General features: G+C 42.0%; 2 protein-coding genes across 2 annotated transcripts; one reads left to right on the plus strand and one right to left on the minus strand.

Annotated features, from left to right (window-relative positions):
• The first annotated feature begins 19,267 nt into the window (after nucleotides 1–19,267).
• LOC114706249 (medium-wave-sensitive opsin 1) lies at nucleotides 19,268–38,969 on the plus strand. The gene is made up of 6 exons (XM_028888606.2): nucleotides 19,268–19,402; nucleotides 26,711–27,007; nucleotides 29,721–29,889; nucleotides 31,583–31,748; nucleotides 36,465–36,704; nucleotides 38,760–38,969. The coding sequence occupies exons 1-6, from the start codon at nucleotides 19,306–19,308 to the stop codon at nucleotides 38,868–38,870; spliced, it is 1,080 nt and encodes a 359-aa protein (XP_028744439.1). The 5' UTR covers nucleotides 19,268–19,305; the 3' UTR covers nucleotides 38,871–38,969.
• Nucleotides 38,970–39,068: 99 nt separating this feature from the next.
• Nucleotides 39,069–55,456, minus strand: Tex28 (testis expressed 28). The gene is made up of 4 exons (XM_028888518.2): nucleotides 55,366–55,456; nucleotides 52,952–53,634; nucleotides 40,499–40,634; nucleotides 39,069–39,668 (listed from the first exon to the last, which is right to left on the minus strand). The coding sequence occupies exons 1-4, from the start codon at nucleotides 55,453–55,455 to the stop codon at nucleotides 39,312–39,314; spliced, it is 1,266 nt and encodes a 421-aa protein (XP_028744351.2). The 5' UTR covers nucleotide 55,456; the 3' UTR covers nucleotides 39,069–39,311.
• Between the last annotated feature and the right edge of the window lie 5,492 nt (nucleotides 55,457–60,948).

Here is a 60,948-nt window from a genome sequence, read left to right on the forward strand (position 1 = left end):
TTTGCCAATATTTTGTTGAGTATTTTTGCACCAATGTTCATGAGGGAGATTGGTCTGTAGTTCTCTTTCTTTGTTGCATCTTTGTGTGGTTTGGGTATCAGGGTAATTGTAGCCTCATAAAAAGAGTTTGGTAGTGTTCCTTCTGTTTCTATTGTGTGGAACACTTTGAAGAGGATTGGTATTAGTTCTACTTTGAAAGTCTGGTAGAATTCTGCACTGAAACCATCTGGTCCTGGGCTTTTTTTAGTTGGGAGACTTTTGATGACTGTTTCTATTTCTTTAGGGGTTATTGGTCTATTTAAATGGTTTATCTGGTCTTGATTTAATTTTGGTATTTGGTATTTATCCAGAAAATTGTCCATTTCTTCCTGGTTTTCCATTTTTGTGGAGTACAGGTTTTTGAAGTATGATCTGATGATTCTCTGGATTTCCTCATTGTCTGTTGTTATGTCTCCCTTTTCATTTCTGATTTTGTGAATTTGGGTGCTCTCTCTTTGCCTTTTGGTTAATTTGGCTAGTGGTTTGTCTATCTTGTTGATTTTTTTCAAAGAACCAACTCTTTGTTTCATTGATTTTTTGTATTGTTCTCTTGTTTTCTATTTCGTTGATTTCAGCCCTCAATTTGATTATTTCCTGGCGTCTATTTCTCCTGGGTGAGTTTGTTTCTTTTTGTTCTAGAGCTTTCAGTTGTGCTGTTAATTCATTGGTATGGGATTGCTCCATCTTCTTTATGTGCGCATTTAGAGCTATAAATTTTCCTCTTAGCACTGCTTTCATAGTGTCCATAAATTTGGGTATGTTGTACTTTCATTTTCATTGAATTCTAGGAACTCTTTAATTTCTGTCTTTATTTCTTCCTTGACCCATTGATGTTTCAGGTGGGCATTATTCAGTTTCCATGAGTTTGTGGGTTTTCTATAATTTTTGTTGTTATTGAATTCTAACTTTAAGGCATGGTGGTCTGATAAGATACAGGAGGTTATTCCAATTTTTTTTGTATCTGTTGAGATTTGTTTTGTGTCCAAGCATGTGGTCAATTTTTGAGAAGGTTCCATGGGGTGCTGAGAAGAAGGTATATTCTTTTGTGTTAGGATGGAATATTCTGTAGATATCTATTAGGTCCATTTGAGTCATAACATCTGTTAGGTCCTTTATTTCTTTGTTAAGTTTCAGTCTGGTAGATCTATCTTTTGGTGAGAGTGGTATGTTAAAATCTCCCACTACTAATGTGTGGGGTTTGATGTGCATTTTAAACTTTAGTAGTGTTTCTTTTATGAATGTGGGTGCTTTTGTATTTGGAGCATAAATGTTTAGGATCAAGACTTCATCTTGGTGGATTTTTCCCGTGATGAATATGTAATGTCCATCCTGGTCTCTTTTGATTGATTTTAGTTTGAAGTCTATTTTATTAGATATTAGGATAGCTGGACCAGCTCGTTTCTTAGGTCCATTTGCTTGGAAAACCTTTTCCCAGCCCTTTACTCGGAGGTAGTGTCTGTCTTTGGAGTTAAGGTGTGTTTCTTGTATGCAGTATATGGATGGGTCCTGTTTTCTTATCCATTCTGTTAGCCTGTGTCTTTTTATAGGTGAGTTGAGACCATTGATACTGATGTATATTAATGACCAGTGATTGTTAATTCCTGTTATTTTTTTGGTTGTGTTGTGTTGTCCTTCTGTGGTGTATATTGGTGTAGGATTATCTATTGCTTGATTTTTCATGGATGTGTTTAGCTTCTTTGGGTTGAATTTTCCCTTCTAGTGCTTTCTGTAGGGCTGGGTTTGTGGACAGGTATTGATTAAATCTGGTTTTATCCTGGAATATTTTGTTTACTCCGCCTATGGTGATTGAGAGTTTTGCTTGGTATAATAGTCTGGGTTGGCATCCGTGGTCTCTTAGTGTCTGCATGAGGTTTGTCCATGATCTTCTAGCTTTCATAGTCTCTATTGAGTAGTCTGGTGTTATTCTGATGGGTTTGCCTTTATATGTTACTTGGTCCTTTTCCTTTGCAACTCTTAATATTTTTTCTTTATTCTGTGTGTTTAGTGTTTTGATTATTATGTGGCAAGGGGACTTTTTTTTGGATCCAGCCTATTCAGTGTTCTGTAAGCTTCTTGTATCTTCATAGGTATTTCTTTCTTTAAGTTAGGAAAGTTTTCTTCTATGATTTTGTTGAATATATTTTCTGTGCCTTTGAGGAGGTGGGAATGGGGGGTGGGCTGGGGGTAAGGGGAGGGGGTGGGAGGGGGAGAATAGGGGAACCCGTAGCTGATATGTAGAACTGAATGGTATTGTAATATAAAATAAAATAAATAAATAAAAAAAATTCCTGCTACACACCTCAGATTCAAAGATAGACACTACCTAAGAATAAAAGGCTGGGAAAAGACTTTCCACTAAAATGATCTTAAGAAGCAAGCGGGTGTAGCCATCCTAATATCCAGCAAAATAGACTTCAAACTAAAATCAATCAAAAGAGATCAAGAAGGGCATTACATACTCATCACAGCAAAGATCGACCAAGATGAAGTCTCAATTCTGAACATTTATGCCCCAAACACAAGGGCACACACATATGTAAAAGAAACATTACTAAAGCTTAAACCACATATAAAACCCCACACATTAACAGTGAGAGACTTCAACACCCCACTTTCACCACTGGACAGATCTCCCAAATCCAAACTTAACAGAGAAATAAAGGACTTAACTGATATTATGACTTGAAAGGACTTAATTGATATCTACAGAACATTCCATCCTAACAAAAAAGAATATACCTTTTTCTCAGCACCCCATGGAACCTTCTCTAAAATTGACCACATACTTGGCCACAAAGCAAATCTCAACAGATACAAAATAATTGGAATAACCTCCTGTGTTCTATCAGACCACCATGGTTTAAAGTTAGATTTCAACAACAACAAAAACTACAGAAAGCCTATAATCTCATGGAAAATAAATAATACTCAACTGAATCACCAATGGGTTAAGGAAGAAATAAAGAAAGAAATTAAAGACTTCCTAGAGATCAATGAAAATGAATATACCACATACCCAAACTTATGGGACACTTTGAAAGCAGTGCTAAGAGGAAAATTCATAGCACTAAATGCCCACATAAAGAAGTTGGAGAAATCTCACACTAGTGACTTAACAGCACACCTGAAAGCTCTAGAAGAAGAAGAAGAAGCAAATAGCCAAACTAGTGGAAACACATGAACTGTGAACCAATAGCTGAGGAGCCCCCAACTAGATCAGGCCCTCTGGATAAGTGAAACAGTTGATTAGCTTGAACTGTTTGGGAGGCACCCAGGCAGTGGGACAGGGACCTGTCCTTAGTGTATGAGCTGGCTGTTTGGAGCCTGGGGCCTATGCAGGGACACTTTGCTCAGTCTGGGAGGAGGGGAGTGGACCTGCCTGTACTGAATCTACCAGGTTGAGCTGAATCCCCAGGGGAGTCCTTACCCTGGAGGAGATGGGAATGGGGGGTGGGCTGGGAGGAAGGGGGGGAGGAGGGAGGACAGGGGAATCCGTGGCTGATATGTAAAATTAAATCAAATTATAAAATTAAAAAAAGTTACCTCCACCCCCTAAAAAAATTAAAACAAATAAAGCATTGTGGGAGCCCACAAAGGTTTTCTAGTGAGATCGGAGCTTGCTTTACACAGCAGGGCTGCATTAGGGGATGGTTTGACCACGTGTGTGGTTACCAGGTGTTTGGGGATGGTCTGCACTTGGCTGTGCTGGGGGGAGGTCTTTTGCTCCACCCCTTGACATTCCTTTAAAAAGCCCTTTATATTTTTGGTCGTGAGCCTAGCCTTTAATGGCTGAGCCATCTCTCCACCCCTAAAAAGCCCTTTAATAGAGATAGAAGGGGCCAGTGTGTTTTGACCCAGGCCTTCCTGAGGGTGTCCTATGTTCTAACTACCTCCTCTATATTTCTATCTAAATATTCTCCCTTCTCCCTCCTCAAGAGTACTCTGGGGGAAAAAGTTGGAGTTGGTCTTCCTAACAGCATAAACAAATGTAACACACCTTTACACAGTTAAAGTAATGTGGTGGTATTGTGTTCCCCAAAATATTGTGCACCCTAATAAATTTATCTGGGGTCAGAGACAGAACAGCCACTAGATACAAAGGCTAGAAAATTGTGGCACTCACACCTTTAATCCAGCATTCCAGAGGAGAAATCCCTCTGGATCTCTGTGAGTTCAAGGCCACACTGGAAACAGCCAGGTGTGGTGACACACGCCTTTAATCCCAAGAAGTGAGCTTTTAATCCCAGGGAGTGATGGCAGAAAGGAAAGATATATAAGGCGTGAAGACCAGGAACTAGAAGCATTTGGCTGGTTAAGCATTTGTCTGGTTAAGCATTCAGGCTTTTGAGCAGCAATTCAGCTGAGACCCATTCTGGATGAGGACTCAGCGGCCTCCACTCTGAGGAAACAAGACCAGCTGAGGATCCAGCGAGGTGAGGTAGCTGTGGCTTGTTCTGGTTCTCTGATCTTCCAGTGTTTACCCCAATACCTGGCCCGGGTTTGTTTTATTAATAAAGATTCCTGCTACAAAGTAATATTCTGCAGTGTAAACAAATGTAACACATTCTTACATAGTTAAAATAATATTCCACAACATTCTTAGCCACAAAATGAGTTCAAGGTCAGTCTAGGCATATATGGCAAGTTGTCTCCAAAAAAGGAAAGATAGCCGGGTGGTGATGGCAAACACCTTTAATCCCAGCACTCGGGAGGCAGAGGCAGACAGATCTCTGTGAGTTCAAGGCCAGCCTGGTCTACAAAGCAAGTTCCAGGACAGACTCCAAAGTTACACAGAGAAACCCTGTCTCAAAAAACACACACACACACAAAAAAAAAAAAGGAAAGGAAAGAACTAAAGAGAGAGGGGGTGGGAGAAAGAAAAGAGGGAGAAGAATATTGATGATACCACATACTTAGTTGCAACACACAGAAAAATAAAGCTGGAAACTTCCTAATCTACTGTCTAGAGTTCCTAGTACAAGACGATGCTAAAATGCTTGCTGAAAGTGGGGGAAGTCATCAAGAACAGTCTTGCCCAGCTGTGAACTGTATGAGCTACAATACCATTGCCAGGCAAGATGCTTACTGGTGCAGTATTAGCTTGCCTATTATGTGGTAACCAACAACTTTCTGATTGGATTGAGGTTTGATCAAGAAGGGAATTTATTCCTGGAATGGTAAATCCGGTGAAAAGCCTATGTCAAATTTCTGTTTTCTAAATACTTATGTTTATGCTCATAGATTAGTGCTACTCTCAGCCTTGATCTAAGAAAGATTCCAATTTGCAGGAGGTGAAAGTGAATGTAGAGGCTCATAAATGGTTAAAGTGTTGAGAATAAATAACAGTCGAGTTCTTAGTCCTAAATAGGACATCTATGCCCCCCCAATGCTCAGGAAAAATCACAGAAGGGCAGAAAGAATGTAAGAGCCAGAACCAGAGGATAAGAAAGAGTGTTGTGACTGTGAAATGCTGTCTTCTGGACATGGCATGGCCATTGCATTCATGAACTGACAGCAGTTGTGGTTACTTGTACAAGACCTGCACAAGATGGACTTCTCAGTATTCCAACATGGAGAGGGAAGGGGCTTATGAGGCTCCACATTTCTCTGAGGAGTTATTGGCAGTTAATGGTTGCTGAGGAAATCATTTTATTCAGTAGTGTAGCCATGCTCCTAAATAACATCTTGCAACTTGGGCATAACACATCCATTGTTTTAAAATCTTGAGGTCTGGGGATCTAGCCCAGTTGATAGAATGCTTATCTAGCACTCATGTAGTCAGGGTTCAGTCTCCAGCAGCCCATAAAACCAGCTGTGGTGGTGCATACATGTAATCCTAGTACTCAGGAGGTAGAAGCAGAAGATCCAAAGTCCAAGGTTGTCCTCAGTTATGGAGAAGGTTTAAGGTCAGCTAGGCTACATGAAATGTTATCTAAAAGCAAAAACAAAAATGAAACAACCACCCCCTCCCTTCATTCCAGTTTCAGGTTATTTGTCCCTTCCTATTTGTCATGTGGTTTACCTTGGCTTTTCTCCTTCCTGTTAATGAAAGTTGTAAATAGAATTTAAACTGCCAGGAAAGGGCTGGAGAGATGGCTCAGTGGTCAAGAGCACTAGCTCTAGGTCAATTCCCAGCACCTACATGATGGGTGTAACTCCAGTTCCAAAGGAGCCAATACCCTTTTCTGGCCTCTGTAAGCACTGCACACATGTGAAACACATACATACATGCAGAAAAAAAAACACCCATACACATAAATTAAAATTACAATTTCAAAATAATTAAAGAATGACACAAAGATTCCATGCACTTCATTCTAAACAAAACACATTTCCTCCAAAATTAAGCAGAACTTCATTATAAGAAAACACTGGATTGTCATGATATATACACAACGCCTGGCTTCTGTTATTTCTGACAGATGCTCATAATTATGTTAATCATTATTTCTTTTTCTTTTCTTTCTTTCTTTCTTTCTTTTTTTTTCTTTTTTGGTTTTTCAAGACAGTTTCTCTGTGTAGTTTTGGTGCCTGTCCTGGATCTCTCTCTGTAGGCTGGCCTTGAACTCACAGAGATCCACCTGGCTCTGCCTCCCAAGTGCTGGGATTAAAGGCGTGCACCACCATCATCTGGCATTAACCATTATTTCTAATTAAGTTTCCTATACCTTCCAGACATGGTGTCACATACTTATAATCCCAACACTCAGGAGGCTAAGGCAGGGAAAGGAAGAGTTCCAGGCCAGCCTGGGCTATAGAAGGAAAGGAGGGAAGGAAGGAAGGTAGGAAAAGGAGAAGAAACAAAGAATAGAAGAAAGACAAATGACAAAGAAAAGAAGAAAGATTCCCATAGCTGGTGTTTCTTGGAGATGTATCTGGGTCAGTATGATTCAGGTTTAACCCACACAACTCATAAATAAAGAGTAGATTTTTGTTGCTTTGAGGCAAGATCTCACTGTTGCTCATGATAATCTTGAATTCCTGAGCTCAAGCAAGCCTCTGCCTCAGCCACCCAAATATCTCGGACTATAGGTGCTTGCCACACTTGGCTGACTAGCAGAGTTTTAGCCTGTGGGTAACTAACTTGTTGAGTCTATTAAAGCATCCACCTACATGCTCCTTTCCCTCTGAAGCCTGGGAACTGTACCTTTGACCAGCTGGCTGCTTCACTGCTCTTGGGCACATACTCAGTGTCTCCTTGGCTGAAATCACAGCCTACACATGTTAGAGGTTTCCCCTAAAGTCACTGGCCTCAGGCTAGACGCTATCTAAGCAGAACCCTGGCATGGGAACTTTCTGCAGGGCACACTGAGGGGTTTCAGTCTCCCACTCTCTTCCCTAGGAAGACTGCTGCTTATAATGAAGGTGGGAAAGAGTCTAGGTCTCAGCCATTGAGCTAACTTCTATGTTCTTTGTCTATAGAAGTCTGAGAGCCATTTGTCTTTCTGGTCCTCTGAAATTTTCGGTTAGTTCCCCTTCTCTTTCAAGGTACAGAGCAAAAGTCCTATTTCTGGAGGGATGGCTTAGTTAGTGAAGTGATTGTCTGAAAGAATGAAGACCTGAATTTGATCACCAGAACCCAATTAATAACAGCCAAGTATGGCTACTTGTATCTGAAATTCCAGTGCTGTGGAAAAAGAGACAGGTAGATCTCTGGAGCAAACTGGCCAGCCAGTCTAACCTATTTGGAAAGTTCCAGGCCAACAAAAGACCCTGCCATTAAAAAAAAAATGAAGGTGAATGGCACCTGAAGAATGACACCTGAGGGATGACCTCTGACCTCCACACATATGAACACACCTATACACACATACATGTATGCACACACACACACACAAAGTCCTGTTTCTGGAAACAGGACAATAGAGCAACAAAAGAAAAAATCCATTTTGTCTCAGTTCCTATGGAAACGTTGTGCATATGAAACAGGGATACTGTTTGGACTTTATTAGTATAACTAGACATTTGTTTCTGTTGTTGTTTGGGATATGGTCTCATTCTGTAGCTCAGGCTGCCCTAGAACTCATGGCAATCCTCCAGTCTCAACTGAATTATAGGTGTAAGCCACCATACCTGGCTTATATCTGGTTTTGTATGCTTACTTTTAAATATTTTAATTTTAGTTACTAGAGTGTAATAACCAAAAATCCTACAATTTGATAAACTTTCTCTCTTCTTTTTGAAGCATTTAGAAGTTAATTTTGGGGGCTGGAGAGGTGGCTCAGAAGTTAAGAGCACTGGCTGCTCTTCCAGAGGTCCTGAGTTCAACTCCCAGCAACCACATGGTGGCTCACAACCATCTGTAATGAGATCTGGTGCCCTCTTCTGGCATGCGGGCATACATGCAGACAGAACACTGTATACATAATAAATAAATAAATAAATCTTTTAAAAAAAGAAGTTAATTTTGTGTACCAAAACATGGTTTATATCCACAAAATTAACTTCTTTAAACTTTTTCAATATCTAAGTTACCATGTACATAGGAAGGAATATCCACACTGTAGGAACCAAAGTCTATACAGTTATAGGTTCTTCTTTAGAAAAAAGGACACAAAATTAGTTGCAAACATGTATGTTTACTTAGAAAAAATAAATCACAATAAACGGCACAAATTAGGAACTCGACAAATTCCATAAAAATAGCAAAAACCCACAAAATGCTATTAGTGTTGTTACTATATTTTCTTCTTGTCTTATGTCCAGTATCCTACCCCCATTTTAACTGCATACTCTCTGATAATGTATTTTTTTTCTTTTTCTTTTTTTCTTTCTTTTTTTTTTATGTTTTTTTGAGACAGGGTTTCTCTGTGTAGCTTTGCTCCTTTCCTGGAACTCACTCTGTAGCCCAGGCTGGCCTTGAACTCACAGAGATCCTCCTGGCTCTGCCTCTCAAGTGCTGGGATTAAAGCCATGTGCCACCACCACCGCCCGGCATCATGTCTTCTTTTAGCCATGATTTTGTAACATAATTTTCTCTGAAGGCATAGAAAAATAAGGCAATCTTTCTTCCACCCTGGCTGATATGTTCTATTGTTGATGGTTTTGCAGTCTCCTGTTTCATGGGTCTTAATCAGTCCAGCTACCTCAAGCACTGACCCCAACAGAAAAACAAAGCCTCTCTCTCAACTGAAGCATCTTCCCAAACAACATGACTTCAGGGAACTACCAAGGAGACATCCCCTAAGGACAGAATTCCTTCCCCTTAGGCAGGGCCCAAGATGGCATCTTCAATGGGTATCCCTTGGGTGCTGAGTTGATCAACTGACAGGGGTAGAAACTGTACCTTTTTCTGCTCTAAGTAAAAAAACGCTTGCCACAAAACAAGCATCAGAATTCTAGAGCTCTAGGAAGGTTTAATTCAGTTCTCGGTCAGGAACCTCCAAGTGGGCCATGAGCTTTAAGCTTGGCTTTCCTGACCTAAGAAGTGGGTCGAGCCAGCCACCAAAGCCAAGTAGAGGTCCTAGCCTCAGTGCTTAGCAGTTTTTTGTTCATGCAGACAAAAAAGGCTAAAAGATATGCAGTAAAAGAGATCCAGACAGAAAAACCTGTAAACAGGTTCCAGTGTGTTTTACAATGTGCATAGGCTTAAGAAAGAAAACGGGTATGGACAGTCATAGAAAGAAATAAATAGGAGGCTGGAGAGATGGCTCAAAGGTTAAGAGCTCTGGCTGCTCCTTCAAAGGTCCTGAGTTCAATTCCCAGCAACCCCATGGTGGCTCACAATCATCTGTAATGATATTTGATGCCCTCTTCTGGCCAGCAAGCATACATGCAGGTAGAACACTGTATACATAATAAATAAATCTTAAAAAAAAAGAAATAAATAGTTTAAAAATAATAGTCTTTAAAGAGAGAAGTGAAATGATAAAAAATAATAATAAGCCATGTAGAGGTGGGAAATACACAGGGAGTCTGCATCCTGTATGTTATTGTGTTGGTTTTGAATTTTTTGATGGATGATGGGCAAGAGACAGCTGCTGGGAGACATAGATTGTGAGCAGGACTGTAGAATTGAACAAACCTAGATACTTTAGGGCTATCTTAACTTTAAAAAAAGAAGACAAAAGTTGTATTTGTCAAATGGAAGTCAAAAATGCTTTGGAGAAGAGGTTTTGCTTTTGTTTCCACAGGAAATAAGAGGCTGTAGATTCATTCCAGGTTAATATGGATCAGGTTTGATCAAGGGAGACCTCCTGGACATTAACAGGTGATATCTATCAACAAAGGTTACAGCTAGTCTTCCCAGGACTTGGCCATTATCTCAATTCTTTTTCAGCAACCCTTAAAGATGTTTTCACCCACAGACAACAGGAAGCAGTCAGAACACACCGCCCACATTCCCAAGAGGGGTGTGGGAGGCTTTTGGTTATTTGGAGGGTTATCAATGTTTGTTATCATTTAGGGGAATATAGTATATTGATATAAATATAAGGTTATTTTTCTTACACTGTATATATGTTTCTACTCTTGTTTAAGGTATTGTACCTATGCAGTTCATTTTAAAATGTAAGGTAAAATTCTAGTTTTTGAAAACTATCATTATAAACTATTTAGGATAATCAAGAAATACAAGTTAGTAGTTAGTCATTTATAACAATCAAATTTGTAGATATGTTAGGTATGTTTTCAAGATCATATAGGGATATATTTAGATAGCTAAATTAAGCATTTCCCTTTTACCAAGAAAATTCCTTTTCTTTCCCCATTTTCTATTGGAAAATTTTCCTTAATTCTTTCTCCTTCCCTTCTTACTACTGGGAAGATTTCCTTTTTTATCTCCTTTCTTTCCCTTTTCCCTTTTGGGAAGTTTCCTTTTTTGTCTCAGCAGCTCTTGTATTTTTAAACGTGCAGTTAACCTTTCAGCCTTTCTTATTTCTAAATCTGTTTCATCTGATGAAGAAGGAGGAGAGTCATCTCCAGTGTCCTGGCTTTCCTCACCTTTACTGTCCTCTGAAACAGTATTCCTATCTATCTGTGAAGGAGTATTCTCCTCTGCTGACTGACAATTTCTAGGCTGAGTGAAGGGTTTACAACACGCCCCTCACGGTCCCATTTACTAAGCAGACACTTCCGCCTAGCCAATTCCAGTCAGGCCGGACACCTCCGCCTAGCAAGTTCTGGCCAAGGCATCTCGCGTGACCAGAATCCGTGACGCCACATGGCTACGCAAGTGCGCAACGTGACCATGTGATCTACGCACACGCGTGGAGTAGTGACGTGACCTGGCCACGCCCCCAGCCTGTTTTAAAGTGGAGCGCCATGCTTCCCACTTCTTCTTCTCTCCACGCACGTGTCTCTCCCACAGGCCTGTGCACTCTGTCCCTTTATCTCTAATAAACTCTTATAAGCGGATTCTGTCGTGTTTCGTGATGTTTCCTTGCAGGGTAAGAACACAACGCAGCAAAATAACTAACACTGAGTGTCTTTCTTTTTATTTTCCTGTTCTACTTCAGAACCAACTTTCAGCCTTTCCTCGCTCTGCTCTAGAGCATTTGAAATTAAATTACAGAAAGACCAAATTTTTAACAGTATGGGCTCTCTTCTCTGATGAGCTCTCCTCAAAGCTCTCAACACTTGTTTCCATATCATCAGTTTCAACTGCACATGAGGAGTTGCCTGAAACCAATGGCAATGCTGTTTAATTAATACCAAAAGCTCTGTAAGCTGTTTTTCCTTCACTTTCACTCCATTCTTTTAACAGGCATTTTAATAACTGCATATACCATTGCTCCTGAGATGGGAAGTTTCCCATGACCGTGCCAATCCTGGAGTCCTCTTACCCTGAGAGCAAAATTTTCTCCAGTCCTTCAAAGTGTCCGGATCCGCTGTTCTTCTTCAAGCCTCAAGTGGGCGCCAAGTGTTGTAGAATGAGTGTGTGTTCACACAGGTCCGTGGGAAAAAGACACAGTGCACTTTAAGGATGTATTTAACCTTCCAGCTTCAGGAGGAATCAGCCTCTCAAGGGACTGAGACACCTTCCCTTAGCCAAGGGTATTTTTATTGTTCTCTGAATTTACACTTTTAGCAGGTTGATCTCCATATTCCCAAAACATCCTGACTAAGCTTCCAAAGGGACAATGCCAAATGCAAATTCTCTATTAAGGAGTATCACAGTGTGCTGGATTTTCCCAACCAAGTTTTGCATAGGCTTTGTACCCTTGGGAAACTCTCAGACAAAATTCACATAGAGGACAACAAGAGAAAGAAAAGGTAAACAAAAGGTGGATTAAGGCTAGGTCCAGGTGTAGCTCAGTGGGAATTCTTCCATTAGATCCCCCTTTCTTTTTTTTTTGTTTTGTTTTGTTTTTTGTTTTTTGTTTTTTCGAGACAGGGTTTCTCTGTGTAGCTTTGTGCCTTTCCTGGAACTTGCTTTGGAGACCAGGCTGGCCTCGAACTCACAGAGATCTGCCTGGCTCTGCCTCTGGGATTAAAGGCATGTGCCACCACCACCAGGCCAAAGGGGGCTTTTTTAGATCCCCCTTTCTTTTATACAAGAATTAATTATTTTGGAGGTTATGTAGCCTCACAGCATATACAGCTTTCCCCCTCTCTTTCTGTTTTTTACAGTCTTATGTAAGTAAACCAAAACACATTTTAAAGCCAGTAAGGTTACTATTGCTAGCACAAGAGTAACACATGCTAAAATAATAAATCTATTGAAGTGATTCATAGGGTTAAATGAGGTTGTCGTATCTGCAAGGCCTTTCATGATATTTGTCCTGTCTTATCAGGTAACTTTTTTGCAAATGTTTCCTTAATTTCCTGTTGTAAATCACAAATCATTTGAGAAGAATTAGGGTGACCCATCAAATGCATCTTAATGCTTTCCCAGTCATACTTGCTTTCATTAAATATTAAAGGTGTAATACAATAAGATGTCATGTTCCATTCGCATTTTAATTTTATCTGCTAACTGATCTCTCAACAATACAAGTTTGTCTTAAATCAGCTAACTCATTAACTATCTCATTTATCCTATTTTGTTCATTCCAAAGTTTGTTAGAGTGTTTCTGTCAATCCCTGATGAACTCAGCAGTTTGAATTTCTTTCTGAAGTGCCACTCCAGCTGTTGCAGTAGTATCCGTCAATGCAATAATTCCGATAATAACTGCAATAACCAGTCTGACCATTCGATGTGTCCTTTTTAATATTCTTTCAGTGAGCTTCTGTACCAGGATCATCACAGGAGAGTCTTGCCATGGCCTAAGTAACCTCACCGGTATCCAGATTGCTGGCTTTGCTCTAAGAATGTACAAGCTTTAAGAGGTTAAGTTTAAAGACATACTAGAATTAACACAGGTATAAAGTGATAGCCTTCACAAGCAATGCTGTAATTATTAGGGTACCATTGTACAGACCTCTTTAGTAGAAAATAAGGTAATGGTACACATGCCATAAAAGGATGGCTTTGATTTAGCCTAAAAGACTGAGTGTACTAATCATCCTTAATGTTTAATTTTCCTTCCCATGCCTTAAGAGAGTGGAAGGTACTTGCCAATTTCCACAAGTTCGTCTGGTTGAATTGCCAGATTGCAGGAGAAGACTTGCCATTTCAACTCCATGCCAATGGATAGGTTCATTAACAGAAGCACTGATTTCTACAGTTCCATTTATATTACACCATTTCCATCTTAACTCTAAGTGAGAATATTTTCCTTGAGGTGAGCCATAAGGGCTCCAATCAATGACGTCATTGAAGATAGTAATTAGCACTCGATCTCACTCTTACACTGTTGCCAGTGTACCCAGTCAGATTCCTTGTTGGTAACCCTCATCTCACAGAATGGTAGATTTATGGAACTAGTAGCCTGCTCTTTTCTGAAGGGAAGTAGAGGAGGAGTTGATCTGGGACAGAGGAGAGGTGAAGGGGACTGGGAGGAGTAGAGGGAGGGGAAACTGTGGTTAGATGTAATGTATGAAAGAATTTTTCAAAAAAATTGCAATTGTTTTTTCCCACAAAAAAGGAAAAACAGTGAACACAGCAGCTAACATTTTGTATATATTTTGCCATAATTTTGAAAATGTCAAAGGAAATTACCAAATGGTTCCTTATTCTCTAGCAAATTCAGCCACTGGCTGTTGCTGATAAAGTCCCTGACCTACTAGATGGAGCTGAGAGCTGAATGGAGGTGACAGGCAGTCTCCAGAACTACTAATAAGCTCTCATTTGTAGAGTCATTTAGAAATAGATTAAAGACAAGTGTGACATTTAATCTTCTAGGCTTCCAGGACACCAGCTGGCACAAGGGTGGCAGATGATGCTGGGGTGGGGCAGAGCAGAGGATGATGACACTCAAGTTCTTTCTCATTCCATCTCCACCATTACTCTGTTCCTCTACACTCCCATTTTCTCCCCACCTTCATCTCCCTTCATCTCCCTTTCCAAGGCCCCTCTCCTTCCACCCACTATTTTGATGGAACCCCAGGAAGCTTTCACGAGAGCTAGGGAGCTCACATGCTTTTGCACATGTTTGGGGACTTTCTAAGGCAGTAATCAGCTTTAAGCTAAATTGAGACCTGATCCGCTCTTAGCCCTAATCATCAATTAGCACCCTATCGTGCAAGAACCCTAAGACTTAGAACTTATTGCCTTACTCCGCCTCCTCTTCCCCTCCCACCTCTAAACTCTTTCCACAGAATTTGGGGGCACTACTGTGAGATGTCATCTGTGTAATATCAGACAAGAGCAAGCAGGGCAAGCAGAGGGCTTGCTCTGGATCTCAAGCAAGGTTGGAATCTCTCCCAAACACCAAACTCCTCTACATTCATATAGCACTTCATCTTCACAAGGAGAGCTTCCTGCCATTTTCATTCAGTTTTTAATTCCATCCAGCAGGTCAGAGACTTTATAGGTAACAATCAACAGTTGATTTAGCTAGAGGACAAAGACCCCCTGGACCAGCCACTTCCCAACAATATGGCAGCCCTGGATGTTCACAGCCAGAATGGAGAGTCAATCTGAGGGGTCCTGGGAGAAACTCAACCAAAGCTTATGAAACCTCAGGGCAGCCACACATAACTGCCTGGTGTGATCCAGAGAGGAGGCCACAGATCAGGGACCACAAGTTCACAAGTCTCCAGAAGGTCGACCTTCAGGGGGATACTGCTGGGTCCTAACCTAAAGGAACAATCAATTGAAAGATAAGATGAGAGAGCTATGTGGTGGCATCTAGCATGCTCTCCAAGTTGAAGAGTTGGATGGCCATTGTCATTGTTATTTTCTAATCATTCCTAAGTGACTCCACAAGACTGACTTTATCAGTGCTTTTACTGGATGCCTCTCATCTTTATTCAGCTCTCAGCTCCATCTAGAAGACCAGCTACAATACAAAGAATTATTCGACCTTTGCTTTTCACATCTCTAAAATAGTAATAAAACACATAAAACGTCTACCATCCTAGCCATTTTCGAATGGAAAGACCAATAAGACCAAGCATAACTCTTGCTGAGCAAATGTCAGTACCTCCAACTCCAGACAACTAAAAGGCTGCACTCATGAAACACCAACTCTCAACTGCCCTGTCCCCTAGCTCCTACCAATCACCAGCCTACCTGTTATAAATCTGGCTACTCTAGGGACCTCCTAGAATGTGTGTATTTGTCTTTTTGTGGCTGTTTCATTTCACAGGGCTTCATGTCCTCAGGGCCATTCATGTTGCTGCATGTATTAGAATTTCTTCCCTTTTTAAAAAAATTTATTGGAGCCGGGCGTTGGTGGTGCACGCCTTTAATCCCAGCACTCGGGAGGCAGAGCCAGGCGGATCTCTGTGAGTTTGAGGCCAGCCTGGGCTACCAAGTGAGCTCCAGGAAAGGCGCAAAGCTACACAGAGAAACCCTGTCTCGAAAAACCAAAAAAAAAAAAAATTATTGGTTATTTGGGAATCTCACATCATGCTCCCTGATTGCGCTCACTTTCTAGTCTTCCCATGTCTTCCCCCTCCCTTACGACCTCCCCCCCAAAACAAAACAAAACAAAAAACAAGTCCATTTTGTGTTGTCCATTTATTCACTGGAACATGGTCAAATTCCTAGTGGCCAGTCCCCCAAGGGAGGATGAGTCTTTCTTCATCTGCTTCCCTACCAGAAGCCATCAGCTGAGGAGCTCTCTGCCCAAATGGAGTGGGACTAGCTCTCCCACAATCACACCTTATCAAGATCACTGACCTACATCATGGCCCTCAGCGGCTGCACTGGCCACATACCTCAACATGGCCTCAGGTGGTTACACATGCCACTCACATCAGCATAGTGCCCCAAGGCAGCAAATCCTTGGGACATCAGCAAGGTGTCAGGCAGCAGCACAGACTAGGTATATCCACATGGATCTCAGGCCTCCAAGCCTAACTATCCCTGAGATACACATGGTAGAAGGAGAGAACCGACTCCCACAAGTTGTCCTCTTGTCCTCCACACACCTGCCATGGCATGTACCCTCCCTACACATAAACAAATAAATAAATACAAATAAACAAACAAATGACACATACAAATACAAACAAACAAATACAAATACAAATACAAACAAATAAATAAATACAAATAAATGTAATTTAACATTTTTTAAAAATTATTTTTATTTTATGTGTATGAGTGTTTTGCTTGCAAGTGTCTGTGCACCACATGCATACAGAACCCACAGAGGCCAGAAAAGGGCATTGAATCCCCTGGAAGTAGAGTTACCAACAGTTCTGTGCCACGATGTGGGTGCTTGGTATGGAACCTGGGTCCATGATCAGTGATCTGTGCTTTCACTTGAAACCATGTTGATGTCTATAATTCAGGCTGCCGATGGAGAACATGTTAACCTCTATGGTCCCATGCTGCTGCTGGACGCCATGTTGATTTCCATGATCTGTGCTGCTGCTGGCTGCTATGGGCAAGGAAGTTTTGCAGTGGTTCTAATGACTACAGACTCATAACTGAGAATGAGAGACACTGAAGGCTTCTGTGACAACGTATCCTCTCCTAAAAAAACAAAAAGAGAAACAATCCAGACAGAAGCCATTGAAGAGAACTATTAAAAACTGTGATAAAGATGCTGATGTGTAGCTCTTTGCAGCTGATGGCTTCTGGCAGGGGTTGGGGGGACAGAGGGGACTTAGTTTTCTATAAGGGGCTGGCCACTGAGAGTTTGACTATGCTCCAGTGAGTATATGGGCAACACAAATTGGACTTGGTGGGGGTATTTTTGTGTGGGGGGGATGCAAGGGTGGGAGGGTGGACCTGAGAGGAATGGGAATTGGGTGTGATGAAGCACATTGTGTGGAATTCCCAAATAATTAATAAAAATAGTATTTGGGGAAAAAATAAAAATATAAATCTTTAAAAGGAGAGGGGTGGACAAAGGAGGCTGCATTTGAGCAGTGCACATGTTGAACTAGTATACCTAACTCCTCTAATATGAAAATCAATACATACTACTAAAAACTTTTTAAAATTCTTAATAAAAGATTTATCATGACTAACCAAAAATCAAAACATGCAGAGCAGTTGTTAAAGTAACTTTCCATGAACCCCTTAAGTGGTTAGAACTTGGCACATACATTCAGGGCTTCCTAATAAATTTGTCAATAATATAAATGATTGTTTTTCAAAATCCTGTATCACAAATGCCCTTCAATTGAAAAGATAACATCAATTTTGACCCCTCCCAAGGAATTTAGAAATAAAGATTAAGTGTTTAAAAAAAATTACTCCCATTTCTCCTCCTCCCATGACCTGGCAATAACTTACCTATTTTCTGTTTCAGTGGATTTGCCTTCTCATTTTATTTGCCATCCTAGAATCTATGTGGCTTTTTGTGTCTGCCTTCTTTTTTTAGTGTACTATTTCAAGATTCATTCACTTTGTAACACAAAACCACTTCATTCTTTGTGATGGGTGGATGATATTCCTTTATGTGAATAGACCACACTTGACTCATTTACTCATTTTTTCATAGACTTTTGAGTTGTTTCTCTCTTTGAGTCTCATCTGGAGAGTGCTGCTATGAACATATATGTGTGTGAGTTTTGTGCAGACATACAGTTTCTAGACTGCAGCTGGGCAAGGCTGTGACCAAGATTAAGTTCCACACAGAGCCCCTAGCTTGGTCCTGACACAGAGTGCATCAATTAATTCCAAGAGCCATTCTTGGGATGGGTAATTAAGGTTCTACCTGGCTCCAGCCTTAAGCTTGGAGCCAGGAGTACTGAAGAATGATAACACAGAAGTTGGAGACATTAATTCCATTAGCCCATGTGACTTTACTGAGCTCAAGAAGCCAACCCAAAGGCAGCTGGATTTCAGGACCAAGTAGAAAGGAACTGGTAGAAACCTTAAGAGTGGATGTGTTTCCTGAGGGGGCCATAGCAGGAAATCAGGAGTCTTTGCTTGGAACTGGCCGTGTTCAAGGAATTAGTGGCTCCTGCTAATTGTGGGGCCAGCAGCCACACTACTGTAAGCAAAGGACAGAGGCACCCTGTCTAGACACTGTCAAGAAGCAGGTAGCAATCAGGTATAATCCAAGGACACGTTGTGCATTTGAACAGGCAAGATAAAGGTACCATGTAGGCACTTTCCAGTGCTGTGCCAAACTTTTGGGAAGACCTACATGGGCCCCTCGAGATTGTAAGAGCTGCAGCTGGTAGAGGTGGAGGAAGTGGGCTGAAGCTGAAAGAGAGATGCACAGTCAGTGCCTATTCTCTTTCCCACGGGAGCAGTTCTCCTAACACACACTGTGGCACAAGGCCCAATTTTAAAAAAAAACAAACCAAAACTGTCCTGCAACACAGTCCTGTTCCAGATCTCTGCCTGAAAGGTTTCCAGGGGCTTTCAGCAAAGCCAGAAAAGGGAGGTAGACTGGAACTTTGAGCTGCTTCGCTACTCAACACTCTGATCCACAAAATCCCATCCTAGGGCCTGTCTGACCTACAGCAGTAGAAAGAGATGGAAGACACGTAATCACAAGCAAGGGTTACAGTGATTCCCACAAGCTCTACTGCAAGCCAGGGGTGGAAGGGGTGGGGGTGTGTATTATGCAGGTTCCACTGTGGGCAAATGGCCCTGAGCCACCCCTGTGGGTTGAACTCAGGAACAGGGAAGTGAGGGTAAGAGGGGGTGATCTAAGTCCTGGGCCCAATTAAGAGATCAGATGGTGAAGTGTTTGGGATCCCTTAAGGTAAGGAGGCCTGGGCTGATCCTGCAGGCTGATATAAAGTTCTGTAACCTCACAGGCAATGTGCCAACTCTGGCAGGTTCCAAGGACAGTGTTTTCCATAGCCATGACCCAAAGGCTTACAAGAGGAGAGATACTGGACCACTATGAGGATAGCACCCACGCAAGCATCTTCACCTATACCAACAGCAACAGCACCAGAGGTGAGCAACAGGTGCCCTGGAGGTTCAGTCACCAAACCAAGGTGGCTATGCTAAAAGCTACCAGCGACCCTCAATTTCTCTCTTCTACGTAACCGTATTTCCCTTAGCTTTAATGATGATGTCATAGTGGGCAGCTAAAAGCACAGTCATCCTAAAACTACACACACTCCTCCTAGCCTCTAGGAATTTGTGTCCTTGGAAGGGTTCATAAGATCTTCCTCCTTGAGGAAGAACAGGATCTGTCTTTTTATCCTCTAAAGTCACAAAGAGGCTGAAGAGATGGTCTGGAGAACATAGATCTACTGAAGGAAATGGGAAAGTTTGGCAGGCCTCTGAGTGTGCCTGACCCCAGAGAGGGAAGCTGGGGAAGCTACAGCAGAAGACAAATGACTAGGTTAGAAGACCTTGTGACAGTTATATTGTCCAACCCAGGGCCTAAGGCACACCACCAAAGCTGTTCACTTCTGAGGAGGAGAGCTAACAAATGGTCTTTCTGTCTTGGGCAGTCCTAGGAACTGAGGTCTTATCAGGGCAGCCTGAGTTCTGCCTTTAGAAGCTATGTATGCAAAAATTTTTGCATGTGGGACTATGAAATGACTGAAGGCAAGCCCCAGTCCAGCACCAGGTCTCTCCTTAAAGCTTCCCTAGAACCCTGGGTTGGCAACACCCTGCTCTGGGGTTGCCAGGGCCACCACTGTAGGAACAGGGACTTTAGGCCAGACTAGCTAGGTTTCTGTATTTCACCTCCACAGGGTTGTTGTGGTTCTAGGCTTCATTATGGCACAACACCCCTGTTTTCTGATGTCAGAGGCTTTGTTTTGTGCAAAGCTTCAAGTATATATCAAAGTAATAGGGAGAGTATCATGAACTCAAGCCCTTGTCATTCAGCTTCCATGGGTTTTTATCTTATTTTGTCTGTGACCCTTCCACTCTCTTTCTTCCTGATTATTTTTATTTTAATTTTGCATTTTATTTATTTTTTGTTTATTTATTTATTTATTGAGAGGGAAGACAGAGAGAGAGAGAGAGAGAGAGAGAGAGAGAGAGAGAGAGAGAGAGAGAGAAGGAGGAGAGGGAGGGAGGGAGGGAGGGAGGGAGGGAGGGAGGGAGAGGAGTTGCATGTGGAGATCAGAGGACAACTTGGGGACATGTGTATAGATGTCTGGGGATAAGTTGGGGCAGTCAGTTCTCTCTTTCCACCATGTGAGGACCTGTTGTTCAAATCTTAGATGATCTTTTAATAAAAAAAAAAAAATCCCAGAGCCAAAAATCAGGGTGAAAGCTGAAAGATCAGAAGCAGAACAGCCAGCCACTAGTTCTTACCTCTATGAAATCCTCAGCCTGAAGAGAGTGAGTTCCTGTTTCCTCACACCTTATATCCCTTTCTGTGTCCTGCCATATTACTTCCTGGGATTAAAGTCGTGTGTCCTTCCCAGGCAAAGGCATGAGATCTCAAGTGCTGGGATTAAAGGTATGTGCCACCACGCCTGGCTCTGTTTCTCTCCTATACTTGATCAATCTCATTGTAGCACAGTGTGTCCTTGAGCTCACAGAGATCCAGATGGATCTTTGCCTCCCAAGTGCTAGGATTAAAGGTGTGTGCTACCACTGCCTAACCTCTATGTTTAATTCAGTGGTTTGTTCTGTTCTTTGATCTTCGGTCAAAATTTATTAGGGTACCCAATATATCACCACGGGGACTAGGATCAATGTGTTTGTCAGGCTTAACAGAAAGTACCTTTACCTACTGAGCCATCTTACTGGCTCCTCCTGATTCTTAGACATGAATCTAACACATCATATCCTTTCTTTTGTATGTACTTTGGATGTATCTCTAAGATGAAAGGACTCTAAAAAACATAACTATGATGCCATCCTAATATCAAAAGTTTAGCAATGTTTCCAGGATATTATACACTATCTTAGTTGATGTTAGCAATATCTTACTTTCAACTGGTCATGGTGGCAGATGCTTGTAAATCCAGTGCCTAGGATGTAGAGGCTGAAGGATCAAAAGTTCAAGGTCATCCTCTGATACATATGGAGTTTGAGGCCACTCTGCCACACATGAAACCCTGTGTCAAAAATGTAAGTCAGCTAGTAGTAATGGTGCACACCTTTAGTCCTAGCCCTTGTGAGGTGGAGGCAGGTGGATCTCTATGAGTTTGGGCCAGTCTGATCTACATAGCAAGTTCCAGGCCAGCCAATGCTATATAGCTCTCAAGACCTTGTCTCAAAAAGACCATGTTTTTGTTTTGTTTTACATTTAAATTTAGTTATTTTTTGAGAGGGCACATACCACAACATACACACAGAGGTCAGAACTTGTGAGAGTGAGAGCTCTTCTTCCACCTTATGTGTTCCAGGGACCAAATTCAGATCGTCAGGTTTGGGGCAAGTGGCTTTACCCACTGGAACTTTATATCCCAGGGTGGCCTTGAATTCACCGTCCCCTGCCTCAGCTTCCAGAGTCCTGAGATTACAGGCATGTACTACTATGCTTAGAAAAAAAGCGTTATACTTTTTTTTAGTTGAATTGAATCAAGGCTCAAATAAAGTGTACAAATTCATGTTGATTACTAGATCAAACTCAGCCCCTCATGCATGCTAAGCAAGCACTGTACCATTAGCTACTTCCATGGCCCAATTGCTACATTTTTTATTTTCCTTGCACTTTTTTTTTTAAAGAAAATAAACATTTTCCATGAACTTTTCCTTACTTCAAATATTGCTGGTGACTAGCCTATAATGTGATTTAACATGCTCCTTTGAGTGTATTCATTATTACTTCTTTTATTGTTTGTAGATAAACAGTTGATCTGAAGGTCTGACTGATACCAGAGGCAGAATCCTTTGGCAGAAGTAATAGAAGTGAGAGCAAGCCCTGGGTTAGGAGCTTCCATGTAAAACTTTATTGGGACATCAGCTCAAGCAGAAAACTCACAACTTGAGCAGAAAGGCTGCTGTGCAGACAAAGGGAGAGAGAGAGGCAAGCTTTTCTTTGTTTGCTGGAGTGGCCTGGGGATTTTCTTCTGACTATAGCTGTGGTCTCAAAAGATGTTCTATTTTTCATACAAGTCATTGGCTACTCCTAGAAATCCAGGTGCTGCCTCTTTTATACTTCTTTTCTGGCCTGGTGCCTCCATTCATGATGGTTTGTTGGTGTCTGAAGCTTCTAGGAGGGAGAAGACACTGGATGAGTGTGGATCAGGGTGGTCCTGGGTTTTGTTTTCAGTTATCAGCAAGTCTATACACAGAACTAAGTAAAGTCTAACTCAAAGATCAAGGCACCAAGGGGGAAGACATATGGACCAAACCTTGTCATCCCATCCCAGTCACCCTGTCAGACACCTGCAGGCCTAAGTAAAGAGACAGTGCTTTCGGTGCTTTCAGTAAAAGCAGCCTTCAGGTCCCTGAAGAGTAACGTAAGCTACTGTTACCACAACCCACACCTCAAAGTTATTCTCTGCATCAAAGCTAGCAGGATATGAATGGTGTATGGCCCAGCTGTATGATCTTCAGAATTAGTGATCTTTGGGCTGGAGAGGTGGCTCAGTGATTGAGAGCACTTACTGCTCTTCCAGAGGACTCAAATTCAAATCCCAGCATCCACAACAGATGTCTCACAGTTGGAGCCTATAACTCCAGGTCCAGGGGATCTGATACCTTTGTCCTCTGAGGGCAACTACACTCACATGCACATACCTACATGCAGACACACACATCTATACATAATTAAAAATAATAAAAATAAATCTTAGAAAAGAAGAATTAGCAATCTTGAAGTTAACTAAGAGCCACCAAAGCTAAAGTCTTGATTAGTTTTCCCTCAGTGGCTGGACCATTATCCAGCTGGTGTTTTGTGTCTCAGTGAAGACAGCTTTCAGAAGCATCTCTTTTCTTGGGGAATCACAAGTTGTTGAAGTGCAATGCCCAGATGTGCTAAGCAATTGGAATGCCAAGCTGCTGTTCCCTGACTTCCCTTCCTAGCTTGATTATTTTAATAAAGGGAATCATGCCTCAGTTTCCACCACTGGACTCTCCGAAGTGCAGCATGTGTGAAAAGTCGGATGTATGCTCAATTCTTTCCCCTTCATTTTTTAGGCAAAGTCTCCCTACGTAGGCCTGAAGGCCTAGAATTCACTATGTAGACCAGATGGACCTCAAATTCATGGAAAGTCCTCCTGCCACTGCCTCCTGAGTGCTGAGATTATGAGAATGCACCACCATGCCCAGTTCTCTTTTCTTATGTCTCCATTCTCCAATAGTGATTTGGTTCCCCAGTGAACACCATAGGTATTACATCTCTTTCCTTTTCCTCCCAATAAGAATCTTGTTATCCAGGAATTAGAACTTAATGTCATATAATTACTCATTTTCTCTATGTCAGAACACACACACACACACACACACACACACACACACACTGTGATACAAACACTACTATAAACAATAATATCAATATTGAGTATGGTGGTACCTATCTGGAACCCCAGAAATTGGGAGGTAGAGGCAGGGCAATCACGTGTTCAAAGCTATCTTCAGCTAAATAAGCAAGTCAGATACTTGCCTCCCCCCACCGCCTCCCAAAAAGAAGATGACTAGGGTCTGGAGTGACAACTCAACAGTTAAAAGCACTGACTGCTCTTCCAGAGGATCTGGATTTGATTCCTATGGCAGCTTAAAACCATCTATACTTGGCTGGGTGGTAGTGGTGGCGCACGCCTTTAATTCCAGCAATTGGGAGGCAGAGGCAGGTGGATCTCTGTAAGTTTGAGGCCAGCCTGGTCTACAGAGTGAGTTCCAGGACAGTCAGGGCTGTTATACAGAGAAACTCTGTCTTGAAAAAACAAAAACAAACAAACAAAAAATCTGTAACTCCAATTCCAGGAGATCTGATACCTGATACCCTCTTCTGGCCTCTCTCATAGGGCATAGACATACATGCAGGCAAAACACCCATGCATATAAAAAAAAAAGTGATAATAAGTTTTTAGGAGACTGGATAGATGCCTTAACTGTTTGCTCTTCTAGAGGTACCAGGTTTGATTCCCAGCACCATGTAATGACTCACAACCATCTGTAAGATCCAGTTCCAGGGGATCCTCTTCCAGCTTCTGTGGGCATTATATTAGCATGATGCACAGAATACATGCAGGCAAAATACCTACACACATAAAATAAATGACAAAATTTTTTAAAAACTTATGTAGGATTACTAAAGACCTAACATGTGTCCTTTCACACTGAGGATGTATGTCATTGGGTTGTGTAGTTGAGACACTGTACTTTCAATCCCTCTCTCTGGAGTTTGGCTATTGACTGGATGTGCGCATTTAGGCTCATTTGTTTTGGTTTTGATAACCAGGGGTTACCTTTTTTTTTTAAGTGACAGATATGCACCACCACATCTGGCAATCAGATATTACATTTTAAGTTTAAATTTTAGATCAGACATAAGCCACTGTGTTTATAATCCCAATACACAGGATGCAGAGGCAGGATACATTCAAGGCCAGCTTGGTATACATAGCAAGTTCCAAACCAGCCAGGACTACATAAACAAACCCTGTCTCAAATATATTTTTATAATTATGCAATATGTTGGTTATAAGGTTCCAAAGGAGGCAAGCATGTGGCCCACACCTTTAATCCCAGCAATCAGGAGACAGAGTTAGGCAGATCTGTGAGTGTGAGGCCAGCCTGGTTTATGTAGCAAGTTCTAGCACCATCCAGGGCTCTATAGATCCTGTCTCAAAAAACCAAAATAATGATAATGATAATGATAATGATAATAATAATAATAATAATAATAATAATAATAATAATAATAATGTTCCAAAGGAAAATCTAGAATACAAGATAGATTTGAAGAAGTCCAGCTTTCCTGACCCCATCCAACTCAATTGTTTCCTTCCCTGTTTTCCTTACAAACTTTTTGCCTGGGAGTTCACTTTTGCTACCTTTCTCTTGCTAATCTCTTTATGAATCCTGTTCTACTACTTTCAAGCAGGAGGGACAGGCTGCTCTGGTGTCATTACTAGAGGCTCTGGTCCCCCTCCTTGACCTAGCTAGTCCTTACCCACCTTTGTCAGTGCTCTGCCTGGTTTGGAGTCTATCATCTGGAAAGGGTGCTGGCTTAGAATCTGTGACATTCAATTGCTCTAACCTCTTTGCTTGTCTATAAACTAGAGGTTCCAAATACCACCAGTTCTCCCTGCTCTGCTCCAGTTCACCTGCTGTACTTTCTCAGGGGAGATACATTGACAGTCTGAGGGTTCTCTGTTCTGGGGTCTATTAAAAGGCCCCATTGTGCTGGGTGGTGGTATCACACGCCTTTAATTCCAGCACTTGGGAAGCAGAGGCAAGCTGATCTCTGTGAGTACGAGGCCAGCCTAGCCTGGTCTACGGAACAAATTCCAGGACAGCCAGAGCTGTTACGAAGAGAAACCATGCCCCCCCAAAAAAAGGAAGGAAGGAAGGAAGGAAGGAAGGAAGGAAGGAAGGAAGGAGGGAGGGAAGGAAAGAAGGAAGGAAGGAAGGAAGGAAGGAAGGAAGGAAGGAAGGAAGGAAGGAAGGAAGAAAGAAAGAAAGAAAGAAAGAAAGAAAGAAAGAAAGAAAGAAAGAAAGAAAGAAAGAAAGGAAGGAAGGAAGGAAGAAAGAAAGAAAAAGAGCCCTATTGCTTCACACTATTCCCTTCTGCATAGAGACAGACTCTATGAGTCTTGGGTTGTCAATGTCCTGTTCCTACATCTCATATTGGGGGTTCTTGGGAATCTGTGCAAGGTTTCTTATTAGAAACAAAAAGGCCAATACACAGAGTGAAGCAGAGGTATTACAGAGTACAGTTGTGCTGGGGATGAAATTTACCTGTCCCTCCTAGCACAGCCAGGACAGTCCTGTTTTTCTTGAACTATTTTGTGCTGGTTTTGGGAGGGGGCTGTGGCTTTTGTTTGTTCGTTATTTGTTTTTTGGGTTTTTTTTTGTTTTTGTTTTTGTTTTTGCAATGCATAGACTGTAGAATTCTTGCAAGTAAAGGCCTCTTTGTGTGTACTTTCCTAGTGCTGTGAAGCCTTATTATACAGTAGGAGAGATTGGGGCTTGTGACCCTGTGCAATTATTCTGGCAAAAACAGCAGTAGTAAATGTCCCCCTTTTATAAGGAAACCAGTCCTACTGAATTAGGGCTCACCCTAATAGCTTCTTGTGCAGGGTTCATTTAGAGCAAGGAAAAGTGGGATCAAGATGCTAGTGCAGCTGTGTAAAGCTTTGTGCAGCTCCTCCTTCATTCTGTACCTCTTGCCTCCAGGTCCCTTTGAAGGCCCCAATTATCACATTGCTCCCAGGTGGGTGTACCACCTCACTAGCACCTGGATGATCTTTGTGGTCATTGCATCTGTCTTCACTAATGGACTTGTGCTGGCAGCCACCATGAGGTTCAAGAAGCTGCGCCATCCTCTGAACTGGATTCTGGTGAACTTGGCAGTTGCTGACCTAGCAGAGACCGCTATTGCAGGCACTATCAGTGTTGTGAATCAAATCTATGGCTACTTCGTGCTGGGCCACCCTCTGTGTGTGGTGGAAGGCTACATTGTCTCCCTGTGTGGTAAGCTGAAGAAGACACAACCTGGTGTGCCTAAAGAAAACCATACTGCAAACCCTGAGGTTCACACATGGTGTGTATATATGAGACACAGTATGTAGGGAGATACTCGTGGTAAAAGCTGGATCACAGTCAGCACAGGGGTTGAAGGACAGGCTTACAAAATTCTGAAGGCTTACATCTGAGCACACATTTTCTTTTTTTTATTAACTTTTTTCCTTTATTTTACATACTGATCACAGTTTCCCCTCCCTCCTCTCCTCCCATTCCTTCCCCCCTCCCCCCCCCCCCCCCCGCCTGCCCCGACTCCCATCTACCCCCTCCCCATCCACCTACTCCTCTTCTGTCTCCGTTCAGAAAGGGGCAGGCCTCCAATGGACTTGAACAAAACATGGCACATCAAATTGAGGAAGGAGGCAGGACTGAGCTCCTCTCCCTATATAAAGGCTGGGCATGGGGAAACATGTTCCCAAATGGCAGCTAAGCACCAGGGACAGGTCCTAATCTCACTGCTTGGAGCCTTACAAACAGACCAAGCTACACAACTGTCACACACATGCAGAGGGCCTAGGTTGGCCCCATGCAGGCTCCCTAACTGTTGGTCCAGAGTCCATGTGCTCCCACAAGCTCAGGTCAGCTGTCTCTGTGGGTTCCTCCATCATAACCTTGAACCCCTGGCTTGTACAATCCCTCCTCCCTTTCTTCAGGAGGACTCCCAGAGCTCAGCCCAGTGCTTGGCTGTGGATCTCTGCATCTGCTTCCATCAGTTACTGGATAAAGGCTCTGTGATGACAATTAGGGTCATCACCAGTCTGATTACAGTAGATTGCCAGTTCAGGCACCCTCTCTGAGCACGAATTTTCAAGTGTTTGCTTGAGTCCAACATTGAGACAGGCTCTAGCTATATGTACCCAGTATTGGACTGTGGAGCTCATGTGGGAATAGATAGATCACGAATCAGAGAATTCCATAACCATATGAAGGGTAGGCTCTGGGCACCTTGGATGGACTCCTACCCAAATCAGGGATATGTGTGTTTCCATCCTGTCTCTAAGGCTGGTTAATGACACTGTGTGAGCTGTTCTCAGAGAAAGACATCAGAGCTTTTGAGATATTGACTGGATCTAGACACCTTTCTTTACAACCATCACTAAGACCTGTTGGCTGTGATTTGCTTAGGTTAGGTAGCTAAAGGCTGATGAGTAAAGATGCCTAGCCTGATGAGGTGTGTTTAATTCCTAAGCCCCACATGGTAGAAAGAGAGAAACTCCTGAAAGTCGTCCTCTAACCTCCACATATACCCCATGACTACACACACATACACACCCTAAAATGTGGTGGCTAAGAAGTACCAATGTGGGCTGGAGAGATGGCTCAGAGGTTAAGAGCACCAGCTGCTCTTCCAGAGGTCCTGAGTTCAATTCCCAGCAACCACATGGTGACTCACAACATCTATAATAAGACCTGGCACCCTCTTCTGTATACATAATAAATAAATAAATTTTTTAAAAAAGAAGTACCAATGTGCTAGGCTCTGTGCTGGAAAGGGCCCAGTAACTAGATGGTGACAACACAGTATCTCCATTACCCCTCTCTTACCTTATCTCTAAATGGTTAAGGAGAGCCCAGTAGTAGCTAGTCTGGAAGACAGGCTTTGTTAAGCATATATGAGAAGGGAGGGTTTAAATGCCATGTATATAAAAAGAGACTTTGAGAGGTCTGGACTGGGGGTGGGAGACCCACAAACAGACCTGGTTGGAACCCCACTTGCCTAGCTGTGTACCCAGCAGATATCTACCAGTAGCTTCCCCAGCTCTTGGTCTCTCCTTGCCCCTCACCCATTGGGAAGATTAAGTTCAGACCAGAGGAAGTACTGGACATTATCCAAATCTATAGGGTAGAGTAATCAGGAAAGATCAAGTTAAGAAAGTCTATCTCCCAGGCCCAAGTGCTTTCTGTTAGAGATGTGCACCTTGGTGGTTACATGGCCTTTCCCAAGTGGCATCTTCATGTCTGGCTCTGCTTCTGCTAGGCTTGCCTTTGTCCTACTCATAGAGTGTTCTTTGTTTACCCATACACACAAAATAAAAATAAATACATCTTTTAAAATTATGCACTAAAAACATTAGCAACAATGTTCTATACTAAAGTACCTCAAACAAGGATATGATCTGACTACCAATAAAAATTCAGTGAAGTGACAATGAACAGGAATGACATTTTATAGTCTGCCACCTCAGTAGAGTGATCTGAGAACATCTGTCCTTTCTCTAGCTGACCGAACTAGGAGTGTTCTAATACTGCCTATTTCATAATAGAAGGAATATAGAGTGTCCTTTAGAGGTTAGGTGAATGAACAACAAATACTTTTCCCCACCCTGGTTTATGGGTGCCTGAGGCCTGTGTGCACACCTTTGGGCATAAGAAGGAGTGGGAACCTATGTCACCTTACAAACAATTGGAGAGACTCTGAGCTGTCCCCAAACACTTAAAAGAACAGCAAACAAGCAGAAAGGATACAGATCATATGTTCTGTTTCTTTGAAACAATGTCCATTCACCAAGAGGTCCACTGCACTCTGGACCTGAAAACATTTCAGAGGATTTGGTGTGATAACTATGAGGGAGTCTTGAAAATTGTTGGCTAGTAGGAGGAAGTAATGTGAATAATCCTTTGTTCTGACTCAAAGCCCCGGTCTATCTCTTCTCCCCCATAGGCATCACAGGCCTCTGGTCCCTGGCCATTATTTCCTGGGAGAGGTGGCTGGTGGTCTGCAAACCCTTTGGCAATATGAGATTTGATGCTAAACTGGCCACTGTGGGAATCATCTTCTCCTGGGTCTGGGCTGGTGTGTGGACAGCCCCACCAATCTTTGGCTGGAGCAGGTAAGGGTGTAACAATGCTAGGAAAGTAGCCTCTGTAGGACCAAGTGGGGAAGGTCAGACTGTGATCTCTAGGAATATCAATTCACTTCTGGTTTCTGGGCGTGCATGGCTCCCTGCTTATAAGAAGGAGGGAGAAAACTCTCCCTGGGCTCCCACTGCAGTATGCATATGAATATTTGCCTATGGTATCAAAAGGGGCCCTATGGCCCACTGTCTAGACTATGTAAATGTTTTTCTCAAGTATTAGAAGCTCACAAGAACACTAGAAAAATCCAAAATACCCAACCTAGTATAAGTGAACATAGGGTACATTTAGATTTCAGGGTCTTCTTACAAGCTCTGTGCCAGGCCTTTCTCATACATTTTACCCTACCACCTTCAGAGGTTTCTTGGAAGGTACACCAGGTCATCTATATCCTGGACAGGCTCATTCTTTGGGGAAAATACTCAAAACTGATGAGGCATCGGCTCAGATGTTTGGTTGGGAGGAATGAGACATGGACAATTGATTTCACTGTTGTACACAACAATCTTGAGTGTGTGTTTGTACCAGGAATCTTAAAAAGCTCTTATTAATAAGAACAAACCTGGAGCCAGTTATTGGGTTGAATGCTGGAAGATCAGAGAAGCAGAACAAGCCACAGCTTTCTCACCTTGTCAGTTCCTCAGCTGATCCTGTTTCCTCAGACTGGAAGCCTCTGTGTCCTCATCCAGAATGAATCTTAGCTGAAACCAGCCAAATGCTTCTAGTTTCTGGTCCTCACGCCTTATAAACCTTTCTGCTTTCTGCCATCGCTCCCTGGGATTAAAGGCTCACTTCTTGGGATTAAAGGCATGTGTCACCATGCCTGGCTGTTTCCAATGTGGCCTTGAACTCACAGAGATCCAGATGGATCTCTGCCTCTGGAATGCTAGGATTAAAGGCATGTGCTACCACTGCCTAACCTCTATGTTTAATATTGTGGCTGTTCTCTTCTCTGACCCCAGATAAGTTTATTAGGGTGTACAATATTTTGGGGAACACAATACCACTACATGTGTTCTTGTGGCATTTGGACAGGGAATGTTCTTTCTTTGGGAAGCTTCCATCATTCTATAAAATAAGACTTGTAAAAAGCTTGTCTTTCTCCAGAACCACAATGACTGCCAGAAACTAAGAATTTCCTAGTGCTAGTCCTGGTGGAGGCCCAGACTGGATGATCTAATTTCATCTCCATGGTTACCCAGGGAGCATGTCCATTCATTACAGCCCTGGCACAATGGCCTCAGAAAAAATTCAGATGTTCATAGGTGTTCATAAAAAGTAAGAGGAAGAGAAGGCCTCCTCACCGTCTTACGAAAATAGCCTAGAACCAGGTAATGATGATAATTGCATAACCTTGGGAAAGTCTTCAATGTCATAATGGCAAATTTTATATTATGCATATCTTACTACAAAGAGAAGAGAAATGATATGAAGCATATAATGGAAAAGTATTTACTAAAATCTTACTAAAGAATTTTAAGGTGGTAAGAATATTCTGGAAGTACAACACTGTGTAGATATGAAATGCTATTGACCCGTTAACTTCTCATTTCTTAATTTCTTCTCCATTTAAAAACCTGACTCAAGTCAGGGTGTGTCCTGGTTGATTGGGCAGGTTCCAGGTTGCCCTAGCTTAAATCAGAATGAACTGATGGCCCTTCTCTTTAGGTACTGGCCTTATGGCCTGAAGACATCCTGTGGCCCAGATGTGTTCAGTGGCACCTCGTACCCTGGGGTTCAGTCTTATATGATGGTCCTCATGATCACATGCTGCATCTTCCCACTCAGCATCATCATAGTCTGCTACCTCCAAGTGTGGCTGGCCATCCGAGCAGTAAGCCTTTCACCCTCCTGCCCTCATCCCAAACTAGCAAGATATCTAGGCAAGCTCAGAGGCACACCTGGTAACTCTCCTACCTCCACACTGCTCTGATCAGAAATCTATCAATACACCTGAGTCTCTTAAACTACTTTTTTTGGAGAAAAAAAAATCTCACTATGGAGACCTGGCTGGCCTGAAACTTGCTATGTAGATCAGGCTAGATTCAAACTCACAGAGATCTACTTGCCTCTGCCTTCCGAGTGTATACCATCATTCCTGGCTTAAACTGTTTTTCAATCCCCATTGTGTCTTAGTCACTGTTCTATTGCTGTGAAGAGATACCATGACCAAGGCAACTCTTCTTATAAAAGAAAGCATTTAATTGAGGGCTTGCTTACAGTTTCAAAGGCTTAGTCCATTATCGTTATGATGGGAATCAGACAGGCATGGTGCTAGAGCAGTAGCTAAGAGCTACATCCTGATCTTCAGGCAGAGAGAGAAATGCTGGCCTGGTGTGGGCTTTTGAAACCTCAAAGCTCACCCCCAGCGACACACTTCCTTCAACAAGGCCATACCTACTCCAACAAGGCCACCTCTCCTAATCCTTCTCAAAGAGTGCCACTTTCTGATGGCTAAGCATTCAAATACATGAGTCTATGGGAGAACATTCTTGTTCAAACCACCACACTATACCTATAAGAAAATATTAAGACCCAATGGTATGGAACAGGAGATGTCATGTATTGAAGCCCTGAGTTCCATCCTAAGCACCAAATAAACTGGGAGTGGTGGCACACTCCTGTAATTTCAGCACTCAGGAAGTGAAAGCAGAAGGATCAAAAGCTCAAAGCCATCCTCTGCTACATAGCAAATTCAAAGCTAGCCTGATCTCTATGAGACCCTACCTCAAGAAACAAAACAAAACATTGAGTAGTGTGACACAGGACGTTCTTTTGGGAGATAAATTTGAGGTTCTTTTTTATTTTTATTTTATTTTATTTTATTTTATTTATTTTACAATACTATTCAGTTCTACATAATAGCCACAGATTCCCTTGTTCTCTCCCTTCCTGCCCCCCTCCCCTTCCCCCCAGCCCACCCCCCATTCCCACCTCCTCCAGATCAAGGTCTTCCCCGAGGACTGGGATCAACCTGATAGAGATAGACTCAGTCCAGGCAGGTCCGGTCCCCTCCTCCCAGATTGAGCCAAGCGTCCCTGCATAAGTCCTGGGTTTCAAACAGCTAACTCATGCAACGAGCCCAGGACCTGGTACCACTGCCTAGATGCCTCCCAAACAGATCAAGCCAATCGACTGTCTCACCTATTCAGAGGGCCTGATCCAGTTGGGGGCCCCTCAGCCTTTGGTTCATAGTTCATGTGTTTCCATTCGTTTGGCTAATTGTCCCTGTGCTTTATCCAACCTTGGTTTCAACAATTCTCACTCATATAGACCCTCCTCTTTCTCACTAATTAGACTCCCAGCGCTCCACCAGGGGCCTAGCCGTGGATGTCTGCATCCAGATTACTCAGTCCTTGCATGGGGTTTATGGCACAACTATTAGGGTGTTTGGCCATCCCATCACCAGAGTAGGTCAGTCCCGGCTGTCTCTCGACCATTGCCAGCAGTCTTTTGTGGGGGTATCTTTGTGGATTTCTGTGGTCCTCTTTAGCTCTTTGTTTCTTCCTTTTCTAATGTGGTCTTCATTTACCATGGTCTCCTATTCCTTGTTCTCCCTCTCTTTTCTTGATCCAGCTAGGATCTCCCGCTCTCTTTCCCTCGACCCTCGCCCTTCATTGTTCCCACTCATGTCCAGGCTGTTCATGTAGATCTCATCCATTTCTCCGTGTCTTTCTTGGGGTCCCGTTTTCCAGGTAGCCTCACTGGTGATGTGAGTAGTGTACTCACTCATAGGAAGATGCTAGATGTGGAACAAGGAGGTTCTTTTTTAATTAATGAAATTTCTTCATTTATTTTATATCCCTCCTCTCCTCCCATTCCCTCTCCCCACCTCCCACAACCAGCCCCAATCTACTTGCCCTCTGTTTCTGTTCAGAAAGGGGCAGGCCTCCCATGAGTATCAACAAAACATGGCATATCAGGTTGCTATAAGACTCAGTTCCTTCCCTTGTGTTAAGGCTGGGCAACGCAACCCAGTATGAGGAATAGGGTCCCAAAAGCCAGCCAAACACGTACAACATATTTTGATCATATTCTTTCCCTCTCCTAAATCCTCTCAAATCCTCCCCCACCCAACTTCATGCAAACTCTCTCTCTCTCTCCCTTCCTCTCTCTCTCCTTCTATCCCTCTCATAAAAAAAAATGGTCAAAACAAATTAACAAAAATCATTAAGACAAAAATATCAAAGCAAAACAAAAATGTACACACAAAAACCAACAACAAGCAAGCAAACAAACAATAACAATAAAAACATGGAGTCTATTTATATTAGAAGCTACTCCTGGGTATGGAGTAGCTTCCTGGAGTGTGGTAGATATACCCTACTGACATTCCATTGGAGAAAACTGATTTTCCCTTTTCCAGCATGTATCAGTTGCAAATAGCTTCTTGGTTAGGGGTGGGACTTCTACCTCTCTGTGCTAGAATTTTGTATGGTTTAAATTTGTGCAGGTCTTGTGTGTACTGTCACAGCCCTAAATGGGATGTCTTTATCAAATCCCAGTCCTCAGGGCTCAAGGATCTGTGCAGAAAAGGAGTCAGAAAGATTATAAAATCTAGAGGTGATGAACAGCTCCAAGGATACAGTGTCATCCAGACACAAGACTGATATACATAAATGAAGTTCTTGCAGTCTCAACCTTTGCTTCCTTGTTCTCACTCCTATGGGATGGAAAGTCACTGCCTGCCCATTCCTAGAGAACCCAGTAAGGGAGCAGAACTGTGCCTTTCCCCTGGCCCAGAACAATCCTCCTACAGAGCATAACCAACAGAGCACCTGCATTCCCTTCACCGGGGTCTTAGTTATTGTTCTATTCTGTGAAGAGACATCATGACCAAGGCAACCTATAAAAGAAAGCATTTAATTAGGGGATGCTTATAGTTTCACAGGGTGAGTCCATGACCATTGTGGTGGAGAGCATGGCGGCAGGCAAGCAGCCATGGTGCTGGAGCAGTATCTGAGAGCTTACATCCTGATCTGTAAGTTGGAGGCAGAGAGAGATAGCCTGACCCTGGCATGGTCTTTTGAAACCTTGAAGCTCACCCCTAATGATACATCTCCTTCAACAAGGCCAAACCTCCTTCCAAAACATTTCCATCAACTAGGGACCAAATATTCAAATATATGAGCCTATAGAGGGCACTCTCATTCAAACCACCACAATGGAGCTCTTGAGAATGACCAAGAAGTGGACTCAAGGGTGCTATTTGCCCTCAGACCTGCTCTCCACTGTCCTGTGTCTGGTGTTCCATCTTAGGAAGCCAATTCTGTTAGCAGTCCCTAACCCATCAACATCCCTACCCAGGCCAGGCTACCACTGGGGATTATCCCGCAAAAAAAAAAAAAAAATGATAGTAAGGGGATGTGTGAGCTGGGTACTGTATGCTAAGAGCTCTGTGCTCCTCTACTGGTCTCCCTCTCCAGCATAAATTGTCCCTTTGTCCAACAACTCTCCTATCATTTTCTTTGTGTTCCATTTGTTCATTGCTGGGACCCTGTGTAACAGAAAGTCCCTCTAGGTGGTGCTTTTCCTATATGAAGCTGCTTTGTGCTCACCCCTGCATGAATGGGTATTTATAAGTTGTTTCTGGAAAAGACCATGAGCTTCACCAGGAGGCTCCACTCACTTTAGTGTCTTGTAATGAAGGCTTCAATTTGGTCCCTGGGTTGGTGGTCTCATATCAGAATCAATTTAGCTAGCTCCCACAGGGTTTCCTTCAAGCTTTAGCAGTGTTAGCTCTTGGCTGGTAAAACCCATCACTGCTGTTTCAGCTTTCCCCAGATTCTAGCCCTCATGGTTCCTTTTACAGCTAACCTTCCATGGCAGATAATGGCTGACCTCTATCCTTTAGAAAGCCTGGGTGAAGTGTGTATATGGTTCTTGCATTGCCACTGGGCACCCTACCAAGCCCGGTTTAGTTAAAGCAAACTTGACTTCTAGGGCTCAGTTCAAGACTCCAGACTCGCCGGGCGGTGGTGGCGCACGCCTTTAATCCCAGCACTCGGGAGGCAGAGCCAGGCGGATCTCTGTGAGTTCAAGGCCAGCCTGGGCTACCAAGTGAGCTCCAGGAAAGGCGCAAAGCTACACAGAGAAACCCTGTCTCGGAAAACCAAAAAAAAAAAAAAAAAAAAAAAAGACTCCAGACTCAAACCTTAGCACAAGACTAGATCTTCTTGGAAGGGATCATATAAAGGCTAAACTCAGTCTCCTTATTTCTCTTTCACAAACTTCTGTGAAACTACAGGCAACAGCTTCAAAAGTCTGGTCTGAGGGTTGACCTTGCCCAGGCCAGCCACTTGTTACCTCAAAGCCTACAGGAACTCCTACAAGGCTCCAGGACCACTCTGGCTCCCAAGTCAAGTCATTCTCTGACTTAGGGTGGGAAGCAGGATTGGGATACTAGGTAGACTATTTCCTACTCCCCATAGATCCCTAGGTATCCCTCTTCTTGTTACTATGCTGACTCAGTGCCTGAGCAACACCAATAGTCCCTCCAAATATAGAGCCCTAAGTGACTCCTCCATTCACTGTTCTTGTCTTTCTCTAGGTGGCAAAGCAACAGAAAGAATCTGAGTCCACCCAGAAGGCCGAGAGGGAGGTGACACGAATGGTGGTGGTGATGGTCTTTGCATATTGCCTCTGCTGGGGGCCCTATACTTTCTTTGCATGCTTTGCTACTGCCCACCCTGGCTATGCCTTCCACCCTCTTGTGGCCTCCATACCATCCTACTTTGCCAAAAGTGCCACTATCTACAACCCCATTATCTATGTCTTTATGAACCGGCAGGTAAGCAAGAACGTGAGCAGATCAAATTCAAAATGGCCCATAACTCAGTGAAGGTTCTTACCTGGAATCAAGTCATCAATGAGAAAGCTTTATGGAGAACCTGGGGGTGGAGTCTGATGATGGCGCCTCCAAGAAAACAAGTGTGAGAAGGCTTTGCATGTGATCCACCCTCTCTAGACCTCCTCTTAACCATGAGCTCTGTTATCCTTGCACTGTCTCCACCTGGGTCTGGCACTTAAGAAAGTGCAGTGCACTGCAAGTTCTTCCCTTCTGATGACCCCACAACTATGGACAGGAATCTTCAAAGGGTGCTGTTATAATCCAGATGTACTAAGAACTCAGTGAGCATGCAATGACACTAGCTAGTTCTGTTCCTCTTGTGTTTACAGATTCAACTCCAAATATTTCCATTTTCAAACCTTGACTTTGGGATTTTTGCCTCCTTATAAGTTTAACCTTTCTTAGCTATACTAGCTAAGAGTTCAAAAGCTTTTATGAGCTCATGAATTAGTTCAGAGAGAGCATGCTATGGCTTTGTCCAAAGTCTTGTCTGATGGCAACTATCCTTAGCTATCATATTGGACTTTGACACAAGTTGCTATGACTCTTAGACATCCTGGTAGGTTATAGGTGAACCTTAAGAGGTTCATCACCTTCTGAGTGCCATTTGCTTTCCTCTTCCTTGAATCCATCATATGCACTTCATTAAGGGGTATCTACTATATGAGTTATTAGTAATCAGAAGTGTTCACTGGGGCCTCTCATTTCATCAGACTCTGTGAGTCCTTCCAACTGACTCCTCTTTCCTCTATTGTCTTCCTTCCTCTGGTGCTTGGGATGGAACACAAGGTCTGGTGCATGCCAGGCAAGTGCCCCACCCCAGATCTCCTCTGCCAAAAACTGAAAACAGTTCTAGAAAGAGATCCTTGTGAAAGACAGGAAACAAAGGTGGCCAGGTGTGCAAATTTTACTTTCACTCATTCTGCTTTATTCCAAGAAAATTGGAACAGGGGATTCCATTCTTGTTCACTGCTATCTCCCTCCAGAATAGAGTCAGGAATGAAGTGAAAACTCAGTAAGTAGATGTTGAATGAATTTCTTGCCTTATCTGCCAGTTTTTCAGCCAAGTTCATGTTGTTATTTAGCCCATCTCTAATGTTGTCAATGTCAACACTTAAGTATTTTCATTTTGAGAGTTTTAATGTGAGAGGGAATGGAAATAGTCATAAATAGAGCTGAAATTAGTGACGCTTTTACTTTGGGTTCTCAAAGCTTTGTAGTTGAGCTCCTTAGATGGCATTGGTTTTGGTCACTGCCTAAGTATCCTGAGGCTACCACAATAAATTCCACAAGCTTTGTGGCTTAAAACAACACAACTGTAGTTCAGTGACAGAGTACTTGCCTAACATACACAAACCTTTAGGCTAAGTTCCTAGCTCAGCATCAAACAAGCAAACAAAACAAGAAAATAGGAATTAAGTTTCTCACAGTTCCAGAGGCCAGAAATCTGAGGTCTAGGTGTCAGCATTGTTATTGTTCCTTCTGGAGGTGCTGAGACAGTATCAGTCTTGTGTCTCTCTCCTAGCTTCCCTTGTCCTACTACTCACAAAAATGCTGTCCCAATATTATTTTTCACATAGTCATTTCTCTGGATATTAAATATTATCTAAATCTTCTTCTTCTCACAAAAACACTGGTCACTGGACTAGTGACAATGCTAATTCAGTATGACCTCATTATAACATACATGTGCAAAGACTCCAGTTCCAAAAAAGGTACAGTCACAGGTTCCAGTAGTTAGGATTTGGCATTTTTTAAGAGCAGTCACAATTCAGCTAGAATCACCATTAACCACTAAATTAGATGATTCAGACCTCCTCTATTCATATGTGTAAAGAATTAGCTGAGCCTTCCTCATCCCACTCATAGTATTCCAAATGGGAGAAGGGAAGGTGTACATCCACAAAGTGACAGTACCAAATGTCTCAAGCCTCACCTTTAGCACAGTGCACTAGCCATTTCTGCTTTGCTGATTAATGTTTTCTGTTCTTCTAGTTTCGAAACTGCATCTTACAGCTCTTTGGAAAGAAAGTTGATGATATCTCTGAACTTTCCAGTACCTCCAAAACAGAAGTCTCGTCTGTCTCTTCGGTGTCACCTGCATGAGGTCCGCCTCCAACCTGTCCCATCCACCAAAGCTTTGGCCATATCTTACCTCCTTTCTCCTCCATCATTATGAAATAAACATAATTTCCCCTTGCCCAATCAAAGTTCCAGAGATGACTATAACAATTTGGGGCTATCTAAGCTACTGGGTGTTCGGGCACTGGGCCTGGAAAGAGTACAATGTAGACAAAGAGACCAGAACATATGGTTTCTTTCGTTTTTTAATCCAATCCCCATGTCTATAGATGTTATGAAAAGATCGTGGAAAATTGGAAGGAGAAGGCAAGTTGGCATCTGCATATATCTCACTGGGCTGGTGGTTACAGAATTAAGAAGATGAGGGCAACAAAGTAACTCTCTAGGGAAGGCTTACTGGGTGCCCTTAACATCTGGAAAGAGGGAAGTAATGAACAAATTCAAGTAGTTGAGACTCCTTGTCCTTCAGTGTCCATCTAATAGAGGCTTAGCATCCTTGAAGTCTGGTCTCCACTTAAAGGGAACCCAGGCCTGCCAGTCCATGATGGAGATGATATGCCGCTTCTGCCAGGCCAAAATTCCAAGGCCAATCAACACAAATATAGTGAATGTGCGCAGGCGTGAGTTGAGCAGGGGCAAGGGGCAAGAACACAAGGTAGAGACCAAGACCAAGAGGATAGTGGTCAGTGTAAGAAGCAGGCTTATGAATCTGAACAAAAAGTCCTTGGGACGGGTTCTGATGCTGGCCATCATCTCCAGTTGGGTAGCTTGCTGTAGAGTTTCTAGCTTGGCTATTCTGCTCTTGAAAGTCTCCATTACATCCTGTAGGTAACAAACACATATACTCACCAGATGTCACAACAGAAATGTGTTTATCTAATTTAGTAATTTATTTGCTTAGGGGTGTTCAAGAAATACTATTGAAATAAAAAGTTTTATTTATTTATTTATTTATTTATTTATTTATTTATTTATTTATTTATTTGAGACAAGATTTCACTGTATAGTTCCAGCTAACCTGAAACTTGCTATGAAGACAAGATCTCAAACTTAGAGATCTGCTTGCCTCTTCCTCCCAAGTCCTGGGATTAAAGGCCTGTGTCATCACACCTGATGAGTTCAATCTCTTAGGAGAGATAGGGAGAACTTCTAGGACATGCACAGTGGAGACAAGACAGTTGTTGTACAGTGCTGGGCTAATGGGTCCTGGTCCTTATCTACTGCTGAAACTGAGGACCTAGGTGGGAAAGGAATAATCAGGGACAGGAGTAGGAGCTTTGAGTGTGGCAAGGACTAAGGGGCAGGAAGGTAGACCCAAAGAAACGGTTCCCAGAAGCTTTCCCTCTACTAGCAATGCAAACACCTCAGCATCCCTTGGGCTTGTCAGGCTTTATCCCTCCCTGATCTGTAGCTCACAGACTCCAGTTTATGCTCAGTGATTGCCTTGACAGGATGAGAAGTACAGTCCAAAGTTCACAAAGCAGCTTGGTAAGGAGTGGAGCTTACACAGACATGCAAGGTAAACATTGTTGGTTCTAAAGCACCACCAGGTAGTCACAGCTAAAAGATCTTCTCTTGCCTTGGCTTGGGAGCATACAGATAGATTCACTCATCACCCCCCACCCCCAGCCCTTTCTCCCTGAGGCCCTCACCCATATTTCCTTGGCTCTTTCATAGGACAAATAGGCCATTTTCTCTTCAGTGCATGCCAAATGCTGTTTGAGGTGGCAAATCTCATCCAGGTATCTCTGCAAGTGATCATTCACCTGTTCTTCCATCAGTGATTGTCTAGAAAGCAAGAAGGAAAGTAATATTCCATCTGTAGCTTACTCAGAGCTCATGCTGGCACCTTGCAGCTAGATTTACTACCCCCACCCCCAACACACCCCCCACTAGAATTTAGTCAATTTAGGCTGCCTCCTCTACCTCTGCTTGGGAATACTTACACTGATAGACATTATTTACAACTACTGTCTAGTAAAAGTCTTACCAAATGTGCCATAGACTAAAAAGTGTAGAAAAAAAAATTTTTTTTTTTTTGGTTTTTCGAGACAGGGTTTCTCTGTGTAGTTTTGGTGCCTGTCCTGGATCTCACTCTGTAGACCAGGCTGACCTCAAACTCAGAGATCTGCCTGGCTCTGCCTCCTGAGTGCTGAGATCAAAAGGCATGCGCCACCACTGCCCGGCAAAAAGAAAATTTATGTATGTATTTATGTATGTATGTATGTATGTATGTATGTATGTATGTTTTTTGAAGCTGAGGACCGAACCCAGGGCCTTGTGCTTGCTAGGCAAGCGCTCTACCCAACCCATTTTTTTTCTTTTCTTTTTATTCTTTTGGTTTTTCAAGACAGGGTTTCTCTGTGTAGCTTTGTGCCTTTCCTGGAACTCGCTTTGTAGACCAGGCTGGCCTCGAACTCACAGAGATCCGACTGGCTCTGCCTCCCAAGTGCTGGGATTAAAGGTGTGCGCCACCACCGGCCCAAAAAAGAAAATTTAAGCTATCTGTACATGCTATCAAATCCCCCAAACATTCCCAGGAGCAGTGTTAAGGTTGCAGTAGTTACTCCACAAATCTCCATTATAGAGCATGGAAAGTCACAAAAGACCACACTGAGTAAAATTCCATTTGTATGCAATGTCCATAAACACGAACAGATGAGTGGATGCCAGGGGCTGAGAATCAGGGTGACAAGGAGTGACTGCTAATAGGGTTTAATTTTTCAAGGATGATAAAAATGGAGATTAGACAGTGGTGCAACTAGCTGACTGGAATGGAGTAGAGGTCAAAGCCACTGGGGCCTGAGAGTCCAAATTGTCTAATGGGATTCTTGCCCTTTCAGCTCCATCTGGCTCTGAATAATGCCTCTGCCAGACTGTGCTACCTCTACTTACCCCATAAAGGGGTTCCATGTCAACTGACAGCAGATAAATCAATCCAACCTTCTCCATTCTCTCTCCACCCTCATTATAGTCTTAGATGTTCCAATCATCAACTGGTGCCTACTGTGCTTTCTTTGAGAAATCCAGAGTTTCATGAAGCAAAGCTAGCAACATCTTGAGGCAGTGTGAGGAAGAATGAGCTGCAGAACTTGGGTGACACATTCCCACTTGTAAAGGTCATATAAAGTAGGAGAAATCAGCAAAAGAACAAGAATAAAACCAAGGGATTCAAAGAAAGAACAGCATTTAAAAAGCAGGGCTGAAAGTGAGTAAAATTACACACAGCATCATCACAGTGAAACCTTTGAACACCAAAACAGAGCAAGATCCAAGATAGTCAAGGCTACAAAGAGAAACCCTATTTCTAAACAAAACCCTATAAACTCAAAAAAAAGAGCCAGAGGAAAATAAAAATAATCATATTCAAAGCATCACCATCAAAACAGCAGCAGCTGTGGACCAGCCTGGCTCTATCTTAAGATTAGAAGCCATCTTATTACAAGGTCAAAATAAGTTCATCCCTGTTTTCTGTAAAATTTAAGTTTGACCCTGTCTTGACCCATTTTCTGGAATTAGACATGTTCCACACCCTATACCCTGACCATACTCTGAATTCCTCCCTGGTAAGATGTTCTGCCAAATAATTTTGAGATGTTCTGACAAGTTCCTGTGACCAAAAACCTTTGGAAACTCCCTAGCCTTAAAGTTTTTGAACTTATAAGCCCCATTTCCTCCTATGTTCAATGCTATTCTCTTAACTGTTGCTTTAGGAAAATAACCCTAACAGAAAATAAAGGTTATTTAATTTGACCAAAAATTTTTGTCAATGGTCTTTACTCTCATTTAGTGGTATTAACACAGCCTTTTCAACACAAATAAGAGAAGTCAGAATTGATTGTTTTCCAAATGCACAGTATTTCAAAGAAATAAATGCTAATCCAGAATTCTATGCCCAGCAAAGATATCCTTTAGAAATAAAATGGCTCTTGCAGGTAAAGACAATTGCTACCAAGTCTGACTACCCAAGTTTGATTCCTCATGGTAGGACAGAAGTGATTCCTGAAAGTTTTCATATGACTTCTACATACACCTATATACATACAGAAACAAATAAATGTAACAACTATTAAAAGAAGAAAGAGAACTGAGCATGCACATTCATCATTCTTTGCCTCCTGACTGTGGGTGACCTTAAGCTCCTTCTGCCATGAGTTTCCCGAAATAATGAACTTTACCCTCAAACTGTGAGTTAAAATAAGATCTTTCTCCATTGAGTTTGTCAGGATTTTTTGCTGTGGAATAATCCTTCTGTACACTATGAATATATATTGCTCTCAGGCCGGCTGGGCAGTGGTGGCACAAGCCTTAAATTCCAGCACTCGGGAGGCAGAAGCAGGCGGATCTCTGTGAGTTCAAGGCCAGCCTGGGCTACAGAGTGAGTTCCAGGACAAGCTCCAAAAGCTACATAGAGAAACCCTATCTCAAAAAAACAAAAAACGAAAAACAACAAAAAAACGGACAGGTCAGTAGCTGGACAGGAAGTTAGGTGGGAAAGCCAAACTGAGAATGATGGGAAGAAGGAGGGCAGAGTCAGGAAAGATGCCAGCCAGCCGCCCAGCTTCAAGACATGCTAGAGGACAGATAAAGCCACGAACCACATGGCAATACATAGATTTATAGAAATAGTTTAATTTAAGTGTAAGAGTTAGCTAGTAACAAGCCTGAGCTATCAGCTGAGCATTTATAATTCATATTCAGCCTCTAAGTCGGTTATTTGGGACTGGATGGTCAGGACAGGAATTGTGTGTTTACAATATTTTTAATCACCACAACAGAATAAGTAACTAGTAAATCAACCCCTTGGCAGCACTCCAGGATGAGGAAGCCAGACAATTCATGGAGAATGATTGTGGATTATAGAGATCTAAAGAAAATAGTGCCCCTTACCCACACTGTTGTACTCTTCACTGCTATTTTTAACAAACAATTGGTTTAAGCGATGGGATGATCTTGATTAATCTGAGGACCCACACAGAGGTGAAGGGAGAAAACTGAGTCCATAGAGCTGTCTTCTGAACTCCTCACATGTGCCCCCCCCCATTACACACAATATGACAGTAGTAAATAAAGTAAGAAAAACTCAAAATAAATCAAAGACCTTAATATAAGACCCCAAACCCAAAAACTGTTCAAAGAAAACATATAGAGGAGCTGAAGAAATGGCTCAATGGTTAAAAGTACTTGCTGCTTTTGCAGAGGACCTGGATTCTGTTCCCATCATCCACAAGGCAACTCACAACTGTCCACAACTCTAGTTCCAGGGGATATATCCTCTTTTCTGGCCTCCACAGGTACCAGGCACACATTCAGTGTACTTATACACATGCAGGCAAAACATTCATACACATAAAATAAAAATAAGTAAATCTTTTTAAAAATATTCTATCTCTGGCTGGCAAGACGCAGAAGCCTGAGCGTCCTACTTGAATGAAATGAAATCCAACAGAAGTGACAATTCTTCTACCCAACTCCATAAAGCCCCCCTTTCCAGTCATATCTCTCAGCACTGTACCCCTTCTGCCCACTCCCCAACCCGATCCCTCAAGTTCCCATGCCTACCCACCCCCAGTCCAACCAGGAGATCTCCTCTATTTCCCCTTCCCAGAGAAGGGGAGGTGCTTGGTCTTATGACAGCCTGACATGCCACACTTTGCTGAAGCCCATGGGAGGCCTGCCCCTTTCTGAGAGATTACAGAGGAGGGGTGGGGGCATGGAAGGGAGGAAGGACGATGGAGTGGAAGGAGAGGAGAGAGGGGTTGCTGCAGTTGGGATGTAAAATAAATAATTAATAATAAAAATGAATAAATAAAAAGAAATGACAACTCTTTAGCCCTCTGACCAACATAGTCTGAGAACACAATAGAAGCCTAAGCAGATTCCTTGAGAAGTCAGCCCTATATTATATCACTGGGGCAAAGTGATCTTAGTGACTAAAAAGGCTCTCTTATACATAACTTTTGATTTCTGAACCTTGTCTCAAAGGAAATCATACCAGAATATTCCTGGGACAGAGGACTTAGAGATTGGAAGCTTCCAAAGTCCTGGAATGTAGAAGGGAAAAAAGCACAGAAACAGAATATTCACTTCAGGGCATTTTCACTCTGGTAGGAACTCATGTGCAAGATGGCCCATGAAAAATGTTCATGAGTGCCATCATCTGTGAATACAGCTAGAAATATAAAGCAAGAATGATGTTCTCAACACAGAAAATATGCTAAAATATGACAGAGAGCCAGAATCATGGGAGTAGTGTGGGCAATGTGATGCTGGTGGAGAGGAGACAGCATGAGGAATCCAGGAGACATTGCCTGAAGGAAATAAGAAGGCAAGGTCAGGCCATCAGCCTGGCCAGCTCTTCATGCTGGGGTATTCTGCTGATTTTTCTACAATCTTGAAAGACCTTAGTTTGCAGAGAGAAAGCAGAGACTATTAATTCCAGTTTGTGAGCATTCACTTGGGGTCTGAACTCAAACATTGACCAAGTTGATTCTCACAACAGGCCCAACGACAGTGGAATTACCAAATTAATTCAATTTCACAGGCTTGGAAATGAGTATGAGTATTGCTATTTCATTTCTGACTAAAGCTCTTCAGCTCTAGCAGAGAGGATGCTAGGCCTGATCTAAATCCAGGATTCTCTCCTGAGTGATTGGGGATCTCAAATCACCTATGTGACAGGATTAGTATTTTTAAAAAAAGATACAAAGAACTCTTATTAATGCAACAAAAGAAAGACAAAACTATACAGTCTGAAAACAAGCTAAAGACTTAAATAGAATTTGATAAAGAAAAGTATACAAATGGCCATAAGCAGATTAAAAGGGCTCAACATCACCAATAACTAGAGATAGAAATGTTAAGTTACACCCATTGTTCTCATATACTTAGAGTAATGATTTCCAGGGGCAATTTGTTCCCCATACAATATTTGGAAATGTCTGGAGACATCTTTACTTGTCACAAACTGAGGAGAACTGGTAGGCTAAAAATGGTTCCCTAAAAGATAGCCATGTCTTAATTCCAAAAGAGTCATTCTAGAAATGATATAGTTAAGAATATTGAGATATGGAGATTATGCTGGTGGGCCCTAATGTGATCACAAGTATTATTTTTCTTTGTGTGTAGTGTTGGGGATGGAGCCCAGGGATTATATGTGATAGGCAAGTGCTTTACCATAAAGCTATAGCTCTAGTCCTCATTCAGTCTTATGCAGATAGAGAAGGCTTTGTGAAGACAAAGAAACAAGAACTTTGAAGGGTCATGTGTAGTGGTATGCTCCTCAATTCCCAAAATTGGCAAGTGGAGGCAGGAGGACCAGAAGTTCAGGGTCATCCTCAGCTACATAGCAAGTTCAAGGCCAGTCTGAGAGATGTGAGACCATGTCAAAAAGTCAAAACAAGGGAACAAGAAATGAAAAGAGAGGAGGGCAGAGGAGTGGAGAGGAAAAATAGAGAAATGAAGAGTCATTTGAAGATTCCAGTCTTGAAGATCATTTAGTTCAACATAATAGCCACAGATTCCCCTGTTCTCCCACTCTCGCCCCCCCCCCCCCCCATCCCACCCCCATTCCACCTCCTCCAGATCAAGGTCTCCCCTGAGACCGGATCGACCTGGTAGACTCAGTCCAGCCAGGACCAGATGGTGCTAGCATAACTGGATATCAACGTGTAGAAGGCTGCAAATAGATCCATATCTGTCACCGTGCACAAAACTTAAGTCCAAGTGATCAAAGACCTCAACATAAATCCAGCTACTCTAAACCTGCTAGAAGAGAAAGTAGGAAGTAATCTTGAACGCATTGGCATAGGAGATCACTTCCTAAATATAACACCAGTAGCGCAGACACTGAGACAAACAATCAATCAATGGGACCTCCTGAAACTGAGAAGCTTTTGTAGAGCAAAGGATACGGTCAACAAGGCAAAGCGACAGCCTACTGAATGGAAAAGATCTTCACCAACCCACAGGTGACAGAGGACTGATATCCAGAATATATAAGGAACTCAAGAAATTAGACATCAAAATGACCAACAGTCCAATTGAGAAATGGGCTTTAGAATTAAACAGAGAATTCTCAACAGAGGAAACCCAAATGGCTGAAAGACATTTAAGGAACTGCTCAACATCCTAATCATCAGGGAAATGCAAATCAAAACAACTCTGAGATACCACCTTACGCCTGTCAGAATGGTTAAGATCAAAACACTGAAGACACTTTATGCTGGAGAGGTTGTGGAGCTAGAGGAACTCTCCTCCACTGCTGGTGGGAATGCAAGCTTGTACAACCACTTTGGAAATCAATATGGCGCTTTCTTAGAAAATTGGGAATCAATCTCCCCAAGATCCAGCTATACACTTTTGGCATATACCCAAGAAATGCTCAATCATACCACAAGAGCACTTGCTCAGCTATGTTCATATCAGCATTGTTTGTAATAGCCAAAACTGAAACAACCTAGATGCCTTCAACTGAAGAATGGATAAAGAAATTGTGGCACATATACACAATGGAATACTACTCAGCAAGAAAAACAATGACATCATACGGTTTGCAGACAAATGGATGGATCTAGAAAAAATCATCCTGAGTGAGGTGACCCAGACTCAGAAAGACAAATATGGTATGTACCACTCATAGGAAGATACTAGATGTGGAACAAGGATGACTGAACTGCTACTCACATCACCAGTGAGGCTACCTGAAAACGGGACCCAAAAAAGACATGGAGAAATGGATGAGATCTACATGAACAGCCTGGTCATGAGTGGAACAATGAAGAGCGACGGTCGAGGGAAAGAGAGTGGGAGATCCTAGCTGGATCAAGAAAAGAGAGGGAGAACAACGAATAGGAGACCATGGTAAATGAAGACCACATGAGAAGGGGAGGAAGCAGAGAGCTAGGAGGCCCACAGAGATCCACAAAGATACCACCAGAAAAGACTGCTGGCAATGGACGAGAGACGCAGGAACTGACCTACTCCAGTGATGGATGGCCAGACACCCTGTTAGTTGTGCCATAAACCCCATCCAAGGAAGGTCTGAGGAATCTGGATGCAGACATCCATGGCTGGCCCTGGTGGAGCACTGGGAGTCTAATTAGTGAGAAAGAAGAGGTTTATATGAGCGAGAATTGTTGAAGCCAGGTTGGATAAAGCACAGGGACAAATAGCCAAACGAATGGAAGCACAGGATCTATGAACCAAAGGCTGAGGGGCCCCAACTGCATCAGGCCCCTGAACGGGTGAGACAGTCATTTGGCTTGATCTGTTTGGGAGGCAGCCGTGTGTTGGTGCCGGGTCCTGGGCTTGTTGCATGAGTTGGCTGTTTGAATCCTGGACATATGCAGGGACACTTGGCTCGTCTGGGAGGGGGGACTGGTCCTGCTGGACTGAGTCTACCAGGTCGATCCCGGTCCTCAGGGAGACCTTGATCTGGAGGAGGTGGAATGGGGGTGGGATGGGGGGAGGGGAGGGGGCGAGAGTGGGAGAACAGGGAATCTGTGGCTATTATGTTGAACTAAATGATGTTGTAAAATAAATTTACTTAAAATAAAAAAAAAAAGAAAGAAAGCTAGTGGAGCATAATTCTTCAAGCAAGCCAATGAGCAACCTTCTTTCATGGTTTCTGCATTAAACTCCTGTTTGAGTTCCTGCCCTGACTTTCCTCAATGACAGACTGTGTGTGACCTAGAAATGTAAGACAAATAAATTCTTTCTTCCTCTAGGGTAGTTTTGGTCAGAGTGGGTTTTTTTTCAGTTTTTTGTTTGTTTGTTTGTCTTGATTTTTGTTTTATTGTTTTTGTTTTCTCCTGATGGAGTTTTTTTTTATAGCAACAGAAAATAAATTAGAACACAGGATCTGTCACTGAACCTAGAATTCATTGATTTTGTAACACTACCTGGCCACCAATCCCTAGTGATTCTTCTATCTCTGTTCCCCCAATACTGGGGTTACAGGAGTGCACCACCATTCCCAGATTTTTATCTGAGTGCTGAAGGTCTGAACTTAGGCCTTCATACTTGAACAGTACTTTACCCACTGAGCCATCTCACTAGCCCATAAAATAAACAATGTCATCATTTATATGAAAGTATGAAAGACCCCACATAGCCAAAGCAATCTTGATCAAAAAGAATAATGTCAAAGGTATCACCACACTTGATTATAATTCATGCACTACAGAGCTATAGTTAAAAAAAAAAAAGCATGGTACCCACACAGAACAGATATGTAGATCAATGGAATAGGATAAAAGACCCAGATAAAAATGCATGCAGTTATAGACATCTGATTTTCGACAAAAATGCAAAATATATATGTTAGAGAAAAGAAGAAAAGAACCTCTTCAACAAATGGTGTTGTGAAAATTAGAATAATGAAACTAGGTTCTTATCTCTCACCCAGTTAAAAAAATCAATCTCAAATGGATCAAAAATCACAATGTAAGACTTGAAACTACAAAAGGAAAGGGTAAAGAAAATGCTCACACAGAGAGTCTGGATTATATTGTCTTTGGGATTTTTAACTGCAGAAAGACATGTGATTGTAAAGACTGCTCAGTTAAATCAATGTGTATATTTTAAAGGTATTTCAATTTTGAAATTTATGTCTAAGGATGTGTTCTGCTTTTGTCTCTACAGAAAGCCAGAGGCTATGGATTTGTTCATCAGGTTTGACCAGCCAAGACCACCTGAAAGGTCTCTGATGACACCATGGCCCAGATGATTCAACATCCAGAATTGTTTCAAGGCAACTGGCTCAGACAATACAGCCTCACGGACTACTCCATGATCCTTAAATATTCTTTGTGTTCCCATAAGATACAGCGCCCCCCTCCAGCAGGAAGTAGTAAGAGAAGCTACGCCCAAATTCCCAAATATACCAAGCTGGCTTTAAAGATGTGTAGAGGATGATTAGGACCATGGGCCTGAGTGCAGGTGTTTGAGATGGTCTGCACTTGGCTGTGCTGGGGGATGGTCTGTATGTCAAGTTGTTCTGATTGGTTAATAAATAAAACCTGATTGGCTGTGGCTAGGCAGGAAGGATAGGCGGGACTAACAGAGAGGAGAAATAAAAGGACAGGAAGGCAGAAGGACTGGCTGCAGCCGCCACCATGACCAGAGACACTGCAGCCGCCGCCATGACCAGCAGCATGTGAAGACGCCGATAAGCCACCAGCCATGTGGCGAGGTATAGATTTGTAGAAATGCGTTACTTTAAGATATAAGAACAGTTAACAAGAAGCCTGCCATGGCCATACAGTTTGTAAGCAATATAAGTCTCTGTGTTTACTTGGTTGGGTCTGAGCAGCTGTGGGACTGGCGGGTGACAGAGATTTGTCCTGACTGTGGGCAAGGCAGGAAAACTCTAGCTACAAAATGCTTTAAGATATAGGCATAGTCAAGGTTTTTCTGAATAAGACCGTAATACCTCTGTAAATAATAAACAATGTAAACAACTGACAAATGGGACTTCTTAAAATTAAAAAGCTTCTATACAGCAAAAGAAAGAGTAATTGTCTCCTCCTGCCTCAACTGAATGTACCAGGCTAGACTGACTCCCTATGGGAGACCTTGCCTTGGAGGAGGCGGGAAAGGAGCGTGGGTTGGGGGGTAATGCTGGGGGGTGGGAGGAGGGAGGACAGGGGAATCTGTGATTGATATGTAAAATGAATAGAAAATTTCTTAATAAAAAAAACCTACAAAAATTGTTAGGTAATTATTTTCAGAATATAATCTCATAATCAGAATAAATTTAAATAAGACATAAAAAATGAAAGTAATTGAATGAAGAGATAGCCTATAGAATGGGAGATCTTGCCGGGCGGTGGTGGCGCATGCCTTTAATCCCAGCACTCGGGAGGCAGAGGCAGGTGGATCTCTGTGAGTTCGAGGCCAGCCTGGGCTACCAAGTGAGTTCCAGGAAAGGCGCAAAGCTACACAGAGAAACCCTGTCTCGAAAACCAAAAAAAAAAAAAAAAAAAAAGAATGGGAGATCTTTGCTAGATATACATCTGACAGATGATTAATATCTGCAATATACTCAGGGCAGTGGTGGCACACACCTTTAATCCCAGAGCTCGGGAGGCAGAGGCAGGCGGAACTCTGTGAATTGGAGGCCAGCCTGGGCTACAGGGAGTTCCAGGAAAGGAACAAAGCTGCACAGAGAAACCCTGTCTGGAAAAAATAAATCTAAAATATACAATGATTTGTTTTGTTTTGTTTTGTTTTTTGAGACAGGGTTTAATTGTGTAGCTCTGGCCATCCTGGAACTAGCTCTGTAGACCAGGCTGGCCTCTAACTCACAGAGATCTGTCTGCCTTTGCCTCCCCAGTGCTAGAATTAAAGGTGAGCACCACCACTGTCCAGCCTATAATGAATTTTTTTAAAAACTTAAAAAGAAATCTTTCTTTTGTGTCTGGTTAGCAAGCACTTTCCTGTTGGATATCTGGGGCCTACATGGTGAAAGGGGAGAACCAACTCTTGCAAATTGTCCTCTGACCTCCACATGTATGCTGTTCACACATGCACACACACATACACAATGCATAAATGTAAAACATTAAAATAAAGACAATTCAATCAATTGGTTAATGAAATTAACAGATGGTTCTCAAAAGTTGAAACATAAACTGCCAACAAACATATAAAAAATGTTCCTCCTCAATGCAAATCAGAAGTACACTGCGACTCTCGAATGGCTGTCAGAAAGACAAAACAAACAACAAATACTGGTCAGGATGTGAATAAAAAGGATTCCTTTTATACTGCTGGTTGGAATGTAAACTAGTCCCAGCTACTACCGGGATAATCAGTAAGGGTTTTTTTTTTTTAAACAAACAAACAAAAACCTAAAAAACTAAAAACAGGACTGTAGTTGGTGTACACCTTTAATCCCAGCACTCGGGAGGCAGAGGCAGATGGATCTCTGTGAGTTTGAGGCCAGCCTGGTCTACAGATTGAGTTCCAGGACAGCCAGGGCTACACAGAGAAACACTGTCTCAAAAAACCAAAGAAAATAAAAATAAAAAAAATAAAAACCTAAAAATGCATAAAATCATGTATGTATATGTGAAATGAAAGTAGAAACAAAATTGTCTATGAATATACACAATGAAAATAATAATAGTAATGAAACCTGTATTTCTCAGTGGCTAGCTCACTTAATGATAGGCTTCTTTATGATGCTCACTAATGTCTCCTTACAGATTCTTAAAATGCATGAATGCTCCTAGGAATCCCTGGGAAAACCCAAGACAATGGTTCCCATTTGCGTTTTCTTCCTTGTATGTATAGGTACTAAAATGACTGCAGAGTCCTTATTTTCATGAATATGCTAAGACTCTTGGATTACTAAAGTAACCCCTCCTTCTTTTCCTAGGCTGTTGAGTGTATTTGTATTAATTTATCATTGACTATGCTGACTGTGACATAAGAGTGATCAAGGTACCCAAGGCTGGTGGGGAACCAGAGAAGGAGTGCAACAGGAGTGGAATGGATCCATTGAGAGACTAGATTTATGTTTTGTTGTTTGTTGTTTTGAGACAGGGTCTCACTGTATTGAAGGCTGGCCTTGAAATCACTACACAGCGAATGCCTAGCTTGCTTCTTTTCAAGTTGTTGGACCCCTGTTTTGTCTTAGAGGAAAAAATGAATTCAAGCCACAGCATACTGAAGAGAAAGCACTCACAAAAGGTAATCACTTTCAAACTGAATATTCAATACATCCAGTGCTTGACATTGTACTCCAGTTTGGACTTGAGTCCAGACAAACTTTCCTACCAAATGGGACCTAGGGGACATTACCTTTCTAATGCTAGCAGTCTCCAGGCTCCCATTGCACCTGGATGCCTCTATTGTTCCATTGCTACAGCTTATTTAACCAGCAAGGGGTAAAGGTTGGTGTGAGGCAGCAGGGAAAAAAACCACTCATTCTACTGGAGGTAACAGCCACCAAAGAGAAGCACAGACCTGCTCTTCTCACCTGCCCTCACTCTGACTCTGTTCCTGGCTCCTTCTCAACCCTTCATAGGTGGATCTTAAATTATCTCTTGACTGCTTCTTGTCTTGGGAGCCAGGGTGTAAAAAGGGGCTTTCCTCACCTGGTTTTCTTTTCCTGGAGGGACTCTAGTATCTCCCGCACATCAGTCACATGTCTTTCCTTGAGGCTTTGATGAGAGACCTGAAGGCCAGCATGAACCTTCTTGGCTTCTGTCAGTTCTTCCTTCATCTTCTGCAACAGCAGCTTTTGTTGCTGGGCCACATACTTTTTGTCTGAGAATTTCCTCTGTTGCAAGACTGACAAGTGACCTTCCAGAGTGTAGGGCCTAGCTATGTTGATGGGCAAGCTATCTTCTCCACCTGGCTTATGGCTGTCCATGCCACTGCCCACTTTCAGCACTGAGCTTGTAGGGCTGCAGCCCTCTTCCAGCTCCTTCAGCTGCAGGTGACACTGATAGAGCTTTCGTTCTATGTGAGCAATAGTGGCAGAGGTGCGCTGGTTCACCCTCTCAAAGGCCTGTCGGATATGTGGGGCCTGGTGCCGGTCAGCTTTGGATACCAGCTTGAGGTAGCTCATGGTATTCTCATCCCTACTGGCCTTCTCCACTCTCAGCTGCTCTGAGAGGTAGAAGATTCGATGTTTGACACCTTCCCTCACGTTCCGGGCAAGCTCGCCATCTGAGAAGCTGGTGTGACTGGTAGGGCAATCCTCATGGGAGGACAGGGACCTGTAGGAGGGCACGTTGGTGGGGAGGGTTGCACTTGAGCTCTTGGTGCTTTCCACCTGCATTGGGAAACAACAAAACATGCAACAGGTGCTCTGTGAGCTTCAAATAGAAGAGTATGAATTCACTTCAGAAAAATACATGTGTGCATAGACAGTGTACACAAAATACAAGGTTTGTGTATTCAAGATAGGCCCAACATAGACTGTGGGGAGGTGGAGTTCATTTTCTAGGCCCCTAACTCCTTACTTTTCAACACCTAACTCCTTGCTGGTACCCTACTACAAATCTCAGATGGGTATAATCTGCCCTCTACATCTGCCTCACCTGGCCTTGAACTTCTTATTATTTCTTCCAAGAATTATCAGTTATGTTTCTCACTTATTAGGGGCTATTCTTACAAAGTAGCAGTAAACTTATTCCCATTAATCCATATGGCTTCCTGTGAAAGACAAACCTGGTATGTACTCACTCATAAGTGGATACTAGATGTAAAACAAAGGATAACCAGACTGCAACCCACAGCTCCAGGGAGGCTAGCTAGTAAAGAGGACCCCAAGAAAGACACAGGGATGGCCCAATGACAGAGAAATACATGAGATCTACATGAGCAAAAGAGGGGTGAGGGGAGGGGTAATCAGGGCAAGGGTCAGGGGAAAGAGAGCTTAGGGGAGCAGGAGGTCCCAGCTGGATCAGGAACAGAGTGGGAGAACAAGGAAAAAGAGACCATGATAAATCAAGACCACATGGGAATAGAAAGAAGCAGAGTGCTAGAGAGGTCCCCAGAAATCCACAAAGATACCTCCACTATAGACTTCTGGCAATGGTCGAGAGAGTGCCTGAGCTGACCTGCTCTGGTGATCGGATGGCCCAACACCCTGGCTGTCATAATACAACTCTCATCCAGTGTCTGATGGAAGCAGATGCTGTGTTGCTACTTCTGGGGAGATGATAGGTAGAGAAATTTCTATGCTAACAGGTTTATCCATTCATGAAATCATTTGTCCCATACATTATTTCCTGAGCATTAATGAGACAAAGTAGGCAGGGAATCAAATGACAGCACTACACAAAGGAAATAAACTACATCCTTAAGAAATATGAAGGAATCTTACAAGTATAATGTTGAACAGAAAACTTCACATTGTACCTGGTTTTTGTTTGGATAAATTTTAAGAGCACGCAAAATGCAGTAATATTGTATAGGGATGTCTACATGGGTGACAGACTATAAAGGCAAAGCCTAGTCATGTGTAGTATAAGCATCAGGGGGAAGATTTCCCTGAAGGGGGTTGTGACTGTAAGGGAGGCAGAGACTGTGTGCTTGGTCTGGAATAGCAGTTACTTATCATTATTTCTTAAGATATATGTCTATAGTTCCTGCATCATTATGAGCATATGACTCTGCAATTTTAAAAATGTTTTAAGTGTTCAATATACGGATGTAGTAGCAGATTTTATATGATTAGATAAAGCTAGTAAATAGTAAAACAGAGCTGAAAAAAAAGCATCTGAAATCCAGCACAGAGGTATACAGAAATAGAAACTTTTCAAAGTAGAAACAGAAGACAGGATGAGGAGTTCTAACAAAAATCTTCTCACTGTACCAGAGTGAGAAGGTAGAATAAATATTTAAAGAGATAATCCATAAGAACTTTTTAGAACTAATGAAGGTCACAAATCCACACATTAAAAAGCTTAGTAAATTCCAAGTAGAAAAAAAACAAACTCAGAAATCAATCTGTATCAAGAGACAAGATATTAAAGCTAGAGAGGAAAAAACATATTACCTTTAAAACCATGACTTTCAGACTGCAATCTGACTTCTTAATAGCATCAATAAAATCAAGAATATGGCTGAACAGTATCTTCAATACCATAAAAGATATACTGTTGGAGAAAAATAAATCAAGTCAGATTCAAAGAACTGGAAGTTAGAATGTCTTCAGACTTCTCAGCACAACTAGAAGGCAATGAAGAAATGCCTTCAAACCTTGAAAGATTTCCAACCTAGAATTTATTTTATAAAAAAGCCATTATCTAAGTTAAGGACTCTTCTTTTCCCTTTTCCTTCCTTTCCTCCCTTCCCTTTTCCTTTGCCTCCTTTTCTGTTGTCTCCCCCCTACCTCTGCTTTCCTTCCTACCCTTTCTCATTCTAGGGATTGAACCCAGGGCCTCATATGAGGTAAAACTTGCTGCTCACATTCCAAATCCTAACTATAAATGTACAGTGAAACATTTTCAGACATGAAAGAACTCAAATAGTTTACTTCCTCTATAATCTTTTTTCAGATTTTTTTATGACACATATAGAGGACCACCACAATGAACAAGGGACTTAGGAAACAGGGTACTGGATGGAGGGATGTCGAGGGGAAAGAGGAAGTAGAGAAGCAAACATCATTTTTTATTTCTCAGATGACAAAAGGAAAGCCTGTGCTCATGACTGGGCAGCAGGCTGGGAAAGCAAACTAAAAGCTCGTTTGGGGTTGGGGAGATGGCTCAGTGGGTAAATTTAGGGCCTGAGTTTGGATCTCCCAAAATCTGTAATCCTAGTGCTGGGGGTTGGAAACAGGAGAATACCAGTGGCTCACTGGAATTGGTGAGTTCAGTGAAAGACCTTGTCTCAAAAAAAAAGAAAGGAAGGGAAAAGAAAAGAAAGGCAAGGCAAGATGAAAGGAAGAAGGAAAGGAAAAGAAAGGAAAGGAAAGAAAGAAAGACAAAGGAAAGGAAAGGAAAGGAAAGGAAAGGAAAGGAAAGGAAAGGAAAGGAAAGGAAAGGAAAGGAAAGGAAAGAAGGAAAGGAAATGAAAGGAAAGGAAAGAAGGAAAGGAAAGGAAAGAAGGAAAGGAAAGAAAAAGGAAAGGATGGCAGGGCTAGAGAGATGGTTCAATGTTTAAAAGCATTTGTTGCTCTTTCAGAGGACCAGAGTTCGGTTCCTAGCACCCACATGGTGGCTTACAAATATCCATAACTCTAGTTCAAGGGGATCTGGCACATTCTTCAGCCTTCCTCTGGTACCAGGCATGCATATGGTGCACATACATACAGGCAGGCAAAACATGCATATACATAAAATAAACATTAAATAAAAGTTATAAAAATGTAAGGTGGAGATAGAGGAAGACATCCTGACATCTACTTCTAGCCTGCACACATACATACACACAAAGTTCCTTCAGAGAACTACTGGGAATCAAGTGAGTAGAATGCCAGATATCTTTTAACACATGGGTAGACGATTTTTACATATACAGTTGGTGGAAGTGCTGAACTCGATACAGGTAATAGAAAACAAGCAGAAAGGAGTACAAATATTGACTCTAAGGAAAAGAAAATAAATAAATAAATAAATAAATAAATAAATAAATAAATAAATAAGTAAATAAGTAAATAAATAAATAACACTAATTATTCATTTGTGACTAGTATTCCCTTGGATTTGAGGATTTGACTGTGTAAACCCCAAGAAATGATGCACCTGAAATCATCAGTGTGCACTGTGCAGGAAGGAAGGCCAAATATGAAGTGTGTGTTGTCTAGAGAGGAGGCAAGTGAAAGAGTTACATCATCATCTTTCCTATAAGAAGTCAACAACAGTTCCTAAAATACAAAAAGACAATTGAACTGGATTATGTAATCAAATTGTTTAGGTAACTGGAGGCAAATGCCAGGTGAACCAGCAAAAGTGTTAAAAATTGTTTGATTCTGGAGAGTGGACAGTGTGTAGTTGGAGTCTGGGTGTTGCTAATTTTTTATGTTAAATTATAGCTTCCTTTAATTAAAAATAAAGTTGCTAAGCTTAGTAGCAATATTTAACTCTAGCACCAAGAATTGACAAAATCTAACCTATAGGTCCACTACGTGATTTTGAATGGCATGCAAACATTTATATCTTTTTTTTCTTTTTAGATAGGGTCTTTCTATGTAGTCATAGAACTCTCTGTGTAGACCAGGCTGGCCTTGAATTTACAGAGATCTGCCTGCCTCTGCCTCCCGTATGCTGGGATTAAAGGCATGAACCATCATTCCAGGCTTATATTTATACCTTTTTTTTTAAATTATAATTGCTTGGCTATTAGTTCAGGCTTATTACTGACTAGCTCTTACACATTTATACCTTTTAAAGATTTGAAAATAGTGGGACCATTCAGAACATAAAAATTACACAAGATTAAAACCTCAGTATTCAAACTGAGCAGTGGTAGCACATGCTTTTAATCCCAGCACTCATGAGGCAGAGACAGGCAAATCTGAGTTTCAGGCCAGTCTGGTCTACAGAGCTAGTTCCAGAGTGGCCAGGGCTATACAAAGAAAAGAAAATCAAGAAAGAAACATCGGTATTCATTAAAAAAAATTATTTGCCCACAGCCACATTTATTAATTTCCCCACCACCTAAGGCTGCTAAATTTTCTACAAATGCTATCTGACCCTTTATAGAAAACTTTGTTACCTATGCTTAAAATAGTTCATGTATACCTTTGACAAATGAAGGAACTAAATAATTTCTCAAGGAGCAAGTTGTATATATGGAGAATAAAAATTTGTTTATAACTTTTTCTGGGGGAATTTTATAGACACAATATAAAACTCAAAATTAAAGGGAAATTGTTGGTGTAAAAAAATTAAAAGGGACTGGAGAGATGGTTCAGTGAATAATTACAAAAGCATGAAAACCTGATTTCAGATCACGGTGCCTATGTAAAAAAAAAAAAAAAAGTATGGGAATAGCCATACTTGTACCTGTAACCCCAGTGCTGTGGAAGAGTGGAAACAGGAGGATTGCTTGGGCTTACTGGCCACCAGTGTAGGTTCAGTGAAAGACCTGGTATCAAAGAATAAGGTAGAGAGTGATACAACAGGAAACTTGACAGCCTCCTGTGGTCTTTGCATGTGTGCACTGGTGTATGCACACACATATGTATATACACCACACATACTACACCACACACACACACACACACACACACACACACACACACACACACACAAATAAGTAACTAAAAAAGTGCTGGGGATGTTGTTCAGAGGGCCCATCTAGCACACCAAAGGCTCTGGGTTAGATCCCAGCATTGCTTTAATCCCAGCATTGCTTTAATCCCAGCATCTCCAAAAACAGGAAGCTGGAGGAGCAAACTTCAAGCTCCACCTCCTCCTCAGCTAGCTTAAGGCCACCTGGGCCACATTAGACCCTGTCTCAAATCAACAGAAGAAAAGTTCAATCTAAATGTAAACAAGCCAAATAACAAAACACAAAGCAAAATAAAACAAAAAAGAAAGGAGGCTGGAGAGATGGCTCAGAGGTTAAAAGCACTGGCTGTTCTTCCAGAGCACCTGGGTTCAATTCCCAGCACCACATGGCAGCTCACAACCATCTAAAAGTCCAGTTCAAGGGGATCCAACACCCTCATACATTCAGGCAAAACACCAATGCACATGAAATAAAAATAAATCATTAAGAAGGAAAGTAAAAAAAAAAATTAGGCAGAGATGCCTTGGTGGGTAAAAGTTCTTGGAATGAAAGTTTCTTTGCTCTGGCCTGCTTCCTCTCCCTTGGAAGTATACTTACTCTTAATAAACTGTCCCTGCTTCTGTTATTTAAAAAGCAGATGTGAGCTCAATCCCCTAAACCAGCAAAAAGGCAGAAGAGAGCCAATTCCACAAAGTTGTCCTCCTACCTACCTACCTACCTACCTACCTACACACACACACACACACACACACACACACACACACACACACACACATATGCTTACACACTAAAAATGATTTTTTAAGAGATGGGAATTTATCTCAGTAATAGAGGGCTTACCTGGAATTTATGGGGACTAATGTTGGATCTCCATCACCACAAAAAAGGAAAATATAAAATAGGCTGTTAATAAAATGTAATTATAAATAGCTTTATGTCACGATCTTGGGGAGATTACTTAATATTATAAATATCCCAGTCATATATATACTAATTTCTACATTCCTTGAAATGACAGTTAAAAATCAAATGGTATCACGTATGGTGGCACATGCCTGCAATCCCATCACTTGGGAGGCAGCAGAAAGAATTCAAGGTCAGCCTGGGCCACATAGTGAAACCCTATCTGAAAGAAAGAAAGAAAGAAAGAAAGAAAGAAAGAAAGAAAGAAAGAAAGAAAGGAAGGAAGGAAGGAAGGAAGGAAGGAAGGAAGGAAGGAAGGAAGGAAGGAAGGAAGGAAGGAAGGAAGAAAAAGAAAAGAAGGAAGGAAGAAAGAAAGAAAGGAAGCCAACCAAATGAACAAAAAAGCTAAGTGAGACTATCTTGTGAGTCTTAAATTAACTAACTTCAAAGGTTAAAAAAGAAAATGCAAAGTAGCTAGTAAAATTTAGGAAAAAAATATTGAATTAGGGTCTTAGACTACTCAAAAAATAGAGTGCTTCTTTACTTTATGTACAATAATATAATCTAGACAGAATAAAGAATTAAACATAAGAAACACAACCACTCTTTAAAAAGGAGGGTTGGGGCCGGGCGGTGGTGGCGCACACCTTTAATCCCAGCACTCGGGAGGCAGAGCCAGTCGGATCTCTGTGAGTTCGAGGCCAGCCTGGGCTACCAAGTGAGTTCCAGGAAAGGTTCCAAAGCTACACAGAGAAACCATGTCTTGGGGGGGGGGGGGTTGGAGGGACACTTAGCAGTTAAAAGCATTTGTTGCTTGCTCTTACAGAGGACCTGGGAACTCCAGTTCCAGGGAATCTGATCCCTTATTCTGATCTCCTCAGGTGCTAGACATGTAAGTGGAGCACACACATACGTGCAGGCAAAACTCTCATACACATAAAATAAATTAATTAAATGGATAATTAAAGAAAAATGAAAGTATGTAATAAACATTTTTACAATTTTTTAATAGAAAAGACCTTTCTAAGCAATGCTCAGGCCTAAATGCCATGAAAAAAGATTTACATATTTTATTATCTTAAAAACTCTTATAACCTACTGTATGGAAAGAAAAAAAGGAAGATACAATTTAGGTTTTGTTTCACTTTTTAAAAAAAAATAAAATATCTACCTTACCATTAAAAACTAAAAACAGATATAGATTAAGGGACAAAGACTAAACATATGTAATAAAGGACTAGTTAGCATCATATTTAAGAAAATCATACAAATTTGTAATTGAAGAACAACCTTACTAAAAATATCAAAAGATAGTATCACATACTTCAGATAGGCTGAACTTCGAATGAGCAACAAATATTTTACAAAAAAAAGGTAGGAAGGGGACTGGAGAAATTGCTCAGTGGTTAAGAGCACTTGCTCCTCTTACAGAGGACCTTGGTTGGATTCCCAGCACCCAAAAGGTGGCTCACAACCATTCATAATTTCTGTTTCAGGG

Source organism: Peromyscus leucopus, chromosome X (assembly GCF_004664715.2).
Source record: "Peromyscus leucopus breed LL Stock chromosome X, UCI_PerLeu_2.1, whole genome shotgun sequence".
NCBI lineage: Eukaryota > Metazoa > Chordata > Mammalia > Rodentia > Cricetidae > Peromyscus > Peromyscus leucopus.

What these genes read in the sequence shown, in the direction of transcription:
- LOC114706249 (XM_028888606.2), top strand. Translation starts at nt 19,306, where the DNA reads ATGACCCAAAGGCTTACAAGAGGAGAGATACTGGACCACTATGAGGAT. An exon ending in TGTGGCTGGCCATCCGAGCA is followed by an intron (nt 31,749 to 36,464) that starts GTAAGCCTTTCA and finishes GTCTTTCTCTAG; the next exon opens with GTGGCAAAGCAACAGAAAGA. An exon ending in ATGTCTTTATGAACCGGCAG is followed by an intron (nt 36,705 to 38,759) that starts GTAAGCAAGAAC and finishes CTGTTCTTCTAG; the next exon opens with TTTCGAAACTGCATCTTACA.
- Tex28 (XM_028888518.2), bottom strand. Translation starts at nt 55,455, where the DNA reads ATGGTATTGAAGATACTGTTCAGCCATATTCTTGATTTTATTGATGCT. An exon ending in CTCCAGGAAAAGAAAACCAG is followed by an intron (nt 40,635 to 52,951) that starts GTGAGGAAAGCC and finishes CTTGCTTTCTAG; the next exon opens with ACAATCACTGATGGAAGAAC. An exon ending in AAAGAGCCAAGGAAATATGG is followed by an intron (nt 39,669 to 40,498) that starts GTGAGGGCCTCA and finishes TGTTACCTACAG; the next exon opens with GATGTAATGGAGACTTTCAA.